General features: G+C 48.2%; 3 protein-coding genes across 4 annotated transcripts in view; 2 read left to right on the top strand and 1 right to left on the bottom strand.

The window, feature by feature from the left end:
- Window positions 1-9,790: 9,790 nt before the first annotated feature.
- Window positions 9,791-17,746, bottom strand: COX15 (cytochrome c oxidase assembly homolog COX15). Its single transcript, XM_072131342.1, has 10 exons — window positions 17,559-17,746; window positions 16,844-16,987; window positions 15,428-15,618; window positions 15,015-15,137; window positions 14,143-14,329; window positions 13,627-13,794; window positions 12,615-12,696; window positions 11,671-11,825; window positions 10,527-10,640; window positions 9,791-10,449 (listed from the first exon to the last, which is right to left on the bottom strand). Exons 2-10 carry the CDS (start codon window positions 16,922-16,924, stop codon window positions 10,318-10,320), a joined length of 1,233 nt encoding a protein of 410 aa, XP_071987443.1. The 5' UTR covers window positions 16,925-16,987; window positions 17,559-17,746; the 3' UTR covers window positions 9,791-10,317.
- Window positions 17,747-17,908: 162 nt separating this feature from the next.
- CUTC (cutC copper transporter) lies at window positions 17,909-34,650 on the top strand. Of its 2 annotated transcripts, none has more exons than XM_072131343.1 (9): window positions 17,909-17,952; window positions 18,471-18,547; window positions 18,633-18,692; window positions 30,865-31,074; window positions 31,222-31,257; window positions 31,352-31,485; window positions 32,160-32,187; window positions 33,378-33,483; window positions 33,568-34,650. In XM_072131343.1, exons 1-9 carry the CDS (start codon window positions 17,924-17,926, stop codon window positions 33,677-33,679), a joined length of 792 nt encoding a protein of 263 aa, XP_071987444.1. In that variant the 5' UTR covers window positions 17,909-17,923; the 3' UTR covers window positions 33,680-34,650. The 2 variants fall into 2 exon arrangements, with proteins under 2 accessions (XP_071987444.1, XP_071987445.1); XM_072131344.1 differs by lacking the exon at window positions 17,909-17,952 and adding an exon at window positions 18,018-18,077 and having other exon boundaries at window positions 33,568-34,649.
- Window positions 34,651-47,244: 12,594 nt separating this feature from the next.
- LOC140105354 (ATP-binding cassette sub-family C member 2-like) overlaps window positions 47,245-60,948 on the top strand; it is a 48,493-nt gene continuing 34,789 nt past the window's right edge. Inside the window, exons 1-2 of the mRNA XM_072129257.1 lie at window positions 47,245-48,022; window positions 49,124-49,297. Coding sequence (XP_071985358.1) covers window positions 47,981-48,022; window positions 49,124-49,297 — 216 coding nt within the window. The 5' untranslated portion in view covers window positions 47,245-47,980. The remainder of the gene's footprint in view (window positions 48,023-49,123; window positions 49,298-60,948) is intronic.

Raw genomic sequence — 60,948 nt, 5'->3', positions numbered from 1 at the left:
AGTATGAGAGGCTGGGCACAGGGAGGACCTCTCTCCTTAGTGTCCCTTAGTCTGTCCTCTCCCCTTCTGGTGAAGGTGCGCTCTCTGGAGTATGAGAGGCTGGGCACGGGGAGGACCTCTCTCCTTAGTGTCCCTTAGTCTGTCCTCTCCCTCCTGGTGAAGGTGCGCTCTCTGGAGTATGAGAGGCTGGGCACGGGGAGGGCCTCTCTCCTTATTGTCCCTTAGTCTGTCCTCTCCCCTCCTGGTGAAGGTGCGCTCTCTGGAGTATGAGAGGCTGGGCACGGGGAGGGCCTCTCTCCTTAGTGTCCCTTAGTCTGTCCTCTCCCCTCCTGGTGAAGGTGCGCTCTCTGGAGTATGAGAGGCTGGGCACGGGGAGGACCTCTCTCCTTAGTGTCCCTTAGTCTGTCCTCTCCCCCCTGGTGAAGGTGCGCTCTCTGGAGTATGAGAGGCTGGGCACGGGGAGGGCCTCTCTCCTTAGTGTCCCTTAGTCTGTCCTCTCCCTCCTGGTGAAGGTGCGCTCTCTGGAGTATGAGAGGCTGGGCACGGGGAGGACCTCTCTCCTTAGTGTCCCTTAGTCTGTCCTCTCCCCCCTGGTGAAGGTGCGCTCTCTGGAGTATGAGAGGCTGGGCACGGGGAGGACCTCTCTCCTTAGTGTCCCTTAGTCTGTCCTCTCCCTCCTGGTGAAGGTGCGCTCTCTGGAGTATGAGAGGCTGGGCACGGGAAGGACCTCTCTCCTTAGTGTCCCTTAGTCTGTTCTCTCCCCTCCTGGTGAAGGTGCGCTCTCTGGAGTATGAGAGGCTGGGCACAAGGAGGACCTCTCTCCTTAGTGTCCCTTAGTCTGTCCTCTCCCCTCCTGGTGAAGGTGCGCTCTCTGGAGTATGAGAGGCTGGGCACGGGGAGGACCTCTCTCCTTAGTGCCCCTTAGTCTGTCCTCTCCCCTCCTGGTGAAGGTGCGCTCTCTGGAGTATGAGAGGCTGGGCACAGGGAGGACCTCTCTCCTTTGGAGGGGGTTCTCTTTTAGTGTCCCTTAGTCTGACCTCTCCCTCCTGGTGAAGGTGCGCTCTCTGGAGTATGAGAGGCTGGGCACGGGGAGGACCTCTCTCCTTAGTGCCCCTTAGTCTGTCCTCTCCCCTCCTGGTGAAGGTGCGCTCTCTGGAGTATGAGAGGCTGGGCACGGGGAGGGCCTCTCTCCTTTGGAGGGGCTTCTCCTTTAGTGTCCCTTAGTCTGTCCTCTCCCCCCTGGTGAAGGTGCGCTCTCTGGAGTATGAGAGGCTGGGCACGGGGAGGGCCTCTCTCCTTAGTCTCCCTTAGTCTGCCCTCTCCCTCCTGGTGAAGGTGCGCTCTCTGGAGTATGAGAGGCTGGGCACGGGGAGGACCTCTCTCCTTAGTGCCCCTTAGTCTGTCCTCTCCCCTCCTGGTGAAGGTGCGCTCTCTGGAGTATGAGAGGGTGGGCACGGGGAGGACCTCTCTCCTTAGTCTCCCTTAGTCTGTCCTCTCCCTCCTGGTGAAGGTGCGCTCTCTGGAGTATGAGAGACTGGGCACGGGGAGGACCTCTCTCCTTAGTCTCCCTTAGTCTGCCCTCTCCCTCCTGGTGAAGGTGCGCTCTCTGGAGTATGAGAGGCTGGGCACGGGGAGGGCCTCTATCCTTAGTGCCCCTTAGTCTGTCCTCTCCCTCCTGGTGAAGGTGTGCTCTCTGGAGTATGAGAGGCTGGGCACGGGGAGGGCCTCTATCCTTAGTGCCCCTTAGTCTGTCCTCTCCTCCTGGTGAAGCTGCGCTCTCTGGAGTATGAGAGGCTGGGCACGTGGAGGACCTCTCTCCTTAGTGTCCCTTAGTCTGTCCTCTCCCTCCTGGTGAAGGTGCGCTCTCTGGAGTATGAGAGGCTGGGCACGGGGAGGACCTCTCTCCTTACTGTCCTCTCCCCCCTGGTGAAGGTGCGCTCTGTGGAGTATGAGAGGCTGGGCACGGGGAGGGCCTCTCTCCTTAGTGTCCCTTAGTCTGTCCTCTCCCCCCTGGTGAAGGTGCGCTCTCTGGAGTATGAGAGGCTGGGCACGGGGAGGACCTCTCTCCTTAGTGTCCCTTAGTCTGTCCTCTCCCCCCTGGTGAAGGTGCGCTCTCTGGAGTATGAGAGGCTGGGCACGGGGAGGGCCTCTCTCCTTAGTGTCCCTTAGTCTGTCCTCTCCCTCCTGGTGAAGGTGCGCTCTCTGGAGTATGAGAGGCTGGGCACGGGGAGGACCTCTCTCCTTAGTGTCCCTTAGTCTGTCCTCTCCCCCCTGGTGAAGGTGCGCTCTCTGGAGTATGAGAGGCTGGGCACGGGGAGGACCTCTCTCCTTAGTGTCCCTTAGTCTGTCCTCTCCCTCCTGGTGAAGGTGCGCTCTCTGGAGTATGAGAGGCTGGGCACGGGAAGGACCTCTCTCCTTAGTGTCCCTTAGTCTGTTCTCTCCCCTCCTGGTGAAGGTGCGCTCTCTGGAGTATGAGAGGCTGGGCACAAGGAGGACCTCTCTCCTTAGTGTCCCTTAGTCTGTCCTCTCCCCTCCTGGTGAAGGTGCGCTCTCTGGAGTATGAGAGGCTGGGCACGAGGAGGACCTCTCTCCTTAGTGCCCCTTAGTCTGTCCTCTCCCCTCCTGGTGAAGGTGCGCTCTCTGGAGTATGAGAGGCTGGGCACAGGGAGGGCTTCTCCTTTAGTTTCCCTTAGTCTGTCCTCTCCCTCCTGGTGAAGGTGCGCTCTCTGGAGTATGAGAGGCTGGGCACAGGGAGGACCTCTCTCCTTTGGAGGGGGTTCTCCTTTAGTGTCCCTTAGTCTGACCTCTCCCTCCTGGTGAAGGTGCGCTCTCTGGAGTATGAGAGGCTGGGCACGGGGAGGACCTCTCTCCTTAGTGCCCCTTAGTCTGTCCTCTCCCCTCCTGGTGAAGGTGCGCTCTCTGGAGTATGAGAGGCTGGGCACGGGGAGGGCCTCTCTCCTTTGGAGGGGCTTCTCCTTTAGTGTCCCTTAGTCTGTCCTCTCCCCCCTGGTGAAGGTGCGCTCTCTGGAGTATGAGAGGCTGGGCACGGGGAGGGCCTCTCTCCTTAGTCTCCCTTAGTCTGCCCTCTCCCTCCTGGTGAAGGTGCGCTCTCTGGAGTATGAGAGGCTGGGCACGGGGAGGGCCTCTCTCCTTTGGAGGGGCTTCTCCTTTAGTGTCCCTTAGTCTGTCCTCTCCCCCCTGGTGAAGGTGCGCTCTCTGGAGTATGAGAGGCTGGGCACAGGGAGGGCCTCTCTCCTTAGTCTGCCCTCTCCCTCCTGGTGAAGGTGCGCTCTCTGGAGTATGAGAGGCTGGGCACGGGGAGGACCTCTCTCCTTAGTGCCCCTTAGTCTGTCCTCTCCCCTCCTGGTGAAGGTGCGCTCTCTGGAGTATGAGAGGGTGGGCACGGGGAGGACCTCTCTCCTTAGTCTCCCTTAGTCTGTCCTCTCCCTCCTGGTGAAGGTGCGCTCTCTGGAGTATGAGAGGCTGGGCACGGGGAGGACCTCTCTCCTTAGTCTCCCTTAGTCTGCCCTCTCCCTCCTGGTGAAGGTGCGCTCTCTGGAGTATGAGAGGCTGGGCACGGGGAGGGCCTCTATCCTTAGTGCCCCTTAGTCTGTCCTCTCCCTCCTGGTGAAGGTGCGCTCTCTGGAGTATGAGAAGCTGGGCACGGGGAGGGCCTCTCTCCTTAGTGTTCCTTAGTCTGTCCTCTCCCCCCCCTGGTGAAGGTGTGCTCTCTGGAGTATGAGAGGCTGGGCACGGGGAGGGCCTCTATCCTTAGTGCCCCTTAGTCTGTCCTCTCCCTCCTGGTGAAGGTTCGCTCTCTGGAGTATGAGAGGCTGGGCACGGGGAGGGCCTCTCTCCTTAGTGTCCCTTTGTCTGTCCTCTCCCTCCTGGTGAAGGTGCGCTCTCTGGAGTATGAGAGGCTAGGCACGGGGTGACCTCTCTCCTTAGTGTCCCTTAGTCTTTCCTCTCCCCTCCTGGTGAAGGTGCGCTCTCTGGAGTATGAGAGGCTGGGCACGGGGAGGACCTCTCTCCTTAGTGCCCCTTAGTCTGTCCTCTCCCCTCCTGGTGAAGGTGCGCTCTCTGGAGTATGAGAGGGTGGGCACGGGGAGGACCTCTCTCCTTAGTGTCCCTTAGTCTGTCCTCTCCCCTCCTGGTGAAGGTGCGCTCTCTGGAGTATGAGAGGGTGGGCACGGGGAGGACCTCTCTCCTTTAGTCTCCCTTAGTCTGTCCTCTCCCCCCTGGTGAAGGTGCGCTCTCTGGAGTATGAGAGGCTGGGCACGGGGAGGACCTCTCTCCTTAGTGTCCCTTAGTCTGTCCTCTCCCCTCCTGGTGAAGGTGCGCTCTCTGGAGTATGAGAGGCTAGGCACGGGGTGACCTCTCTCCTTAGTGTCCCTTAGTCTCTCCTCTCCTCTCCTGGTGAAGGTGCGCTCTCTGGAGTATGAGAGGCTGGGCACGGGGAGGGCTTCTCTCCTTAGTCTCCCTTAGTCTGCCCTCTCCCTCCTGGTGAAGGTGCGCTCTCTGGAGTATGAGAGGCTGGGCACGGGGAGGGCCTCTCTCCTTTGGAGGGGGTTCTCCTTTAGTCTCCCTTAGTCTGTCCTCTCCCTCCTGGTGAAGGTGCGCTCTCTGGAGTATGAGAGGCTGGGCACAGGGAGGGCTTCTCTCCTTAGTGTCCCTTAGTCTGTCCTCTCCCCTCCTGGTGAAGGTGCGCTCTCTGGAGTATGAGAGGCTGGGCACGGGAAGGCCTCTCTCCTTAGTCTCCCTTAGTCTGTCCTCTCCTCTCCTGGTGAAGGTGCGCTCTCTGGAGTATGAGAGGCTGGGCACGGGAAGGCCTCTCTCCTTAGTCTCCCTTAGTCTGTCCTCTCCCCCCCTGGTGAAGGTGCGCTCTCTGGAGTATGAGAGGCTGGGCACGGGGAGGGCCTCTCTCCTTAGTGTCCCTTAGTCTGTCCTCTCCCTCCTGGTGAAGGTGCACTCTCTGGAGTATGAGAGGCTGGGCACGGGGAGGGCCTCTCTCCTTTAGTGTCCCTTAGTCTGTCCTCTCCCCTCCTGGTGAAGGTGCGCTCTCTGGAGTATGAGAGGCTGGGCACGGGGAGGACCTCTCTCCTTAGTGTCCCTTAGTCTGTCCTCTCCCTCCTGGTGAAGGTGCGCTCTCTGGAGTATGAGAGGCTGGGCACGGGGAGGACCTCTCTCCTTAGTGTCCCTTAGTCTGTCCTCTCCCTCCTGGTGAAGGTGCGCTCTCTGGAGTATGAGAGGCTGGGCACGGGAAGGCCTCTCTCCTTAGTCTCCCTTAGTCTGTCCTCTCCTCTCCTGGTGAAGGTGCGCTCTCTGGAGTATGAGAGGCTGGGCACGGGGAGGGCCTCTCTCCTTTAGTGTCCCTTAGTCTGTCCTCTCCCTCCTGGTGAAGGTGCGCTCTCTGGAGTATGAGAGGCTGGGCACGGGGAGGGCCTCTCTCCTTAGTGTCCCTTAGTCTGTCCTCTCCCTCCTGGTGAAGGTGCGCTCTCTGGAGTATGAGAGGCTGGGCACGGGAAGGCCTCTCTCCTTAGTCTCCCTTAGTCTGTCCTCTCCCCTCCTGGTGAAGGTGCGCTCTCTGGAGTATGAGAGGCTGGGCACGGGAAGGCCTCTCTCCTTAGTGTCCCTTAGTCTGTCCTCTCCCTCCTGGTGAAGGTGCGCTCTCTGGAGTATGAGAGGCTGGGCACGGGAAGGACCTCTCTCCTTAGTGTCCCTTAGTCTGTTCTCTCCCCTCCTGGTGAAGGTGCGCTCTCTGGAGTATGAGAGGCTGGGCACAAGGAGGACCTCTCTCCTTAGTGTCCCTTAGTCTGTCCTCTCCCCTCCTGGTGAAGGTGCGCTCTCTGGAGTATGAGAGGCTGGGCACGAGGAGGACCTCTCTCCTTAGTGCCCCTTAGTCTGTCCTCTCCCCTCCTGGTGAAGGTGCGCTCTCTGGAGTATGAGAGGCTGGGCACAGGGAGGGCTTCTCCTTTAGTTTCCCTTAGTCTGTCCTCTCCCTCCTGGTGAAGGTGCGCTCTCTGGAGTATGAGAGGCTGGGCACAGGGAGGACCTCTCTCCTTTGGAGGGGGTTCTCCTTTAGTGTCCCTTAGTCTGACCTCTCCCTCCTGGTGAAGGTGCGCTCTCTGGAGTATGAGAGGCTGGGCACGGGGAGGACCTCTCTCCTTAGTGCCCCTTAGTCTGTCCTCTCCCCTCCTGGTGAAGGTGCGCTCTCTGGAGTATGAGAGGCTGGGCACGGGGAGGGCCTCTCTCCTTTGGAGGGGCTTCTCCTTTAGTGTCCCTTAGTCTGTCCTCTCCCCCCTGGTGAAGGTGCGCTCTCTGGAGTATGAGAGGCTGGGCACGGGGAGGGCCTCTCTCCTTAGTCTCCCTTAGTCTGCCCTCTCCCTCCTGGTGAAGGTGCGCTCTCTGGAGTATGAGAGGCTGGGCACGGGGAGGACCTCTCTCCTTAGTGCCCCTTAGTCTGTCCTCTCCCCTCCTGGTGAAGGTGCGCTCTCTGGAGTATGAGAGGGTGGGCACGGGGAGGACCTCTCTCCTTAGTCTCCCTTAGTCTGTCCTCTCCCTCCTGGTGAAGGTGCGCTCTCTGGAGTATGAGAGGCTGGGCACGGGGAGGACCTCTCTCCTTAGTCTGCCCTCTCCCTCCTGGTGAAGGTGCGCTCTCTGGAGTATGAGAGGCTGGGCACGGGGAGGGCCTCTATCCTTAGTGCCCCTTAGTCTGTCCTCTCCCTCCTGGTGAAGGTGCGCTCTCTGGAGTATGAGAAGCTGGGCACGGGGAGGGCCTCTCTCCTTAGTGTTCCTTAGTCTGTCCTCTCCCCCCCCTGGTGAAGGTGTGCTCTCTGGAGTATGAGAGGCTGGGCACGGGGAGGGCCTCTATCCTTAGTGCCCCTTAGTCTGTCCTCTCCCTCCTGGTGAAGGTTCGCTCTCTGGAGTATGAGAGGCTGGGCACGGGGAGGGCCTCTCTCCTTAGTGTCCCTTTGTCTGTCCTCTCCCTCCTGGTGAAGGTGCGCTCTCTGGAGTATGAGAGGCTAGGCACGGGGTGACCTCTCTCCTTAGTGTCCCTTAGTCTTTCCTCTCCCCTCCTGGTGAAGGTGCGCTCTCTGGAGTATGAGAGGCTGGGCACGGGGAGGACCTCTCTCCTTAGTGCCCCTTAGTCTGTCCTCTCCCCTCCTGGTGAAGGTGCGCTCTCTGGAGTATGAGAGGGTGGGCACGGGGAGGACCTCTCTCCTTTAGTCTCCCTTAGTCTGTCCTCTCCCCCCTGGTGAAGGTGCGCTCTCTGGAGTATGAGAAGCTGGGCACGGGGAGGACCTCTCTCCTTAGTGTCCCTTAGTCTGTCCTCTCTCCTCCTGGTGAAGGTGCGCTCTCTGGAGTATGAGAGGCTAGGCACGGGGTGACCTCTCTCCTTAGTGTCCCTTAGTCTGTCCTCTCCTCTCCTGGTGAAGGTGCGCTCTCTGGAGTATGAGAGGCTGGGCACGGGGAGGGCTTCTCTCCTTAGTCTCCCTTAGTCTGCCCTCTCCCTCCTGGTGAAGGTGCGCTCTCTGGAGTATGAGAGGCTGGGCACGGGGAGGGCCTCTCTCCTTTGGAGGGGGTTCTCCTTTAGTCTCCCTTAGTCTGTCCTCTCCCTCCTGGTGAAGGTGCGCTCTCTGGAGTATGAGAGGCTGGGCACGGGAAGGCCTCTCTCCTTAGTCTCCCTTAGTCTGTCCTCTCCTCTCCTGGTGAAGGTGCGCTCTCTGGAGTATGAGAGGCTGGGCACGGGGAGGGCCTCTCTCCTTTAGTGTCCCTTAGTCTGTCCTCTCCCTCCTGGTGAAGGTGCGCTCTCTGGAGTATGAGAGGCTGGGCACGGGAAGGCCTCTCTCCTTAGTCTCCCTTAGTCTGTCCTCTCCTCTCCTGGTGAAGGTGCGCTCTCTGGAGTATGAGAGGCTGGGCACGGGGAGGGCCTCTCTCCTTTAGTGTCCCTTAGTCTGTCCTCTCCCTCCTGGTGAAGGTGCGCTCTCTGGAGTATGAGAGGCTGGGCACGGGAAGGCCTCTCTCCTTAGTCTCCCTTAGTCTGTCCTCTCCTCTCCTGGTGAAGGTGCGCTCTCTGGAGTATGAGAGGCTGGGCACGGGGAGGGCCTCTCTCCTTTAGTGTCCCTTAGTCTGTCCTCTCCCTCCTGGTGAAGGTGCGCTCTCTGGAGTATGAGAGGCTGGGCACGGGGAGGGCCTCTCTCCTTAGTGTCCCTTAGTCTGTCCTCTCCCTCCTGGTGAAGGTGCGCTCTCTGGAGTATGAGAGGCTGGGCACGGGAAGGCCTCTCTCCTTAGTCTCCCTTAGTCTGTCCTCTCCTCTCCTGGTGAAGGTGCGCTCTCTGGAGTATGAGAGGCTGGGCACGGGGAGGGCCTCTCTCCTTTAGTGTCCCTTAGTCTGTCCTCTCCCTCCTGGTGAAGGTGCGCTCTCTGGAGTATGAGAGGCTGGGCACGGGAAGGCCTCTCTCCTTAGTCTCCCTTAGTCTGTCCTCTCCTCTCCTGGTGAAGGTGCGCTCTCTGGAGTATGAGAGGCTGGGCACGGGGAGGGCCTCTCTTCTTTAGTGTCCCTTAGTCTGTCCTCTCCCTCCTGGTGAAGGTGCGCTCTCTGGAGTATGAGAGGCTGGGCACGGGGAGGGCCTCTCTCCTTAGTGTCCCTTAGTCTGTCCTCTCCCTCCTGGTGAAGGTGCGCTCTCTGGAGTATGAGAGGCTGGGCACGGGGAGGACCTCTCTCCTTAGTGTCCCTTAGTCTGTCCTCTCCCCTCCTGGTGAAGGTGCGCTCTCTGGAGTATGAGAGGCTGGGCACGGGAAGGCCTCTCTCCTTAGTCTCCCTTAGTCTGTCCTCTCCCCTCCTGGTGAAGGTGCGCTCTCTGGAGTATGAGAGGCTGGGCACGGGAAGGCCTCTCTCCTTAGTCTGTCCTCTCCTCTCCTGGTGAAGGTGCGCTCTCTGGAGTATGAGAGGCTGGGCACGGGGAGGACCTCTCTCCTTAGTCTCCCTTAGTCTGTCCTCTCCCCTCCTGGTGAAGGTGCGCTCTCTGGAGTATGAGAGGCTGGGCACGGGGAGGGCCTCTCTCCTTAGTGTCCCTTAGTCTGTCCTCTCCCTCCTGGTGAAGGTGCGCTCTCTGGAGTATGAGAGGCTGGGCACAGGGAGGGCCTCTCTCCTTTGGAGGGGGTTCTCCTTTAGTGTCCCTTAGTCTGTCATCTCCTCTCCTGGTGTTGGGCTGATGCTGCACAGTAGATTTTTGTTTTGTGTTCTGGGCATGTAGTCATGTAGGGGCTGCAGGCGCCGAACCTGGGCTTTATGTGGTTGGTTTATGTGATTGTATTCATCATGTTGTAATCAGTGTATATATTGTATATAGTGGGGTTTGGGATTAGTGTTAGGTTGGGAGGGGGGTGATGGTGGAGGGATTTTGGAACTGATATTGGACACTGAATTGGACAATGGTCTGGACTTCTTAATGCAAACTTTGGACATTAGACCAGTGTCTGAGGGAGGGAGTGGGCATGGGATTCAGTTTAGTGTAGGGTGCATTTTATTTCTAAAAAAAAAAAACAAAACAAAATGTTTTTGTGTGTAGGATGTGTTATTTGTGTGGGGTGGTCTGTTATTAGGGGGGGGGGGTGTTATTTGTGTGGGGTGGTCTGTTATTAGGGGGGGGGGGGGGTGTTATTTGTGTGGGTGGTCTGTTATTAGAGGGGGGGGGGGTGTTATGTTTTATATTTATATATTTTAATAAAAGATCTACAGGATGTAACTCCTTAAATAAAATTTTAAAAAAAACATTAGGAGTCCTTAGAGAAATGTTATAAATTCTTTATTTTCTTATAAATTCTCTCTTACTCTGAATCTCAGGAGTTCAGATTTTTGTAAACATGAAAATATTTGGAGAAATAAATGAAATACAGAAGAAATCATCACATATCAGAAAGTAAAATCTATGTACAGGGAAATAATTACAGGCAGTCCCCGGGTTATGTACAAGATAGGGTCCGGAGGTTTGTTCTTAAGTTGAATTTGTATGTAAGTCGAAACTAAATATTTTATAATTGCCCCAGTGACAATTGGAGCTTAAACATTTTTTGCTGTAATGGGACCAAGGATTATCAATAAAGCTTCATTACAGACACCTTACAGCTGATCATTACAGTCTGGGACTATAGTAAGGCATTCAGAAAGCTTCACCAGAGGTCAGAGGGGTCTGTCTGTAACTATGGGTTGTCTGTAAGTAGGGTGTCCTTAAGTAGGGGACCGCCTGTATCACATTAGAAAATAAAAAAAACACATGAAGTCAGTGACGGAGACCATTCTGCAGATACTTCTCATTATTTGGGGAGACGTCGGAGCTCGCTCATCAGCCAGAGGGCCATACTGAGGAGGGCCAGGGAGCCGGACTGGTGGGTGGCAGCCAGAGATGTGGGGACGTACAGGAGCAGAGTGCTGATCCCCAGCGTCACCTGCGGAGGAGGAAGCTCACATTTATAATACGGTTTATATGTCCAAATCCCAGCATCAGTGCAGTGTAATAGTCTACCTGTAAATAGGCCACGGCAATGAGAGAGTTAACAGCGAGCCGCGCTCTGCGGGGAAGGGGAATCTTCCGGGCATAGAAGTATAAGCCAGTGATGGCGGCTACAGAGCTGATCCCCTGGGAAGATAGAAACGATAAGACACAACATATAATCACAGGAAATCCACCATCACTACCCATCCGGATAAATCAGGGACATTACTCCTAGATCCAGGCACCAGGACTGTGGTATCTTCTTATATCTGTTATCCATGGCCTCCTGCCTTCTAAAATCAACTGTTACAATTATGCTAATGAGTCTGAAGGGCTCTAGGGGGTGTGACCAGAGCCCCTCCATGCTGTAGCTTTACAGGATGTTACACCGTCTCCCTCTCAGCACTTCCCCCTCCCTCTGCCTGATGTAATCTGCATTTGGTAGGAATAACACACCTCTTATTAAGTTCATCCATTCCTGGGCTGTGTCTTCTTTGCTCTACTTGATGTAATATCACAGCAGCAGAGACAGTGGGAGGGGGAAGTGCTCCTGCATAGTGTAACAGCCCGACCCCTTTTAAAATTAAGCTGATGAGCTTGAAGGGCTTCTGGGGGCGTTACTAGAGCCCCTCCATGCTGCAGCTTCACAGGCTGTTACACTGGCCACCCTTGCCCCTCAGCAATTTCTCCCTCTGCCTGATGTAGTCACATACAGTGGGAGGGGTAGGATTCTCTTGCACAGTGCAATAGCCTGTGAAGCTACAGCCTGGAGGGGCTCTGGTAACACCCCAGGAGTCTTTCTGGCTGATTAGCATAATTTTGAAAGTTAATTTTAGCTGGGAGGAGGCCATGAATAACAAACATCCCAGTGCCTGGAGCTATAAGTAATGTCCCTGGTTTATCAGGAAGGATTTGATGGTAAATTTCTGATCTGAAGGTGGATCGGCTTGTTTCTGACCCCTAGAACTTCTGTCTATACAACTTATGTCCCCCTACCCCGATTCCCTCATACATAGCTAAACCTGGAGTAATCAGGGTCTTCTGGCTGCGGCTCCTCCTGATATCCAGGAGTCCGGAGACCCCAGACACATTGGGGGCCTTAAAGACAAATCAGGGCAGTCTAAGCCTCCACAATAACCCCCCCCCCCCGCGTTATAACATAGGACGCGCTTACGAGGATGCGGTGATCAAACTGCACGGTTGTTGGGTTTTCAAAGACGTTTTTCAAGGTTGGAGAGAAAGCGAGAAGATCATCGGGGATCCAGCGCTCCCCCATCTTAGGGAAGGAATTGTACACCAGGCCGGCATCTAGTCCTGCCACAAAGGCTCCTGCAGACAGGGAAAGTACAATACAGGTCATGTGACATCATCTATACTGCCCCCGTATAACATCCACCACTCAGGGGTCCAGCAGACAAGGGCAAGTTTATATACTGGAAAAAACCTTAGTAAGTGATTTACTTCTCCATATATCAGGCTCTTTTCCTCCTTTGATCCTTAATAAACATTCAATGTAAAAGCAAAGCCCTGCTCACAAAGGGATCATAGTACATGGAAGTCTATGGAGGGGGCGAGCAGAAGCACAGGGATAGGACGACGCAGCTGGAGCTTAATAATAAGTTTCTATCTCACCCCAAGTGATTTATTAAAATCAATATAGCTAGAAACCTCTATAATTCCCTGTATGATCCTTCTATAGTGAGTTATGGAGCAGATTCTCCTCTACTATCTATGTGCAGTGTATAGGAGACCTCATAGCTGCTCATCCCCAGCCACCGGCTCAGAGACACCAGAGAGTTAGGGGCTGCAGAGGGAGAAGTGATAAATGGGCGGACATTGTTATTTCTCATGCACACACCGGACTACTGGGTTATGCCGGGTACCAGGTACCATTATACCTACTAATGTTATGAGAGGTTTTCCAGCTCCTCAGACCCATTTTTATAGACGGAGCAGCTGGAACATGAAGAAGGTACAAGCCTCCTGGTAAACCTGATGTGGTGACGGCTTCATGTGTCGTAGCGAATCATTTCACCCATCGAGTTACATTACAGATGCCCAGGTAACAGATAACGGAGGATCTAGCAGTGCTGGGACATATCCACAAACACCAAGTACCTGAAAGGGCTGTAAGGAAGACGAGACCCGTCGTCCAGTGTGCAAACTTCCGTAGCTTCAGCAAGTGACTCGTTTCTATAAACTAATCAAAAATAAAAAATAAGTTATAAAATATAAACAGAATAAACACCCGGAGTCTCTAGAATTTAAAATTTAATAGAATCACGACTCAAAATTTAATATCCTTCCATTACCTAATAGCAAGAAGCGGATATCACCAACCTGTGCAGAGGCGATGTGCAAAAGAGGGTCACAGGGGTTAAATCAGATCAGATGAATGGGGGTTTTGCATCCTATTCCATCCGTGTACAGTGCTCACCCATCACCAGCAGTCCTAGAGGCTAATAATTCATTTTAGGGGGGACAGGACCCCCGTTCTTGTGCCTGGGGATTACTTTTCAACTACAATGATGACCGGGATTATGGATCAAGCAATTCAGATTTGGGTGGTGGGAAAAACTGATGCAGTACCAGACGCAGCTATTGGCAATCAATCATGTAACACAATTGTAACTTCCACTATATTCAACCATTTCCATCAGACCCATAGACTGTAAATTGTGTAAGAGAGGAGGTCTTAAAGGGGTTGGCCACTGTACCTCATGTTTTTGTAATGTGTGTGTAAGTGCAGGGGGCAGGATATCAGGTAATTTCCCAATATCTATTAATAGTCCTGCTCCGCTTTCCTGATATGTAAAGTGAAGTCTCCTGTCTTTTACCTCATCAGCCAAAGATTCCTGACCATAAAATGGCGGCAGATGGAGGGTCATGTGATCTGTAACTGTTCATGAGCAATCACCCTGCCAGGACCTTATGATATATATTCATGAATATAAGATCAAGGCAGGGCAATTGTTCATGGACAGATAGCGGACACTCTATTCACATTCCTCCTCACTTTGTTATTAGGAACAGAGGTCTAACCCCCCCCCTGTTATAGTGATCGAGAGGTTCTAGTGATAAGTCACTTACCCGCCTTGAATATGGACGGACGATTTAGTAACACATTTACCTTTTGTCTTGGGAGAAGAAGAGATAATCCTGTCCACAGACTCGCACAATAGAGAACCAGCGCAGAACCTAAATGCGCGGCCAGACGGTACTGACTGACACGGGGGACATCATACGATTCTGGCTTCTCTTCTAATCCACTCTTCACCATGTACCAGCCCAGCAGCCCCTGGAAAGAGACAAAAGGGGAGATTTATCGGGCACCAGCGTATGATCCTATACCCCTCCGGAGCCGCCGCATACATCAAGAGGCTTAGGCAAAACTTAAGCAGAAACCATGTGATTGTTCAAGCAGAACATTGCCATGGTCTAGGTAGTGCCCTGCGCCGGATCCACTCTGCCGCTGGCCACACCCACTTGGTGTGGAGGTGCCGTGTAGTAGAAAATAAGCCAAATTACTGGCATTTTTTGGCTTCAACACCAGATTTTTGGCATAGAATGAATGTCCCCCATATACCGGGAGAATATAATACTTGGTCCTGACCATCCCCCTCTCCCTCCGCTCTTCAGTTATTACCTGGAAGCAAACAAATCCGCAGAGTCCCAGCACACGACCCTTCATTCCCCGGGTGAACCAGCCCTTTCTCCAGAAGTAGACAGCAGGTAAAATGTAAGCCAGGCCGACGGCTCGCCCCCACATCCGATGGGAGTACTCCATGTACCAGATGAACTTGAACTCGTTCAGGGTCATGTCATGATTCAAACTAAAGAACGAGGGAAAAAAAAAAAACACTAATTATAGTAAAATATCCAACCACAGGGTAAATGCAATAGAGAAATGCGAAAAGTCCATCAAATCTTAGTGGGAATTACAGAACAACACACAAAAAACAAGCTCTTATATGTCCCAGTCAACGGGAAATGAAAAAAGTTATAGATTGGGCGATTAAGTTATAGGAGAGGAGATGGATATCAGCTTGAAGACCTTACAAAGATGTAGAATGGACCCGTATCCTGTCCATTAGTCACGTGGCCTGTTTGCAGCAGAATTTGCTTGATGGCTAAGCTGCGATATTGAGCATGCCCACTATATATATATGGCGCTGTGCTTGGTAAACAAGCAGAAAGAATCCAAAAGCCGTGGTTTCATCAAACTGGTCCAAAATAGGCTCAACCTAAACTGTATGGGTACATTCAGACGGGTGAGCACATGTCAGCGCTGCTCACCCCTCCCCTCTCCATAGGAAATAGAGGAGCCCGACCGTTCTTACGGCCAGAGATGGAGCAGGCTCAAGCTTTTTTTGTGGGGAAGGCACAGGTCAATGGGGACATATCCACACAACGTGCGTCTGAATGAGGCCTAAAGCTATAGTTTTATCCTGACGCCTTTACGCTACGTGTATCTTGCAGCTTCTATGTCCGGTGTCCTATGTACTCGTCATCCCTCACATTTTGAATTCTGGGAATTGCTGGTATTTGTGAAATTCGGCCTCCCATTCTTCCCTCGAACTCGGAGGTTTCATCTCTTTCACCAGGTGCCAGTCGACCATCGAGAGGCCGGATTCTGTTAACCTTTAAAATGATAAAAAAAATTTTTGTTGGATTTTAATAATACTTAATAAATATAATGTAGCTTTACAGATGTCTGCAGGTGTTGAAAAATAATTTGGGCGCTTGGGAGAGCTGGATGACGACAAATTCATTACTCCATATGTATCTACATGGACACAATGGGCACCTATGGTATCGCCCTCCAACAACCAGACATTGACAAGATATGGGGATAATTAGCTATTATTGTACAATCCCTTTAAGTCATACAGATTCCTGACGATCCTACAATAGTAGGAAGTATCACTTACCTAGTCACTCCACCCAGGATTACAGCTCCGGCTACCATACCGCTACATGCAAGAAGCCAGCGGCCCATAATACGATCAGCAGCGGAGTTCGGTACAGACCCCACAGCAGCTTTTGATGGAGCGGCTGCCTCGGACACCACACTGCTGTTCCATCTTTTCTGGACTATGTTCTTCCACTGAGTGCTGGGGAGCTGACACAATACAAAAGTGAAGCAGAAAAATTAATTCAAGTAAAAGAATGGTTCCTTCTGCAGGCAGCATGTTATAGAGCAGGAGGAGCTGAGCAGATTGTACATAGTGTCCTATCTGCAGGCAGCATGTTATAGAGCAGGAGGAGCTGAGCAGATTGTACATAGTGTCTTATCTGCAGGCAGCATGTTATAGAGCAGGAGGAGCTGAGCAGATTGTACATAGTGTCCTATCTGCAGGCAGCATGTTATAGAGCAGGAGGAGCTGAGCAGATTGTACATAGTGTCCTATCTGCAGGCAGCATGTTATAGAGCAGGAGGAGCTGAGCAGATTGTACATAGTGTCCTATCTGCAGGCAGCATGTTATAGAGCAGGAGGAGCTGAGCAGATTGTACATAGTTCCCTATCTGCAGGCAGCATGTTATAGAGCAGGAAGAGCTGAGTAGATTGTACATAGTGTCCTATCTGCAGGCAGGATGTTATTGAGCAGGAGGAGCTGAGCAGATTGTACATAATGTCCTATCTGCAGGCAGCATGTTATAGAGCAGGAAGAGCTGAGTAGATTGTACATAGTGTCCTATCTGCAGGCAGGATGTTATTGAGCAGGAGGAGCTGAGCAGATTGTACATAGTGTCCTATCTGCAGGCAGGATGTTATTGAGCAGGAGGAGCTGAGCAGATTGTACATAATGTCCTATCTGCAGGCAGCATGTTATAGAGCAGGAGGGGCTCAGCAGATTGTACATAATGTCCTATCTGCAGGCAGCATGTTATAGAGCAGATGGAGCTCAGCAGATTGTACATAGTGTCCTATCTGCAGGCAGCATGTTATAGACCAGGAGGAGATAAGCACATTGTACATAGTGTCCTATCTGCAGGCAGCATGTTATAGAGCAGGAGGAGATGAGCAGGTATATAGTTTTGTAGGGGGGAGAAATGAAAAAAAAAATAGAGGATTAGCTGATTTAACTCTTTATTCTGGGCTTAGGAGTCCAGAAGGCGGCCCTACTTATTGACTGACACCTATGAGTATGCGCATGATAAATATATAAAGGTGAAGTTAAAATATATATAAATCGGTCCCTTATACAAAGTTGACTAAATAATTTACTAAAAGTTGCAGGTCTGGTTTTTCAGCAGTGCAGCACTTTGTGACCACACGTTCTGAAGACAAGATGACCTAACCAGGAGGCCGTGGTACATAGACAGGAGACTCCCCAACAGTTACCTTGCCTCCTGCAGAATGGATGAAGCGCACAGCTTGCACTCTACAGTGCGTCAGACTGGTGCGGAGACCCAACAGAAGCATGATGGCTCCTCTTACTACGTCAGATCCGACAATATTATTTTACAATCTGTCCTCAAATTTCACCTATAAGGAAAAACATGAAAAAAATGTACATTTTCTTTTGAAATCCAGCAGAATAGCTTTATGTTACTCTCTTAAAGCGGTTGTTTCAAATATTATGGTGAATACGTATCTATAGGAGAGGTGAAAACAGAAAATCATTGCAAGCCCGACTGCTGGGACCCCCTCCCCCCATGATCACCAATGGGGGTCTCAGCAATTGTTGGAGCACATGTCCTGCCGCTCCAATCATTAGTAACAACGAGACCCTCGTTCTTGTGATCATGCGGGTCCCGGCAGCCGGACCTCCACCGATCAGATCATTATCCCATATCCTCTGGACAAAAACTAATGTACCCCAGACCCCAGCATTGGAGATTTGTTTCGACCCCTATCAGTAGGTTGTGGTCACTACAGGGGGGCTGCTATGACCACTGGGAAAATAAGATACAAGATTTACATCTATTCTGCCTAAATAGCCAAATCCTGAATTGTTTCTATGGGTAACCGTACTCTCCCTGCTCTGGGCTCAGTAGACGGATGTATTGTACAGGATCTAGGAGCCCAAACCCACAATTATCACAGATCTACTCACCAGACACAGCGATGACTCCATTCACTTACATTACCCCTGCCCGGTGAGCACCAAAATGTCACTCATGGGCGCAGCCATGTTGGATGTGACGTCACTACGCCGCTACGTGCACGTCGGGAGAAAACGTGAATGAAGGAAAGATTGGTTTCCTGCTTAGAAACACTTCAGGAACCATCGGAAGGAAACGAATCCGTGCGCCCCAGGAGCAGGACGACTTTTATACACTATAATAAAACACTGTAGTAAAAAGATGCCCTACACCAAGATGGCGCCGCCGGTCACCCGTCATGAAAACACTCTGAAGAATTCCGACCAATCACCGAGCGCGCTGTCAGACGTTTAACCAATGACAGACGGCCTGGGTGATGGATTGCCAGAAAAGAGCCAATCAGAGGTGAGGATAACGTCTAAGTAGCCAATTAAAAATAAGGCGGAAAGTATCCAGAAGGGAAGGGTAACCAATCATGAAGCGGTGGGCGTGACTGGCTGGGAGGGAGTGGGGGATGGTGATACAGGGAGGTAAACATGACATTTGTGTGTGAGCTTCATGTGTGACCCGTGCAGAGGATGTGGGTGACCGTCATGTCCTTGTCTCCCTATATAGGGTGACCCTGTGCCAGGATGTGTCACCCCCAGCCTTCCTGCAGCTTGTGGAGAGCGCTCTGGCAGCGCAGGGGTTAATACCCCATGATGTGCATGCGGCAGGTGCCTGGGTACACGTCCGCGCATGTGGTGCCCGATCCTGGCGTTACCCATGATGCACCGGGGGATTTGGCGTTCCATTGGGGGTTTTCCATATGTTTTCTTCCACCTGTAATTGTGTCAATAAAGTTCCAGACTTGTAATTAGACTCGTTACCTCATTCCGGTTATTATGATGTCACGACACGTTCATGTCATTGTTGTTACACAGAGAGATGGCCGATCAGGGGTTCCTCATGGAAGTTTGTGTCGATTCGGTGGAGTCTGCGGTGAATGCGGAGAGGGGAGGTAAGAGTTAAAGCCCGTTCTGGATGATTTGTTTTTTTTTTTTACTTCCAGATTATGTGTTACACTGTTTGTTTTTATCCCATAGGTGCCGGACGTATAGAACTATGTGCCAATCTACTGGAGGGAGGAATCACCCCTTCTATAGGTGCGTGTCACTTATAATAATCAATCTATACGTAGTGGGGGACATTTATCATGCGCCATCGCTCTGTGTGACGGAACCCCGAACCTGCTGCTTCCTGACATAAACATAGAAGTGCTGCACGGACGTAACATTGTTCTACTACCAGCAACCATTGAGACTTTACCCACCACCCTCCCCGACCCTCCCTGCACGTCCCCTCACACTCACTTTGCCTGGTGGTAACATAAAAGGGAGAATAATTGTGCAGCTCTGGAGTATAATACAGGATGTAACTCAGGATCAGTACAGGATAAGTAATGTCATGTATGTACACAGTGACTGCACCAGCAGCAGAATAGTGAGTGCAGCTCTGGGGTATAATACAGGATGTAACTCAGGATCAGTACAGGATAAGTAATGTCATGTATGTACACAGTGACTGCACCAGCAGCAGAATAGTGAGTGCAGCTCTGGAGTATAATACAGGATGTAACTCAGGATCAGTACAGGATAAGTAATGTCATGTATGTACACAGTGACTGCACCAGCAGCAGAATAGTGAGTGCAGCTCTGGGGTATAATACAGGATGTAACTCAGGATCAGTACAGGATAAGTAATGTCATGTATGTACACAGTGACTGCACCAGCAGCAGAATAGTGAGTGCAGCTCTGGGATATAATACAGGATGTAACTCAGGATCAGTACAGGATAAGTAATGTCATGTATGTACACAGTGACTGCACCAGCAGCAGAATAGTGAGTGCAGCTCTGGGTATAATACAGGATGTAACTCAGGATCAGTACAGGATAAGTAATGTCATGTATGTACACAGTGACTGCACCAGCAGCAGAATAGTGAGTGCAGCTCTGGGGTATAATACAGGATGTAACTCAGGATCAGTACAGGATAAGTAATGTCATGTATGTACACAGTGACTGCACCAGCAGCAGAATAGTGAGTGCAGCTCTGGGGTATAATACAGGATGTAACTCAGGATCAGTACAGGATGAGTAATGTCATGTATGTACACAGTGACTGCACCAGCAGCAGAATAGTGAGTGCAGCTCTGGAGTATAATACAGGATGTAACTCAGGATCAGTACAGGATAAGTAATGTCATGTATGTACACAGTGACTGCACCAGCAGCAGAATAGTGAGTGCAGCTCTGGAGTATAATACAGGATGTAACTCAGGACCAGTACAGGATAAGTAATGTCATGTATGTACACAGTGACTGCACCAGCAGAATAGTGAGTGCAGCTCTGGGGTATAATACAGGATGTAACTCAGGATCAGTACAGGATAAGTAATGTCATGTATGTACAGAGTGACTGCACCAGCAGCAGAATAGTGAGTGCAGCTCTGGCGTATAATACAGGATGTAACTCAGGATCAGTACAGGATGAGTAATGTCATGTATGTACACAGTGACTGCACCAGCAGCAGAATAGTGAGTGCAGCTCTGGAGTATAATACAGGATGTAACTCAGGATCAGTACAGGATAAGTAATGTCACGTATGTACACAGTGACTGCACCAGCAGCAGAATAGTGACTGCAGCTCTGGGGTATAATACAGGATGTAACTCAGGATCAGTACAGGATAAGTAATGTCATGTATGTACACAGTGACTGCACCAGCAGCAGAATAGTGAGTACAGCTCTGGGGTATAATACAGGATGTAACTCAGGATCAGTACAGGATAAGTAATGTCATGTATGTACACAGTGACTGCACCAGCAGCAGATAGTGAGTGCAGCTCTGGAGTATAATACAGGATGTAACTCAGGATCAGTACAGGATAAGTAATGTCATGTATGTACACAGTGACTGCACCAGCAGCAGAATAGTGAGTGCAGCTCTGGAGTATAATACAGGATGTATGTAACTCAGGATCAGTACAGGATAAGTAATGTCATGTATGTACACAGTGACTGCACCAGCAGCAGAATAGTGAGTGCAGCTCTGGGTATAATACAGGATGTAACTCAGGATCAGTACAGGATAAGTAATGTCATGTATGTACACAGTGACTGCACCAGCAGCAGAATAGTGAGTGCAGCTCTGGGGTATAATACAGGATGTAACTCAGGATCAGTACAGGATAAGTAATGTCATGTATGTACACAGTGACTGCACCAGCAGCAGAATAGTGAGTGCAGCTCTGGGGTATAATACAGGATGTAACTCAGGATCAGTACAGGATGAGTAATGTCATGTATGTACACAGTGACTGCACCAGCAGCAGAATAGTGAGTGCAGCTCTGGGGTATAATACAGGATGTAACTCAGGATCAGTACAGGATAAGTAATGTCATGTATGTACACAGTGACTGCACCAGCAGCAGAATAGTGAGTGCAGCTCTGGAGTATAATACAGGATGTAACTCAGGATCAGTACAGGATAAGTAATGTCATGTATGTACACAGTGACTGCACCAGCAGCAGAATAGTGAGTGCAGCTCTGGAGTATAATACAGGATGTAACTCAGGACCAGTACAGGATAAGTAATGTCATGTATGTACACAGTGACTGCACCAGCAGCAGAATAGTGAGTGCAGCTCTGGGGTATAATACAGGATGTAACTCAGGATCAGTACAGGATAAGTAATGTCATGTATGTACACAGTGACTGCACCAGCAGCAGAATAGTGAGTGCAGCTCTGGCGTATAATACAGGATGTAACTCAGGATCAGTACAGGATGAGTAATGTCATGTATGTACACAGTGACTGCACCAGCAGCAGAATAGTGAGTGCAGCTCTGGAGTATAATACAGGATGTAACTCAGGATCAGTACAGGATAAGTAATGTCACGTATGTACACAGTGACTGCACCAGCAGCAGAATAGTGACTGCAGCTCTGGGGTATAATACAGGATGTAACTCAGGATCAGTACAGGATAAGTAATGTCATGTATGTACACAGTGACTGCACCAGCAGCAGAATAGTGAGTACAGCTCTGGGGTATAATACAGGATGTAACTCAGGATCAGTACAGGATAAGTAATGTCATGTATGTACACAGTGACTGCACCAGCAGCAGATAGTGAGTGCAGCTCTGGAGTATAATACAGGATGTAACTCAGGATCAGTACAGGATAAGTAATGTCATGTATGTACACAGTGACTGCACCAGCAGCAGAATAGTGAGTGCAGCTCTGGAGTATAATACAGGATGTATGTAACTCAGGATCAGTACAGGATAAGTAATGTCATGTATGTACACAGTGACTGCACCAGCAGCAGAATAGTGAGTGCAGCTCTGGAGTATAATACAGGATGTAACTCAGGATCAGTACAGGATAAGTAATGTCATGTATGTACACAGTGACTGCACCAGCAGCAGATAGTGAGTGCAGCTCTGGGGTATAATACAGGATGTAACTCAGGATCAGTACAGGATAAGTAATGTCATGTATGTACACAGTGACTGCACCAGCAGCAGAATAGTGAGTGCAGCTCTGGGGTATAATACAGGATGTAACTCAGGATCAGTACAGGATAAGTAATGTCATGTATGTACAGTGACTGCACCAGCAGCAGAATAGTGAGTGCAGCTCTGGAGTATAATACAGGATGTATGTAACTCAGGATCAGTACAGGATAAGTAATGTCATGTATGTACACAGTGACTGCACCAGCAGCAGAATAGTGAGTGCAGCTCTGGAGTATAATACAGGATGTAACTCAGGATCAGTACAGGATAAGTAATGTCATGTATGTACACAGTGACTGCACCAGCAGCACAATAGTGAGTGCAGCTCTGGGGTATAATACAGGATGTAACTCAGGATCAGTACAGGATAAGTAATGTCATGTATGTACACAGTGACTGCACCAGCAGCAGAATAGTGAGTGCAGCTCTGGAGTATAATACAGGATGTATGTAACTCAGGATCAGTACAGGATAAGTAATGCCATGTTTTTACACAGTGACTGCACCAGCAGCAGAATAGTGAGTGCAGCTCTGGGGTATAATACAGGATGTAACTCAGGATCAGTACAGGATAAGTAATGTCATGTATGTACACAGTGAGTGCACCAGCAGCAGAATAGTGAGTGCAGCTCTGGGGTATAATACAGGATGTAACTCAGGATCAGTACAGGATAAGTAATGTCATGTATGTACACAGTGACCGCACCAGCAGCAGAATAGTGAGTGCAGCTCTGGGGTATAATACAGGATGTAACTCAGGATCAGTACAGGATAAGTAATGTCATGTATGTACACAGTGACTGCACCAGCAGCAGAATAGTGAGTGCAGCTCTGGAGTATAATACAGGATGTAACTCAGGATCAGTACAGGATAAGTAATGTCATGTATGTACACAGTGACTGCACCAGCAGCAGAATAGTGAGTGCAGCTCTGAGGTATAATACAGGATGTAATTCAGGATCAGTACAGGATAAGTAATGTCATGTATGTACACAGTGACTGCACCAGCAGCAGAATAGTGAGTGCAGCTCTGGGGTATAATACAGGATGTAACTCAGGATCAGTACAGGATAAGTAATGTCATGTATGTACACAGTGACTGCACCAGCAGCAGAATAGTGAGTACAGCTCTGGGGTATAATACAGGATGTAACTCAGGATCAGTACAGGATAAGTAATGTCATGTATGTACACAGTGACTGCACCAGCAGCAGATAGTGAGTGCAGCTCTGGGGTATAATACAGGATGTAACTCAGGATCAGTACAGGATAAGTAATGTCATGTATGTACACAGTGACTGCACCAGCAGCAGAATAGTGAGTACAGCTCTGGGGTATAATACAGGATGTAACTCAGGATCAGTACAGGATAAGTAATGTCATGTATGTACAGTGACTGCACCAGCAGCAGAATAGTGAGTGCAGCTCTGGAGTATAATACAGGATGTATGTAACTCAGGATCAGTACAGGATAAGTAATGTCATGTATGTACACAGTGACTGCACCAGCAGCAGAATAGTGAGTGCAGCTCTGGAGTATAATACAGGATGTAACTCAGGATCAGTACAGGATAAGTAATGTCATGTATGTACACAGTGACTGCACCAGCAGCAGAATAGTGAGTGCAGCTCTGGAGTATAATACAGGATGTATGTAACTCAGGATCAGTACAGGATAAGTAATGTCATGTATGTACACAGTGACTGCACCAGCAGCAGAATAGTGAGTGCAGCTCTGGAGTATAATACAGGATGTAACTCAGGATCAGTACAGGATAAGTAATGTCATGTATGTACACAGTGACTGCACCAGTAGCAGATAGTGAGTGCAGCTCTGGGGTATAATACAGGATGTAACTCAGGATCAGTACAGGATAAGTAATGTCATGTATGTACACAGTGACTGCACCAGCAGCAGAATAGTGAGTGCAGCTCTGGAGTATAATACAGGATGTATGTAACTCAGGATCAGTACAGGATAAGTAATGTCATGTATGTACACAGTGACTGCACCAGCAGCAGAATAGTGAGTGCAGCTCTGGAGTATAATACAGGATGTAACTCAGGATCAGTACAGGATAAGTAATGTCATGTATGTACACAGTGACTGCACCAGCAGCAGATAGTGAGTGCAGCTCTGGGGTATAATACAGGATGTAACTCAGGATCAGTACAGGATAAGTAATGTCATGTATGTACACAGTGACTGCACCAGCAGCAGAATAGTGAGTGCAGCTCTGGAGTATAATACAGGATGTATGTAACTCAGGATCAGTACAGGATATGTAATGCCATGTATGTACACAGTGACTGCACCAGCAGCAGAATAGTGAGTGCAGCTCTGGGGTATAATACAGGATGTAACTCAGGATCAGTACAGGATAAGTAATGTCATGTATGTACACAGTGAGTGCACCAGCAGCAGAATAGTGAGTGCAGCTCTGGGGTATAATACAGGATGTAACTCAGGATCAGTACAGGATAAGTAATGTCATGTATGTACACAGTGACCGCACCAGCAGCAGAATAGTGAGTGCAGCTCTGGAGTATAATACAGGATGTAACTCAGGATCAGTACAGGATAAGTAATGTCATGTATGTACACAGTGACTGCACCAGCAGCAGAATAGTGAGTGCAGCTCTGAGGTATAATACAGGATGTAATTCAGGATCAGTACAGGATAAGTAATGTCATGTATGTACACAGTGACTGCACCAGCAGCAGAATAGTGAGTGCAGCTCTGGGGTATAATACAGGATGTAACTCAGGATCAGTACAGGATAAGTAATGTCATGTATGTACACAGTGACTGCACCAGCAGCAGAATAGTGAGTGCAGCTCTGGGGTATAATACAGGATGTAACTCAGGATCAGTACAGGATAAGTAATGTCATGTATGTACACAGTGACTGCACCAGCAGCAGAATAGTGAGTACAGCTCTGGGGTATAATACAGGATGTAACTCAGGATCAGTACAGGATAAGTAATGTTATGTATGTACACAGTGACTGCACCAGCAGCAGAATAGTGAGTGCAGCTCTGGAGTATAATACAGGATGTAACTCAGGATCAGTACAGGATAAGTAATGTCATGTATGTACACAGTGACTGCACCAGCAGCAGAATAGTGAGTGCAGCTCTGGGTATAATACAGGATGTAACTCAGGATCAGTACAGGATAAGTAATGTCATGTATGTACACAGTGACTGCACCAGCAGCAGAATAGTGAGTGCAGCTCTGGGGTATAATACAGGATGTAACTCAGGATCAGTACAGGATGAGTAATGTCATGTATGTACACAGTGACTGCACCAGCAGCAGAATAGTGAGTGCAGCTCTGGAGTATAATACAGGATGTAACTCAGGATCAGTACAGGATAAGTAATGTCATGTATGTACACAGTGACTGCACCAGCAGCAGAATAGTGAGTGCAGCTCTGGAGTATAATACAGGATGTAACTCAGGACCAGTACAGGATAAGTAATGTCATGTATGTACACAGTGACTGCACCAGCAGAATAGTGAGTGCAGCTCTGGGGTATAATACAGGATGTAACTCAGGATCAGTACAGGATAAGTAATGTCATGTATGTACAGAGTGACTGCACCAGCAGCAGAATAGTGAGTGCAGCTCTGGCGTATAATACAGGATGTAACTCAGGATCAGTACAGGATGAGTAATGTCATGTATGTACACAGTGACTGCACCAGCAGCAGAATAGTGAGTGCAGCTCTGGAGTATAATACAGGATGTAACTCAGGATCAGTACAGGATAAGTAATGTCACGCATGTACACAGTGACTGCACCAGCAGCAGAATAGTGACTGCAGCTCTGGGGTATAATACAGGATGTAACTCAGGATCAGTACAGGATAAGTAATGTCATGTATGTACACAGTGACTGCACCAGCAGCAGAATAGTGAGTACAGCTCTGGGGTATAATACAGGATGTAACTCAGGATCAGTACAGGATAAGTAATGTCATGTATGTACACAGTGACTGCACCAGCAGCAGATAGTGAGTGCAGCTCTGGAGTATAATACAGGATGTTACTCAGGATCAGTACAGGATAAGTAATGTCATGTATGTACACAGTGACTGCACCAGCAGCAGAATAGTGAGTGCAGCTCTGGAGTATAATACAGGATGTATGTAACTCAGGATCAGTACAGGATAAGTAATGTCATGTATGTACACAGTGACTGCACCAGCAGCAGAATAGTGAGTGCAGCTCTGGAGTATAATACAGGATGTAACTCAGGATCAGTACAGGATAAGTAATGTCATGTATGTACACAGTGACTGCACCAGCAGCAGATAGTGAGTGCAGCTCTGGGGTATAATACAGGATGTAACTCAGGATCAGTACAGGATAAGTAATGTCATGTATGTACACAGTGACTGCACCAGCAGCAGAATAGTGAGTGCAGCTCTGGGGTATAATACAGGATGTAACTCAGGATCAGTACAGGATAAGTAATGTCATGTATGTACAGTGACTGCACCAGCAGCAGAATAGTGAGTGCAGCTCTGGAGTATAATACAGGATGTATGTAACTCAGGATCAGTACAGGATAAGTAATGTCATGTATGTACACAGTGACTGCACCAGCAGCAGAATAGTGAGTGCAGCTCTGGAGTATAATACAGGATGTAACTCAGGATCAGTACAGGATAAGTAATGTCATGTATGTATACAGTGACTGCACCAGCAGCACAATAGTGAGTGCAGCTCTGGGGTATAATACAGGATGTAACTCAGGATCAGTACAGGATAAGTAATGTCATGTATGTACACAGTGACTGCACCAGCAGCAGAATAGTGAGTGCAGCTCTGGAGTATAATACAGGATGTAACTCAGGATCAGTACAGGATAAGTAATGTCATTTATGTACACAGTGACTGCACCAGCAGCAGAATAGTGAGTGCAGCTCTGGAGTATAATACAGGATGTAACTCAGGATCAGTACAGGATAAGTAATGCCATGTTTTTACACAGTGACTGCACCAGCAGCAGAATAGTGAGTGCAGCTCTGGGGTATAATACAGGATGTAACTCAGGATCAGTACAGGATAAGTAATGTCATGTATGTACACAGTGAGTGCACCAGCAGCAGAATAGTGAGTGCAGCTCTGGGGTATAATACAGGATGTAACTCAGGATCAGTACAGGATAAGTAATGTCATGTATGTACACAGTGACCGCACCAGCAGCAGAATAGTGAGTGCAGCTCTGGGGTATAATACAGGATGTAACTCAGGATCAGTACAGGATAAGTAATGTCATGTATGTACACAGTGACTGCACCAGCAGCAGAATAGTGAGTGCAGCTCTGGAGTATAATACAGGATGTAACTCAGGATCAGTACAGGATAAGTAATGTCATGTATGTACACAGTGACTGCACCAGCAGCAGAATAGTGAGTGCAGCTCTGAGGTATAATACAGGATGTAATTCAGGATCAGTACAGGATAAGTAATGTCATGTATGTACACAGTGACTGCACCAGCAGCAGAATAGTGAGTGCAGCTCTGGGGTATAATACAGGATGTAACTCAGGATCAGTACAGGATAAGTAATGTCATGTATGTACACAGTGACTGCACCAGCAGCAGAATAGTGAGTACAGCTCTGGGGTATAATACAGGATGTAACTCAGGATCAGTACAGGATAAGTAATGTCATGTATGTACACAGTGACTGCACCAGCAGCAGATAGTGAGTGCAGCTCTGGGGTATAATACAGGATGTAACTCAGGATCAGTACAGGATAAGTAATGTCATGTATGTACACAGTGACTGCACCAGCAGCAGAATAGTGAGTACAGCTCTGGGGTATAATACAGGATGTAACTCAGGATCAGTACAGGATAAGTAATGTCATGTATGTACAGTGACTGCACCAGCAGCAGAATAGTGAGTGCAGCTCTGGAGTATAATACAGGATGTATGTAACTCAGGATCAGTACAGGATAAGTAATGTCATGTATGTACACAGTGACTGCACCAGCAGCAGAATAGTGAGTGCAGCTCTGGAGTATAATACAGGATGTAACTCAGGATCAGTACAGGATAAGTAATGTCATGTATGTACACAGTGACTGCACCAGCAGCAGAATAGTGAGTGCAGCTCTGGAGTATAATACAGGATGTATGTAACTCAGGATCAGTACAGGATAAGTAATGTCATGTATGTACACAGTGACTGCACCAGCAGCAGAATAGTGAGTGCAGCTCTGGAGTATAATACAGGATGTAACTCAGGATCAGTACAGGATAAGTAATGTCATGTATGTACACAGTGACTGCACCAGCAGCAGATAGTGAGTGCAGCTCTGGGGTATAATACAGGATGTAACTCAGGATCAGTACAGGATAAGTAATGTCATGTATGTACACAGTGACTGCACCAGCAGCAGAATAGTGAGTGCAGCTCTGGAGTATAATACAGGATGTATGTAACTCAGGATCAGTACAGGATAAGTAATGTCATGTATGTACACAGTGACTGCACCAGCAGCAGAATAGTGAGTGCAGCTCTGGAGTATAATACAGGATGTAACTCAGGATCAGTACAGGATAAGTAATGTCATGTATGTACACAGTGACTGCACCAGCAGCAGATAGTGAGTGCAGCTCTGGGGTATAATACAGGATGTAACTCAGGATCAGTACAGGATAAGTAATGTCATGTATGTACACAGTGACTGCACCAGCAGCAGAATAGTGAGTGCAGCTCTGGAGTATAATACAGGATGTATGTAACTCAGGATCAGTACAGGATATGTAATGCCATGTATGTACACAGTGACTGCACCAGCAGCAGAATAGTGAGTGCAGCTCTGGGGTATAATACAGGATGTAACTCAGGATCAGTACAGGATAAGTAATGTCATGTATGTACACAGTGAGTGCACCAGCAGCAGAATAGTGAGTGCAGCTCTGGGGTATAATACAGGATGTAACTCAGGATCAGTACAGGATAAGTAATGTCATGTATGTACACAGTGACCGCACCAGCAGCAGAATAGTGAGTGCAGCTCTGGAGTATAATACAGGATGTAACTCAGGATCAGTACAGGATAAGTAATGTCATGTATGTACACAGTGACTGCACCAGCAGCAGAATAGTGAGTGCAGCTCTGAGGTATAATACAGGATGTAATTCAGGATCAGTACAGGATAAGTAATGTCATGTATGTACACAGTGACTGCACCAGCAGCAGAATAGTGAGTGCAGCTCTGGGGTATAATACAGGATGTAACTCAGGATCAGTACAGGATAAGTAATGTCATGTATGTACACAGTGACTGCACCAGCAGCAGAATAGTGAGTGCAGCTCTGGGGTATAATACAGGATGTAACTCAGGATCAGTACAGGATAAGTAATGTCATGTATGTACACAGTGACTGCACCAGCAGCAGAATAGTGAGTACAGCTCTGGGGTATAATACAGGATGTAACTCAGGATCAGTACAGGATAAGTAATGTCATGTATGTACAGTGACTGCACCAGCAGCAGAATAGTGAGTGCAGCTCTGGAGTATAATACAGGATGTATGTAACTCAGGATCAGTACAGGATAAGTAATGTCATGTATGTACACAGTGACTGCACCAGCAGCAGAATAGTGAGTGCAGCTCTGGAGTATAATACAGGATGTATCTCAGGATCAGTACAGGATAAGTAATGTCATGTATGTACACAGTGACTGCACCAGCAGCAGAATAGTGAGTGCAGCTCTGGAGTATAATACAGGATGTAACTCAGGATCAGTACAGGATAAGTAATGTCATGTATGTACACAGTGACTGCACCAGCAGCAGAATAGTGAGTGCAGCTCTGGAGTATAATACAGGATGTAACTCAGGATCAGTACAGGATAAGTAATGTCATGTATGTACACAGTGACTGCACCAGCAGCAGAATAGTGAGTGCAGCTCTGGGGTATAATACAGGATGTAACTCAGGATCAGTACAGGATAAGTAATGTCATGTATGTACACAGTGACTGCACCAGCAGCAGAATAGTGAGTGCAGCTCTGGGGTATAATACAGGAGGTAACTCAGGATCAGTACAGGATAAGTAATGTCATGTATGTACACAGTGACTGCACCAGCAGCAGAATAGTGAGTGCAGCTCTGGAGTATAATACAGGATGTAACTCAGGATCAGTGCAGGATAAGTAATGTCATGTATGTACACAGTGACTGCACCAGCAGCAGAATAGTGAGTGCAGCTCTGGTGTATAATACAGGATGTAACTCAGGATCAGTACAGGATAAGTAATGTCATGTATATACACAGTGACTGCACCAGCAGCAGAATAGTGAGTGCAGCTCTGGGGTATAATACAGGATGTAACTCAGGATCAGTACAGGATAAGTAATGTCATGTATGTACACAGTGACTGCACCAGCAGCAGAATAGTGAGTGCAGCTCTGGGGTATAATACAGGATGTAACTCAGGATCAGTACAGGATAAGTAATGTCATGTATGTACACAGTGACTGCACCAGCAGCAGAATAGTGAGTGCAGCTCTGGAGTATAATACAGGATGTAACTCAGGATCAGTACAGGATAAGTAATGTCATGTATGTACACAGTGACTGCACCAGCAGCAGAATAGTGAGTGCAGCTCTGGAGTATAATACAGGATGTAACTGGTCCTCCCATGATGGAGACGTCAGGATAGCAGTGGATGTTACACTGAGTTCCTGGCCTGTGTTGCAGGTCTCCTGCAGGTGGTGAAGCAGTATGTACAGATCCCGGTCTATGTGATGATTCGGCCGCGTGGAGGAGATTTCCTTTATTCTGATCGGGAAGTAGAAGTCATGAAATCTGATATCCGTCTGGCGAAAATCCATGGGGCTGATGGATTGGTGTTCGGTGCCCTGACGGAGGACGGCCGGATCGATGCGGAGCTGTGCATGGATTTACTCGGTGAGGGAAATCCGGCTGCGATTTTTTTGGTTCATGGTGGAGAGAGGATTCTTCATATTAAATGTATCAGTAATTAACCCTTTATGATAGTAAGTATAAAAATCTACAATAATGTATTGTCTAATGTTACTTTGTTTCATTTTCCAGCTGTGTCTCGCCCCCTTGGTGTCACCTTTCATAGAGGTAAGTGACAGTGGATACAGGGGCAGGATGGATGATGATGATGGTAGTTATTAACCTCCTATAGTCTGGTGTCTTCTCTGCTGTTGTATTGCAGCCTTTGACATGGTCTATGATCCTCTCCTGGCTATGGAGACGCTGATCTCCCTGGGGTTTGAGCGGGTGCTGACCAGCGGGTGTGACAGCTCTGCACTGGAAGGTCTGCCTTTAATAAAGAGGCTTGTGGAACAGGTAATGGTGCATGATGGGACAGTGTAATCACATTCAGGAGATCGCCCTGAGCTATACCCACATGTCCCATAGAAGAGAATGGAGCAGCCATGAATGTGCAACCTGCTGCTCCATTCATCCAGAGGGGAAGGTACAAAAAACCCCTATTATCATGATCAGTGGTGGTCCCCACTGATGCTCTGTGATCCTCTGTGTAGTCCCAGGGGTTGGGCTTTGGTTTGGATGCCTTTTAAAAAACAACATGTGACTTGTCTGTGCTGCAGACTCCTCAGCTCTCAACCCCCACCTTTGTGTTCCTGTACAACTCCTCCCTCTCCCACTGATGTCATCTCACCAGGCTGTGACCTCTGTGAAGGAGCAGGAGGGAGGAGCTGTACAGGAACACAAAGGTGGGGGCTGAGAGCTGAGGAGACTGCAGCACAGACAAGTCACATGTTGTTTTTTGAAATGCATCCAAACCAAAGCCCATCCCCTGGGACTACACAGAGGATTCTGTCAGGATGCAAGGTTAGTTACAACACACAATTATGCTTAGAGATAGCAGAGAGGCAGATGTGCACTGCAGGTGTAATGGGCTCCTGTAACCTGTCTTTAGTGAAAATGAGGTCCCTGATGACAGGTTCCCTTTAATGTTATGCATATTATGACCTTAATGCAATCTTTTTAACTTTTAGGCTAAAGGCAGGATCATAGTGATGCCAGGTAGGTAACATACAAGTAATGAATCCATTATAATTTGTATTAGGGTTATGCTCACATATCACATACATACCTTTGTTTTTACACACAGTTAAGGCCTCGTACATACAACCGTGCGCAGAAACAGGTCGTAAACAGAGGAAAGTTTTATAACCTTTCCAGACAAGGGGTGATGGGAGGGGTGAGTGCTCCTCATCCCTACCATCTCCATAGGAGCCGAGCAGCTGCTCAGTTTTGGTGAAACCCCAGTGCTCTCTGCACCATTGCCATACAAAATAGACCTGTATGGGGGCTGGACAGCTCATGGCCCCTTATACAGTCACATGAATGAGGCCTAAGTTTGGGAACCTAAACCCCAGTTGCATTATGACATGCCAGCAGTTTAGAGGCTCCAAAACTTCTGCCACACCGCTCATCTGACAAGGGGGACAGATGTGTTTGCTGACATTACAGATAGGATTTGCACCAATTCATTTGAGTCTTCCAGTTTGGACAGGTTTCCTGCTACAATCACTTACCTTAAAGGGAACCTGTGAGTTAAACTTCTGGCACTTATTAAACTTTGACAACTGCTATTATACTAGCAGTACAACTATCCCTATATTGTTCCTCCCCATGCCTGAAAAGTTCCACAGTCCATTAGTAAAGTTGACTCATCATCTATGCATATTCATGTTCTAGCTCAGCTGCGCCTCCAGCTTCCTGATTGACTTTCTCTTCAGCTGTGCCAACTTGGCTCTGCTCCGTCATTCACATCCCGGCTGTGTGACTTAATGAAGAGAATTCCTGAGGGAGGGGTGAATGAGACACTGGCTGAAGAGAGATCAGCACATCCCTCCCTCAGGAATTCTCTTCGTTGAGGGGAACTGGAGGCGCGGCTGAGCAGGAAGGACATGAATATGCCAGACGCAGCTCAGAGATTGAACTCTAATGGGGTAATTTGCATAGATCTTTTAGGGCATGGAGAATAAGAATATAGGGATAGTTATGCTGTATAATAGCACTTTTCAAAGATATGTTGAGTTTGTGTGTGTTAGTTGTGACAGGTTCCCTTTAAATGTATAAATGCTTCTATCTAAGACCCAAATCTAATAAATCGAATTTAGTCCAGCGTGACCCAACCCCTGACACGGGAGACCCGCCTCCCGTAGCTAAAAAATATTGTAACTATCAGCGTTTTCCTTGCCCTGTAGGGGGCGGTATCACAGAGAGGAACCTCCATAGAATCCTGGAAGGCGCCGGAGTCCAGGAATTTCACTGTTCTGCGCGCTCGACCAAGGAATCGCTAATGAAGTACAGGTACGCTGCGCATGCGCCAATCACGAAATATTTCGGAAATGTCATGCACCATCGCCGCACTGACCTCTGTCCTCTCTATACCAGAAATAACTCGGTCACCATGGGAGCCGCTCTCACCACCTCCGAGTATTCCATCAAGGTCGCCGACGTTACCAAAGTCAGGACATTAAACGCAATGGCGAAGAATTTCCTCTGAAAGAATCGTCTGCGGAGCCGCAGGGAAGGTGGTGACGCGTCAGCGCGGGGAATACTCCCCAGGCTGGTGCTGGGGTGGTCACGGGGCGAGTCTTGCTGTGGATTTGACTGCATGTTGGATTCTGGGGGTTTATTTTGTTCTGGCTGTGAAGAAATGACAGATAGGGGGGTCTCCGGTAACACCACCTCTGCGCCGCCAAGGGGGGGGCGACGGGTCGTGTTAACAAACCATTGAGAAAGATGAGAATTGATAGAAATCGTGTGAATGTGTGACCGCGGGGGTTAACCCTTCGCCGGCTGTGGGTTCCTGCTGTATATTCAGGGTCTGATTATGGGAACTTCTGAGTGCGTGAACCAAAATCCTGGGGGGGGGGGGGCTGATGTACTTAGAGGGACAATCTGTGCCCATTATGTTAGATGTCTCCACCGTCACGTGACCGTCAACCCAGGAGACGCGGGATATATAGGGTTAAACTCCCCTGATCCATCATAAAAATTTAAGAAATGGTCCAATTAAAATAAATCTTCTGGGTCAGTTTATACTGGAAATTATCAGTAAATTTAAAGGCATATGTTGGGATTAATTAAAGGCATATTCTTTAGGATCAAATCACTGGGCAAACATAGACTTAGTTCTGTGAAGAGGTCAGAGCTGTAGCCCCTGGACTCTGCACCAAGCACAGCACCATGTATGGTATAGTGGCCACGCTTGGTATTACAGTTAAAGGGGTTGTCCACCTTAAGGACATTCCAGCAAATAATTGATAATGTTTGTGTAATAAAAAGTTATAATATTTTGCAATACACGTTCTGTATCAATTCGTCAAGGTTTTCTAGATCTCTGCTTGCTCTCATTCTATTAAAAGCTTCATTATGTACTCCCTGTAGATAAACACCAGTCCATGTCACCTAGGTGCGCGGCTCGTCATATCCCTGGTTGTGTGATGTCACACAGGTGCGCGGCTCGTCATATCCCTGGTTGTGTGATGTCACACAGGTGCGCGGCTCGTCATATCCCTGGTTGTGTGATGTCACACAGGTGCGCGGCTCGTCATATCCCTGGTTGTGTGATGTCACACAGGTGCGCGGCTCGTTATATCCCTGGTCATGTGATGTCACACAGGTGCAAAGCTCGTCATATCCCTGGTTGTGTGATGTCACACAGGTGCACGGCTCGTTATATCCCTGGTCATGTGCACCTGTGTGACATCACATGACCAGGGATATAATGAATCGTGCACCTGTGTGACATCACATGACCAGGGATATAATGAGCCGTGCACCTGTGTGACATCACATGACCAGGGATATAATGAGCTGTGCACCTGTGTGACATCACATGACCAGGGATATAATGAGCTGTGCACCTGTGTGACATCACATGATCAGGGATATAATGAGCCGTGCACCTGTGTGACATCACATGACCAGGGATATAACGAGCCGTGCACCTGTGTGACATCACATAACCAGGGATATAATGAGCCGTGCACCTGTGTGACATCACATGACCAGGGATATAATGAGCTGTGCACCTGTGTGACATCACATGATCAGGGATATAATGAGCCGTGCACCTGTGTGACATCACATGACCAGGGATATAATGAGCCGTGCTCCTGTGTGACATCACATGACCATGGCCGGATGTTTCTCTACAGGGAGTAAACGATGAATCTTCCTGTTGCATGACAGCAAGCAAAGATTAAAAAGTCCCTTGAAGAATTGATACAGAAAGTATATTGGAAAATTGTATATCTTTTCATTACAAAAACAATATCAATTAATTGCTAGAATGTTCTTTAAGTGGACAGCCCCTTTAAGTTACTTTCAATGCGTCTGTGATACAGAAGTAACCACTTGATAAACTTCAGACAATCTAACGATGGACCATCAGTGTCACGAGAAGTCCTGATTATCAGAGAGGGTCCTTCCTGCTGCACCTTCGCCCCAGATGTCTGTCCATCAAGGACCTTAGGACCCCTAATTCTTCCAGTATTTCTATTACTGGATGCCGGGAGGATGGATTGATTGGTAAAGCGCTACGGAATGTGATGGCGCTATATAAATATTATTATTACTATACGGACGGAAGCCTCAGGGTGGTTCCAGAGTTCACCCCGTGTTTCCCATTCATCTCCATCACTGTGATCAAATGTTCTGAATTTACAAGAATCTGGATCTTTGAGTCCGCTAAAGGTTCTGGATTAACAGTTTACAAAGAATTCTGTGACTGAGAATAAATGATTTGTCAAACAGACATTTTGCCCATTTTGTGATTTTTGCAACAATCTCCACCCCCTAAAAGAATCTATATATGTGCCTCCCGCCAAGACCCCTGTATCATCCAGGCAACAGATATGTAGGGAAACCAAAGAAAGGGGCGTCTGAATTGATAAGCCCCTCCCCCCATTGCAGCCTTCAAACTTGACTCATCTGAGGCAAAATCTGACTCTTCTCTGCCCATTTTCACATGACTTTGGAGGAGATTGTTTCTAGGTAAATGAATGAGATTTCACATAAAAGAAGGAATTCTAGAAAGGACATTTCCATCCCTGACCTGAGGGGGGTGCTAGTTTAATGGGGTAAAATCTAGTGATAGGTTCCCTTTAAGGATGGTAGGGGGCTAATCCCACTAGGAGACTTTAGAATGGTCAGATTCTGTCCCCAAACATTCATGACCTGTAAAAAATCAGAAGAGCTGATATTATAGAGTGAAAAGCGGATATGGGGGAGGATCATAACAGGAAAGGAAGAGTAATAGGAGGAATATGCACTCTTCTAAGATTCTTAAAGGGCATCTACCACCTGGATGAAGGACTGTATGCAAATGAGCCTGCGGGGCTCCAGGCCTCATTAACATCTATGGAGCCTGGAGCCCCTCAGGCTCATTTGCATACAGCCCTTCATCCTGGTGGTAGATGCCCTTTAAACTTGTGGCTAAAAGTAGGATAAAATGTTTTGAAGTTGTTAGAAAATAAATTATTAGGAGTAAGTGACATATGAGAGGATGCACATGCACATGTTACCCCCCTGCCTGCCTCATTGTTCTCATTTGTGTGGACAACCAAACTTTGGTGATGGGAACTACTCCTCCCCCTTTGGAGAAAGCTGGCCAATGAGAGAGGAGGGAAAAAGAAGCTGAGCTGAAGTGATTTTATTAGCAGAGTAGAGAAGTTTTGTGAGATGTTCCCGGGACAAGTGAAGTCTAAGGACAAGAGAGAAGAGAGATCTATCTAATATAAGGGGATAAGAAACGAGGGGGACAGTAATAACGGGGAGACTAATCCATACTACTGAGGTAATAGAGACACCCGAAAATTAGTTTATGGATAATTCAGAAATAAAAATCTGAATCCATCCGGATAAACCAGGGACATTACTCATAGATCCAGAGTATCCAGAGTTTCTTATCCATGGTCTCCTTCCATTCTAAAATCAACTTTTATTATGTTAATGAGCCAGAAGGGCTCTGGGGACGTTACCAGAGTCCATGCATGTTATAGATTCACTGGATGTTACACTGTTCATGAGAACTGCCCCACCCCCACCCACAATATAAGATTACTTCATGCTGAGGAAACGGAGGGAAGGGAGAAGTGCTCTTGCCTGTGAAAATACAGCACGGAGGGGCTTTGGTAACGCACTCTTGTGGCTCAGAATAATTTTAATAGTTGATGTTAGAAGGCAGGAGGCCATGGATAACACATATAAGAAGATACCACAGTCCCGGTGCCTGGACCTATCAGTAATGTCCCTGGTTTATCCGGATGGATTCTGATGGGAGATTTCCTTTAAGAACATAAATAACTATTACGGTATTAAAGGCCTTTATTAACTGTAATTAGAAAAAATCTAATATAATCGCAGAGCAACCATTTAAATACAAAGATTTATAATAGTTCCATTTTCTTTCTGCATTCAAAAATACTTTTTGTTATAAATCCTAAAAATATTTTTCTCATAAAGTGAATGGGGGGAAAAAAAATCGACATTCTCATATTTCTTATTTTTTTTCTGTTCAATAAACTTTATTGAATCCAATAAGTAACAATATTCAAGGCAATGTCAGGGAGTCAATATAAAATAAAGCAGTATACAAACTTTAGAACATTCGAATGCAGATGTAACGTATCAAGATCACTTCTGGAATACACATAGCTATCCACATTATGTTTGAGACAATATCAATGTCAATGTGCAATCTACCTCCTTGTGGATATGATTTGAGAAGTATCTATATCACTATTAGATAAGACTAATAATATTAATCCCATTAGACATATACAACACGGAATGACGAAGGGAAACACAAACGGGGATAGTGCTCCTTCCCGCCTCCTTTTCTTCCTATTTTTCTTTCTTATTTTTTTTAACCAATTTGCCTCCTATAGAAAATAGTAAAACATTGTAAATTACTCCAAATGGTATAAAGAGATAAAAAAAAGCTGCATCGCACCCTGCACCCCGCTCTTACGTTGCATCGGTACTTCCCATCTTTTATAGTATTAATAAAAACAACAAAAACGTAATAAATTTGTTATCGCATTAATCACACTGACCCACAGAATGTACTTAAAGGAAACCTACCATGTGATGTGATGCAGTATGAAGCAAACATACCTTGAGACTGCTGTAGCTACACTGATGCAGGAACAGATCTTGGTTAATCCCTGAGTGGTTTTGCTGCAAAAACTATTATAAACGTTCAGGACCTTGGGAAAGCTGGATTGCATAAGTTACACAGAGCTTGTATATTACACACAGGGCTTAGTCCAGACAGGACTAATCAACCTGAGCTGGATAACTCCTACATAGCAGCTGGGGGATGGTGCAGCAATTGATTATTCTGCCTTCAAGCACAACCCAGGGATTACAGCATCCTGTGAAGCAGTGAATAACTCACATGCTAGGAGAAGCGCCGAGCCCCAGCACAGAAACGACAGAGCTTCATTATCATAAATTTATAATACTTTTATAATAGCAGGATCATATCTTAGTTAATCCCTGTGCTGAGTGGTTTTGCAGATAAAACTATTATAAAATTATGATAATTAAGCTCTGTGGCTTCTATGGCTCCTTCAGCACTTCTCCTAGCATGTGAGTTATTCACTGCAGGAGAGGAAGATGTAATCCCTGTATGAGTCATCCAGCTCAGGTTGATTAGTCCTGTCTGGACTAAGCCCTGTGTGTAATACAAGCTCTTTGTAACTTGTGCAATCTAGCTTTCCCGAGCTCCTGAATGTTATAATTGATTTTTCAGCAAAACCACTGAGCACAGGGATTAACCAAGAAATGTTTCTGCATCAGTGTAGCTACAGCATTCTCAAGGTATGTTTGCTTCATACTGCAATCAAATCAGATGATAGGTTTCCTTTAATGTTTCCTTTTTATGCCATAATGCCCCTTAAGAAGGGTTTGTTTCTGTGATTCCACCCCTCCATTCCGTCCTTGCTACATTGTACGGAATAATAGCTGGTGCCTTCAGGGAATACAATTTCTCATGTATTAAGTGATGGAAATCCGGAGCATAAAAACTAAAAGGGTCAAAGTAAAAATTTAAAAGGATGACCTGTGTTTTCCATAACCTTGTCTAATATCGACGCGGTGCTGGGCGGTAACCCTGTCCTCAGGTCACACCGGCAGCATTACTCTTTGAAGAGTCAGGATGAGTCGCATTGGTGGATTAATTATTAGCCGGCGTGGATGGTTCTCTTTTCCAGTGTTTGGTAAATGTAGAGTTCACAATAACTTTGAAGCTTCAAATCAACATCAAAATATAGAAAGTTTGTCACATCCTGCAGCACACACAGGATGTTGTCATCGGTAACCAATGTCTTATTGCAACTTTTTGGAATGGAAAAACTGAAACAAACACCAACCTTGGTGAGGTTCCCAAAGTATGGACCTAAAATGTATTAATGGTAATCTGAAACCATTTATTCTAGTGTTCAGACATAGTAAAAGAAAGGTCATCTACAGTGAGACTGCATTTGGGGGAAGATCATCTACAACTGCACACAGCTTCATGTAGGGTGAAGATGAGGGCACAGTATAAGGGAGAGATCATCTATAGCAGCATACAGCACAGTGTGGGGGGGAATAATCTACAACTGCACACAGCTTCGTGTAGGGTGAAGATGAGGGCACAGTATAAGGGAGAGATCATCTATAGCAGCACACAGCACAGTGGGGGAATAATCTACAACGGCTCACAGCTTAGTGTAGGGTGAAGACTATCTACAACAGCACAGTGTAAGGGAAAGATAATCTACAGCAGTGCACAGTGTAGGGGGAAATCATCTACTGTTGCACACAGCACAGTGTAAGGGAAATCCATTTACACCAACACACAGCTCACTGTAGGGTGCAGATCATCTACAGTGGCACATTGTTAAGGAAAGATCATCTATAGCAGTGCACACTGTAGCGGGAAGATCATCTACAGCAGCACACAGCACAATGCCAAGGAATGATCATCTACTGTAGCTCACAGCACAGTGTAGGGGGGAATCATCTACAACAGCAAACAGCTGACTGTAGGGTGAAGATCATCTACAGTGGCACAGTGTTAAGGAAAGATCATCTATAGCAGTGCATAGTGTAGGGGGAAGATCATCTACAGCAGCGCAGAGCACAGTGTTAAGGAAAGATCATCTATAGCAGTGCACAGTGTAGGGGGAAGATCATCTACAGCAGCAAACAGCTCACTGTTGGGTGAAGATTATCTACAGTGGCACAGTGTTGTAGGAAAATTATCTATTACAGTTCACAATGTAGAGGAAGATCATCTACAGCATCAAACAGCACAATGTAGGGGGAAGATCATCTATAGCACACCACACATTGCTGGGGATGATCATCTACAGTAGGACTCAGCACAGTTTGGGGGGAGATCATGTACAGGACATTGTCGGGTAACAATAGACTAGTGCCAGGCAGTGCCCATGGAGTCAGAAGTGTGAATGTTGCTTGTTGCAGACAAGCTATAAGGGTAACCGTACATGTAGGAATTTATTTGTGATTATTGATTTTTTTTTATGGTGTCCATAGATTTTATCTGGAAAACATAAACTGTTTTATCATATATAGTCGGTCCAACTTACAGACGACCCCTAGTTACATAGACTCCTCTCTGCCCACTGTGACCTCTGGATGCTGTAATGTGTCTGTAATGAAGTTTTATTGATAATCCTTGTTTCCATGACAGCACAAAATCATGAAAATCCAATTGTTACTGGGACAAAAAAAAATTTGTCTGTAGTTAAAATTCTACAACCTACAGTTCCGACTTACATACAAATTCAGCGTATGAACAAACCTAAAGAACTGTTCTTGTACGTAACCCTGGGACTGCCTGTAGAGTGGGGGGTCTACAAGAATAGTGGTAAAATATTAAAGGGGTTGTACAGATAGATGCCCCCTTCCATAGGGCCACATCTGTTGTGGGTTATTTCAGATTTTGGATCTTTCCTGTGACACGACTGTGACATGTGCGGAACCTTTTATGATAAAAAGTAACCATGTATCTACAAGTATCTACAACCCTTTCACACATTGCAGAGATATATAGAATTAGTGATTTGGAGAGATTTGATGATTTCTTAAAAGAAACTTCCTCCCAGAAGTGAAAAAAACAAAGTTGTGTATGATATGAAGCAGGTGAAAGTTCTGAACCTGTAAACTAGCAATTTATGACAAGTGATAAGAGATTACCTTCCCTAATTATTAACCAATGAATGAGTCTGCACATTGGACCCCCAGCTCCGCCCTCTATCCGGCCAAGGATGACAGTGCACATCTTACAGCTTACTCATCCTATGTATTCTGAGAATTGTAGATTGGGCATAACAAGCGCATGACGTGAAATATGGACAATGAAAATGGGGTCCAGAATCCGAAAAACGTCCTTCTTAAATTTTCTTCTCATGATGTTTTGAATGACATTTCTAAAAAAATGTCCATGCTGGTCGCCACGCTGGCCAATTCAGTTTGAAAAAAATTACAATTTGGGGTTAAAAACATGTACGGTAGTTTAAGATCAATCTCAAAAATTGAAAGTGTACAGTGTCCCAAACGGGTTGAGAACAATCTTACTAAAAAATTTACGAAAAACTATCAAAAGGTTGTATTTATTTCCGAATGGTAATAATAAAAACTACTGCTCCTCCTGAAAAAAATGAGCCCTAAACTATCTCCGATTTAATTTTTTTTCAAATGATTGTAAAAATGCTTAAAAGGTATAAAATTCACCAAATATATAAATATACTATTACCGTAACTAACAATGTGTCCATAATGAGAAAGATAAACATAAGAATAAAAAATATAAGAAATATAAAATATATAAAATATAAAATATTTATATACAGGCGGTCCCCTACTTAAGAACACTCGACTTACATACGACCCCTAGTTACAAACGGACCTCTGGATATTGGTAATTTATTGTACTTTAGTCCTGGGCTACAATAATCAGCTGTAACAGTTATCACAGGCGTCTGTAATGAAGATTTATTATGATTCCTGGTTCTTATCACAACCCAACATTTTTAAAATCCAATTGTCACAGAGACCAAAAAAGTTCTGGCTGGGGTTACAATGATAAAATATACAGTTCCGACTTCCATACAAATTCAACTTAAGAACAAACCTACAGAACCTATCTTGTATGTAACCCGGGGACTGACTGTATATATACAGCCAGTCCCCGGGATACATACAAGATAGGGTCCATATGTTTGTTCTTAAGTTGAATTTGTATGGAAGTCGAAACTGTATATTTTATAATTGTAGATCCAGACTTTAAAAAAAAATTTCCCCAGTGACAATTGGAGTTTCAAAATTTTTTGCTGTAACGGGACCAAGGATTATCAGTAAAGCTTCATTACAGACAACTTACAGCTGATCATTACAGTCTGAGACCATAGGAACATTGAGAGGTCACCAGAGGTCACAGGGGGCAGAGGGGTCCGTCTGTAACTAGGGGCCGTTTGTAAGTCGGGTGTCCTTAAGTAGGGGACCACCTGTATATACACTCACCGGCCACTTTATTAGGTACACCATGCTAGTAACGGGTTGGACCCCCTTTTGCCTTCAGAACTGCCTCAATTCTTCGTGGCATAGATACAACAAGGTGCTGGAAGCTCCTCAGAGATTTTGCTCCATATTGACATGATGGCATCACACAGTTGCCGCAGATTTGTCGGCTGCACATCCATGATGCGAATCTCCTGTTCCACCACATCCCAAAGATGCTCTATTGGATTGAGATCTGGTGACTGTGGAGACATTTGTGTCCAGTGACCTCATTGTCATGTTCAAGAAACCAGTCTGAGATTCCAGCTTTATGACATGGCGCATTATCCTGCTGAAAGTAGCCATCAGATGTTACAGGGTACATTGTGCTCATAAAGGGATGGACATGGGCAGCAACAATACTCAGGTAGGCTGTGGCGTTGTACCAAGGGGCCCAAAGACACCATGACACCAGCACCACCAGCCTGACCCGCTGATACAAGGCAGGATGGATCCATGACACCACCACCACCAGCCTGACCCGCTGATACAAGGCAGGATGGATCCATGACACCACCACCACCAGCCTGAGCCGCTGATACAAGGCAGGATGGATCCATGACACCACCACCACCAGCCTGACCCGCTGATACAAGGCAGGATGGACCCATGACACCACCACCACCAGCCTGACCCGCTGATACAAGGCAGGATGGATCCATGACACCACCACCACCAGCCTGACCCGCTGATACAAGGCAGGATGGATCCATGACACCACCACCACCAGCCTGAGCCGCTAATACAAGGCAGGATGGATCCATGACACCACCACCAGCCTGACCCGCTGATACAAGGCAGGATGGATCCATGACACCACCACCACCAGCCTGACCCGCTGATACAAGGCAGGATGGATCCATGACACCACCACCACCAGCCTGACCCGCTGATACAAGGCAGGATGGATCCATGACACCACCACCACCAGCCTGAGCCGCTGATACAAGGCAGGATGGATCCATGACACCACCACCACCACCAGCCTGAGCCGCTGATACAAGGCAGGATGGATCCATGACACCACCACCACCAGCCTGAGCCGCTGATACAAGGCAGGATGGATCCATGACACCACCAGCACCAGCCTGACCCGCTGATACAAGGCAGGATGGATCCATGACACCACCACCACCAGCCTGAGCCGCTGATACAAGGCAGGATGGATCCATGACACCACCAGCCTGACCCGCTGATACAAGGCAGGATGGATCCATGACACCACCACCACCAGCCTGACCCGCTGATACAAGGCAGGATGGATCCATGACACCACCACCAGCCTGAGCCGCTGATACAAGGCAGGATGGATCCATGACACCAGCACCACCAGCCTGAGCCGCTGATACAAGGCAGGATGGATCCATGACACCACCACCACCAGCCTGACCCACTGATACAAGGCAGGATGGATCCATGACACCACCACCACCAGCCTGAGCCGCTGATACAAGGCAGGATGGATCCATGACACCAGCACCACCAGCCTGAGCCGCTGATACAAGGCAGGATGGATCCATGACACCACCAGCACCAGCCTGACCCGCTGATACAAGGCAGGATGGATCCATGACACCACCACCACCAGCCTGAGCCGCTGATACAAGGCAGGATGGATCCATGACACCACCACCACCAGCCTGACCCGGTGATACAAGGCAGGATGGATCCATGACACCACCACCACCAGCCTGACCCGCTGATACAAGGCAGGATGGATCCATGACACCAGCACCACCAGCCTGACCCGCTGATACAAGGCAGGATGGATCCATGACACCACCACCACCAGCCTGAGCCGCTGATACAAGGCAGGATGGATCCATGACACCACCACCACCAGCCTGAGCCGCTGATACAAGGCAGGATGGATCCATGACACCACCACCACCAGCCTGAGCCGCTGATACAAGGCAGGATGGATCCATGACACCACCACCACCAGCCTGACCCGCTGATACAAGGCAGGATGGATCCATGACACCACCACCACCAGCCTGACCCGCTGATACAAGGCAGGATGGATCCATGACACCACCACCACCAGCCTGAGCCGCTGATACAAGGCAGGATGGATCCATGACACCACCACCACCAGCCTGAGCCGCTGATACAAGGCAGGATGGATCCATGACAGCAGCACCACCAGCCTGAGCCGCTGATACAAGGCAGGATGGATCCATGACACCACCACCACCAGCCTGACCCGCTGATACAAGGCAGGATGGATCCATGACACCACCACCAGCCTGAGCCGCTGATACAAGGCAGGATGGATCCATGACACCAGCACCACCAGCCTGAGCCGCTGATACAAGGCAGGATGGATCCATGACACCACCACCACCAGCCTGACCCGGTGATACAAGGCAGGATGGATCCATGACACCACCACCACCAGCCTGACCCGCTGATACAAGGCAGGATGGATCCATGACACCAGCACCACCAGCCTGACCCGCTGATACAAGGCAGGATGGATCCATGACACCACCACCACCAGCCTGAGCCGCTGATACAAGGCAGGATGGATCCATGACACCACCACCACCAGCCTGAGCCGCTGATACAAGGCAGGATGGATCCATGACACCACCACCACCAGCCTGAGCCGCTGATACAAGGCAGGATGGATCCATGACACCACCACCACCAGCCTGACCCGCTGATACAAGGCAGGATGGATCCATGACACCACCACCACCAGCCTGACCCGCTGATACAAGGCAGGATGGATCCATGACACCACCACCACCAGCCTGAGCCGCTGATACAAGGCAGGATGGATCCATGACACCACCACCACCAGCCTGAGCCGCTGATACAAGGCAGGATGGATCCATGACAGCAGCACCACCAGCCTGAGCCGCTGATACAAGGCAGGATGGATCCATGACACCACCACCACCAGCCTGACCCGCTGATACAAGGCAGGATGGATCCATGACACCAGCACCACCAGCCTGAGCCGCTGATACAAGGCAGGATGGATCCATGACACCAGCACCACCAGCCTGACCCGCTGATACAAGGCAGGATGGATCCATGACACCAGCACCACCAGCCTGAGCCGCTGATACAAGGCAGGATGGATCCATGTCACCAGCACCACCAGCCTGAGCCGCTGATACAAGGCAGGATGGATCCATGACACCACCAGCACCAGCCTGACCCGCTGATACAAGGCAGGATGGATCCATGACACCACCACCACCAGCCTGACCCGCTGATACAAGGCAGGATGGATCCATGACACCACCACCACCAGCCTGAGCCGCTGATACAAGGCAGGATGGATCCATGACACCACCACCACCAGCCTGACCCGCTGATACAAGGCAGGATGGATCCATGACACCACCACCACCAGCCTGACCCGCTGATACAAGGCAGGATGGATCCATGACACCACCACCACCAGCCTGAGCCGCTGATACAAGGCAGGATGGATCCATGACACCACCACCACCAGCCTGAGCTGCTGATACAAGGCAGGATGGATCCATGACACCACCACCACCAGCCTGAGCCGCGGATACAAGGCAGGATGGATCCATGACACCACCACCACCAGCCTGACCCGCTGATACAAGGCAGGATGGATCCATGCTTTCATGTTGTTGACGCCAAATTCTGACCCTACCATCCGAATGTCGCAGCAGAAATCGAGACTCATCAGACCAGGCGACGTTTTTCCAATCTTCTACTGTCCAATTTCGCTGAGCTTGTGCAAATTGTAGCCTCAGTTTCCTGTTCTTAGCTGAAAGGAGTGGCACCCGGTGTGGTCTTCTGCTGCTGTAGCCCATCTGCCTCAAAGTTGGACGTACTGTGCGTTCAGAGATGCTCTTCTGCCTACCTTGGTTGTAACGGGTGGCGATTTGAGTCACTGTTGCCTTTCTATCAGCTCGAACCAGTCTGCCCATTCTCCTCTGACCTCTGGCATCAACAAGGCATTTCCGCCCACAGAACTGCCGCTCACTGGATGTTTTTTCTTTTTCGGACCATTCTCTGTAAACCCTAGAGATGGTTGTGCGTGAAAATCCCAGTAGATGAGCAGTTTCTGAAATACTCAGACCAGCCCTTCTGGCACCAACAACTATGCCACGTTCAAAGGCCACAAATCACCTTTCTTCCCCATACTGATGCTCGGGAGAACTGCAGGAGATTGTCTTGACCATGTCTACATGCCTAAATGCACTGCCGCCATGTGATTGGCTGATTAGAAATTAAGTGTTAACGAGCAGTTGGACAGGTGTACCTAATAAAGTGGCCGCTGAGTGTATATATGATACAAAATAATAAATTCTATTTTCTGGTCACTAAATAAAGAATAGAACAAAAGAAACAAAATATAGAAACAAAATACAACCCCTTAAATAGTTCAATTGATGGAAATTCCGACAGATATAGACAGATTGTGATGCAAAAAATTTTAATAACATGCAGTAGAATTTCTTCTCTACTTTATAAATGTAACCAAACACAAAAAAACAAGGATACAGTTACTTGACTAATTGTAATGACCCATACTATAAATGTGACATATTATTTACCCCAGACTCAAAACACCCAGAAAAAGTAAGAAAAATGACTTGACCAAAATGTTTTTTTGGCCACCATATCTAAAAATGAGAGATTAAATAAGTGTAATCTACCCCAGAATGGCACCAATAAAAAAGCACAGCTTGTCTGGCTAAAAACAAGCCCCCTGCTGGCTCCATCAATACAAAATAAAGTTATGTCAAGGGATAAAGTGTTGTATCTGGCCACAAGTCCCAATCATCTGAAGGGACAACCTAATATAAGATCCTTATTTTTGTAGGCTCCACATCTTGAAGTTTACACTGGGACGTGAGGACTGTCTTAAGGTGGAGGTGAAGAGTAGCCTCTATGATATTAATGAAAAAAAAATTGGTCAAATTCCAGAAAATGACCCTCCACAGAAAACAACGATCACATAACTCCAGGATCCGCCTTATGAGACTCTACAGGACAAACTGTGCAGTTACGAATATGGTTAACATTTAACCCAACTCTAGTCCAATAGGTCTCCCATGAACTGAGATGTCCCTTCAGTGATATAGAGGGAGCAGTGGGGACTTTTAACCTGCTGAATCACTGGGTGACAACTGGCGTACACCATGTGGAGTATATAGAGTGTTACTATTCCCGAGGCTCAGTATTCTCCCAGGGCATCAGGGGCAGCTCTCCCCAACCTCCAGACATGTCCAAGGCTTTGGATGACTTCTGCGGCTCTGCCTTCTGGGTAAGTTTTCTTCTTATTCTTACATTTGTTACAACTGTCGGGTATAGATAGACGTGCGGGGCAAATACCTCTACACTTATATATGAAAAATTACCCTATTTTACCATAAATGCCCAAATTATGCCACTATTTGCTGTGCAGCAATGTATTTCCTAGCACTCTACACAATTGTTCTACCATATCAGTCCCCAACGAGGATCACAATCTTATCCAAACTTATGTACACACTGAAGGGCAAGTTTATTGGAAGACATAAGTCTAAACGAATCTTGGAGAGACCTTAAAGACACTTAGAACGGAACTGAGATTATGTTCCTGACAACATTGTAGTCTGTAAGATGCCTAAATTACCATAATTGTCCTTCATTCGAGCCCCAAATACCAGAAAGAAGACAATAGTCTTAAAAATAGAAACTTGGTTTGTACAATTTGCCTAAAAAGATCAGAACATCAAGAGACCCCATTTGACAACTTTTCAAATTGCCGTGCCGTGAGAATCTTTATCGGTTGTTCAGGGAAGTGACTTAATAGTGAACCAGGGATTTGCCGGACAATGAAATATGGGACAATTTTGAAATTTCCAAAAGTAGCATCTACGACGTTGAGAATTGCTGAGATACAACAAAATTCACCATATACTCCATGTGGCCATGGATGTTGCCCAAAAACCTCATCAGCTGATAACTATCTCTTCTAACTTTCCTGATCGTATAGCTCACCATGCAGGAAAACCAGTAGAACGATGCCTCCATTTTCCACCAGTAGTCATTGGTTTTCCTGTTCTTTTATGGGTTTTTACATACTTGTGGTCTCTCCCAAAATGTCTTCCAAAAAAAGATGAAACCTAACTAGTCTCTTGGAAGAGCAGATAAGCCTCCCAACACGTGTCCTGAAGAGGAGTCTACAAAAATGTAGAACAAAATGTCCTGGCGCTACGGCTGGCACTACGACATTGACCATGGTGGAGCTATGTACAAAAACAGTGATAGTCTATTTAGTATTAGTTTTGGTCTGGGGGCTGCATTTTTTTAGGTAAATTCATTTGTAACATGTTCTTGGTCCACAAAACCTGAAGTCCTGATTGTCTTCTTCTCTTCACAGAACTCTTCTCTGCTGGAGAGACCTGATCCGGATTTACCTATATGTTTTGAACAGACTGTTCTGGTTTGGATCCCTCTTTTGTTTTTTTGGATTTGTATTCCTTGGCAGATCCTCAACTTTTGTGAATCCGGGAAAGTCAAGTCCCCTGTTACAAAGCTTTATTTAACCAAGCAAGTGAGTGTCCCAGACATTTGTGCCACTTTGTGATCACTTAGCCAATAGCTATTTGTTCGGGTTTGGGTTACCTGATTTTAGAGTTTGTAACCTGAGTGATACTAGTTTGTCACCACTGAGAGCCCATAGAAGAGGGAGGGGACAGTTGAACAAAGTTAAGGAGACAATGTGGTGGTTACATGAGTGCTATGATGAGGCTCCTGGTGGTTACATGGGTGCTGTGATGAGGCTCTACACTAAATGGTTGTAAGGAGACAATGTGGTGGTTACATGGGTGCTGTGATGAGGCTCTACACTGAATGGTTGTAAGGAGACAATGTGGTGGTTACATGGGTGCTGTGATGAGGCTCTATGCTGAATGGTTGTAAGGAGACAATGTGGTGGTTACATGGGTGCTGTGATGAGGCTCTATGCTGAATGGTTGTAAGGAGACAATGAGGTGGTTACATGGGTGCTGTGATAAGGCTCTACGCTGAATGGTTGTAAGGAGACAATGTGGTGGTTACATGGGTGCTGTGATGAGGCTCTAGGCTGAATGGTTGTAAGGAGACAATGTGGTGGTTACATGGGTGCTGTGATGAGGCTCTACACTGAATGGTTGTAAGGAGACAATGTGGTGGTTACATGGGTGCTGTGATGAGGCTCTATGCTGAATGGTTGTAAGGAGGCAATGTGGTGGTTACATGGGTGCTGTGATGAGGCTCCTCGCTGAATGGTTGTAAGGAGCCAATGAGGTGGTTACATGGGTGCTGTGATGAGGCTCTAGGCTGAATGGTTGTAAGGAGGCAATGTGGTGGTTACATGGGTGCTGTGATGAGGCTCTAGGCTGAATGGTTGTAAGGAGGCAATGTGGTGGTTACATGGGTGCTGTGATGAGGCTCTACACTGAATGGTTGTAAGGAGACAATGTGGTGGTTACATGGGTGCTGTGATGAGGCTCTACGCTGAATGGTTGTAAGGAGGCAATGTGGTGGTTACATGGGTGCTGTGATGAGGCTCCTCGCTGAATGGTTGTAAGGAGCCAATGAGGTGGTTACATGGGTGCTGTGATGAGGCTCTAGGCTGAATGGTTGTAAGGAGGCAATGTGGTGGTTACATGGGTGCTGTGATGAGGCTCTACACTGAATGGTTGTAAGGAGACAATGTGGTGGTTACATGGGTGCTGTGATGAGGCTCTATGCTGAATGGTTGTAAGGAGGCAATGTGGTGGTTACATGGGTGCTGTGACGGGGCTCTACACTGAATGGTTGTAAGGAGCCAATGAGGTGGTTACATGGGTGCTGTGATGAGGCTCTACACTGAATGGTTCTAAGGAGGCAATGTGGTGGTTACATGGGTGCTGTGATGGGGCTCTACACTGAATGGTTGTAAAGAGGCAATGTGGTGGTTACATGGGTGCTGTGATGTGGCTCTATGCTGAATGGTTGTAAGGAGGCCATGTGGTGGTTACATGGGTGCTGTGATGAGGCTCTACACTGAATGGTTGTAAGGAGGCAATGTGGTGGTTACATGGGTGCTGTGATGGGGCTCTACACTGAATGGTTGTAAGGAGGCAATGTGGTGGTTACATGGGTGCTGTGATGGGGCTCTACACTGAATGGTTGTAAGGAGGCAATGTGGTGGTTACATGGGTGCTGTGATGGGGCTCTACACTGAATGGTTGTAAGGAGCCAATGTGGTGGTTACATGGGTGCTGTGATGAGGCTCTAGGCTGAATGGTTGTAAGGAGGCAATGTGGTGGTTACATGGGTGCTGTGATGAGGCTCTACGCTGAATGGTTGTAAGGAGACAATGTGGTGGTTACATGGGTGCTGTGATGAGACTCTACGCTGAATGGTTGTAAGGAGACAATGTGGTGGTTACATGGGTGCTGTGATGAGGCTCTACGCTGAATGGTTGTAAGGAGGCAATGAGGTGGTTACATGGGTGCTGTGATAAGGCTCTATACTGAATGGTTGTAAGGAGCCAATGAGGTGGTTACATGGGTGCTGTGATGGGGCTCTACCCTGAATGGTTGTAAGGAGACAATGTGGTGGTTACATGGGTGCTGTGATGAGGCTCTAGGCTGAATGGTTGTAAGGAGGCAATGTGGTGGTTACATGGGTGCTGTGATGGGGCTCTACACTGAATGGTTGTAAGGAGCCAATGAGGTGGTTACATGGGTGCTGTGATAAGGCTCTAGGCTGAATGGTTGTAAGGAGGCAATGTGGTGGTTACATGGGTGCTGTGATGGGGCTCTACACTGAATGGTTGTAAGGAGCCAATGAGGTTGTTACATGGGTGCTGTGATGAGGCTCTAGGCTGAATGGTTGTAAGGAGCCAATGAGGTGGTTACATGGGTGCTGTGATGGGGCTCTACACTGAATGGTTGTAAGGAGGCAATGTGGTGGTTACATGGGTGCTGTGATGGGGCTCTACACTGAATGGTTGTAAGGAGCCAATGAGGTGGTTACATGGGTGCTGTGATGGGGCTCTACACTGAATGGTTGTAAGGAGACAATGAGGTGGTTACATGGGTACTGTGATGGGGCTCTACACTGAATGGTTGTAAGGAGCCGATGAGGTGGTTACATGGGTGCTGTGATGAGGCTCTAGGCTGAATGGTTGTAAGGAGGCAATGTGGTGGTTACATGGGTGCTGTGATAAGGCTCTACGCTGAATGGTTGTAAGGAGGCAATGTGGTGGTTACATGGGTGCTGTGATGAGGCTCTAGGCTGAATGGTTGTAAGGAGGCAATGTGGTGGTTACATGGGTGCTGTGATGGGGCTCTACACTGAATGGTTGTAAGGAGCCAATGAGGTGGTTACATGGGTGCTGTGATAAGGCTCTACGCTGAATGGTTGTAAGGAGGCAATGTGGTGGTTACATGGGTGCTGTGATGGGGCTCTACACTGAATGGTTGTAAGGAGCCAATGAGGTTGTTACATGGGTGCTGTGATGAGGCTCTAGGCTGAATGGTTGTAAGGAGCCAATGAGGTGGTTACATGGGTGCTGTGATGAGGCTCTACACTGAATGGTTGTAAGGAGGCAATGTGGTGGTTACATGGGTGCTGTGATGGGGCTCTACACTGAATGGTTGTAAGGAGGCAATGTGGTGGTTACATGGGTGCTGTGATGGGGCTCTACACTGAATGGTTGTAAGGAGCCAATGAGGTGGTTACATGGGTGCTGTGATGGGGCTCTACACTGAATGGTTGTAAGGAGACAATGAGGTGGTTACATGGGTACTGTGATGGGGCTCTACACTGAATGGTTGTAAGGAGCCAATGAGGTGGTTACATGGGTGCTGTGATGAGGCTCTAGGCTGAATGGTTGTAAGGAGGCAATGTGGTGGTTACATGGGTGCTGTGATAAGGCTCTACGCTGAATGGTTGTAAGGAGGCAATGTGGTGGTTACATGGGTGCTGTGATGAGGCTCTAGGCTGAATGGTTGTAAGGAGGCAATGTGGTGGTTACATGGGTGCTGTGATGGGGCTCTACACTGAATGGTTGTAAGGAGCCAATGAGGTGGTTACATGGGTGCTGTGATAAGGCTCTACGCTGAATGGTTGTAAGGAGGCAATGTGGTGGTTACATGGGTGCTGTGATGAGGCTCTAGGCTGAATGGTTGTAAGGAGACAATGTGGTGGTTACATGGGTGCTGTGATGAGGCTCTACGCTGAATGGTTGTAAGGAGACAATGTGTTGGTTACATGGGTGCTGTGATGAGACTCTACGCTGAATGGTTGTAAGGAGACAATGTGGTGGTTACATGGGTGCTGTGATGAGGCTCTACGCTGAATGGTTGTAAGGAGGCAATGAGGTGGTTACATGGGTGCTGTGATAAGGCTCTACACTGAATGGTTGTAAGGAGCCAATGAGGTGGTTACATGGGTGCTGTGATGGGGCTCTACCCTGAATGGTTGTAAGGAGACAATGTGGTGGTTACATGGGTGCTGTGATGAGGCTCTAGGCTGAATGGTTGTAAGGAGGCAATGTGGTGGTTACATGGGTGCTGTGATGGGGCTCTACACTGAATGGTTGTAAGGAGCCAATGAGGTGGTTACATGGGTGCTGTGATAAGGCTCTAGGCTGAATGGTTGTAAGGAGGCAATGTGGTGGTTACATGGGTGCTGTGATGGGGCTCTACACTGAATGGTTGTAAGGAGCCAATGAGGTTGTTACATGGGTGCTGTGATGAGGCTCTAGGCTGAATGGTTGTAAGGAGCCAATGAGGTGGTTACATGGGTGCTGTGATGAGGCTCTACACTGAATGGTTGTAAGGAGGCAATGTGGTGGTTACATGGGTGCTGTGATGGGGCTCTACACTGAATGGTTGTAAGGAGGCAATGTGGTGGTTACATGGGTGCTGTGATGGGGCTCTACACTGAATGGTTGTAAGGAGCCAATGAGGTGGTTACATGGGTGCTGTGATGGGGCTCTACACTGAATGGTTGTAAGGAGACAATGAGGTGGTTACATGGGTGCTGTGATGGGGCTCTACACTGAATGGTTGTAAGGAGCCAATGAGGTGGTTACATGGGTGCTGTGATGAGGCTCTAGGCTGAATGGTTGTAAGGAGGCAATGTGGTGGTTACATGGGTGCTGTGATAAGGCTCTACGCTGAATGGTTGTAAGGAGGCAATGTGGTGGTTACATGGGTGCTGTGATGAGGCTCTAGGCTGAATGGTTGTAAGGAGGCAATGTGGTGGTTACATGGGTGCTGTGATGGGGCTCTACACTGAATGGTTGTAAGGAGCCAATGAGGTGGTTACATGGGTGCTGTGATAAGGCTCTACGCTGAATGGTTGTAAGGAGGCAATGTGGTGGTTACATGGGTGCTGTGATGAGGCTCTAGGCTGAATGGTTGTAAGGAGGCAATGTGGTGGTTACATGGGTGCTGTGATGAGGCTCTACGCTGAATGGTTGTAAGGAGACAATGTGGTGGTTACATGGGTGCTGTGATGAGACTCTACGCTGAATGGTTGTAAGGAGACAATGTGGTGGTTACATGGGTGCTGTGATAAGGCTCTACACTGAATGGTTGTAAGGAGACAATGAGGTGGTTACATGGGTGCTGTGATGGGGCTCTACGCTGAATGGTTGTAAGGAGGCAATGAGGTGGTTACATGGGTGCTGTGATAAGGCTCTACACTGAATGGTTGTAAGGAGGCAATGTGGTGGTTACATGGGTGCTGTGATGGGGCTCTACACTGAATGGTTGTAAGGAGCCAATGAGGTGGTTACATGGGTGCTGTGATGAGGCTTTAGGCTGAATGGTTGTAAGGAGGCAATGTGGTGGTTACATGGGTGCTGTGATGAGGCTCTACGCTGAATGGTTGTAAGGAGACCATGTAGTGGTTACATGGGTGCGGTGATGAGGCTCTACACTGAATGGTTGTAAGGAGGCAATGTGGTGGTTACATGGGTGCTGTGATGGGGCTCTACACTGAATGGTTGTAAGGAGCCAATGAGGTTGTTACATGGGTGCTGTGATGGGGCTCTACGCTGAATGGTTGTAAGGAGGCAATGTGGTGGTTACATGGGTGCTGTGATGAGGCTCTACGCTGAATGGTTGTAAGGAGACAATGTGGTGGTTACATGGGTGCTGTGATGAGGCTCTACGCTGAATGGTTGTAAGGAGACAATGTGGTGGTTACATGGGTGCTGTGATGAGGCTCCTCGCTGAATGGTTGTAAGGAGCCAATGAGGTGGTTACATGGGTGCTGTGATAAGGCTCTAGGCTGAATGGTTGTAAGGAGGCAATGTAGTGGTTACATGGGTGCTGTGATAAGGCTCTACGCTGAATGGTTGTAAGGAGGCAATGTGGTGGTTACATGGGTGCTGTGATGGGGCTCTACACTGAATGGTTGTAAGGAGCCAATGAGGTTGTTACATGGGTGCTGTGATGAGGCTCTAGGCTGAATGGGTGTAAGGAGGCAATGTGGTGGTTACATGGGTGCTGTGATAAGGCTCTACGCTGAATGGTTGTAAGGAGGCAATGAGGTGGTTACATGGGTGCTGTGATGAGGCTCTACGCTGAATGGTTGTAAGGAGCCAATGAGGTGGTTACATGGGTGCTGTGATGAGGCTCTACGCTGAATGGTTGTAAGGAGGCAATGTGGTGGTTACATGGGTGCTGTGATGAGGCTCTATGCTGAATGGTTGTAAGGAGACAATGAGGTGGTTACATGGGTGCTGTGATGAGGCTCTACGCTGAATGGTTGTAAGGAGGCAATGTGGTGGTTACATGGGTGCTGTGATGAGGCTCTACGCTGAATGGTTGTAAGGAGACAATGTGGTGGTTACATGGGTGCTGTGATGAGGCTCTACGCTGAATGGTTGTAAGGAGACAATGTGGTGGTTACATGGGTGCTGTGATGAGGCTCCTCGCTGAATGGTTGTAAGGAGCCAATGAGGTGGTTACATGGGTGCTGTGATAAGGCTCTAGGCTGAATGGTTGTAAGGAGGCAATGTAGTGGTTACATGGGTGCTGTGATAAGGCTCTACGCTGAATGGTTGTACGGAGGCAATGTGGTGGTTACATAGGTGCTGTGATGAGGCTCTATGCTGAATGGTTGTAAGGAGACAATGTGGTGGTTACATGGGTGCTGTGATGAGGCTCTAGGCTGAATGGTTGTAAGGAGACAATGTGGTGGTTACATGGGTGCTGTGATGAGGCTCTACGCTGAATGGTTGTAAGGAGACAATGTGGTGGTTACATGGGTGCTGTGATGAGGCTCCTCGCTGAATGGTTGTAAGGAGCCAATGAGGTGGTCACATGGGTGCTGTGATAAGGCTCTACACTGAATGGTTGTAAGGAGGCAATGTAGTGGTTACATGGGTGCTGTGATGAGGCTCAACGCTGAATGGTTGTAAGGAGCCAATGAGGTGGTTACATGGGTGCTGTGATGAGGCTCTACGCTGAATGGTTGTAAGGAGACAATGTAGTGGTTACATGGGTTCTGTGATAAGGCTCTACACTGAATGGTTGTTAGGAAGCAATGAGGTGGTTACATGGGTGCTGTGATGAGGCTCTAGGCTGAATGGTTGTAAGGAGGCAATGAGGTGGTTACATGGGTGCTGTGATGAGGCTCTACGCTAAATGGTTGTAAGGAGCCAATGAGGTGGTTACATGGGTGCTGTGATGAGGCTCTATGCTGAATGGTTGTAAGGAGACAATGAGGTGGTTACATGGGTGCTGTGATGAGGCTCTAGGCTGAATGGTTGTAAGAAGACAATGTGGTGGTTACATGGGTGCTGTGATGAGGCTCTAGGCTGAATGGTTGTAAGGAGACAATGTGGTGGTTACATGGGTGCTGTGATGAGGCTCTACGCTGAATGGTTGTAAGGAGACAATGTGTTGGTTACATGGGTGCTGTGATGAGGCTCTAGGCTGAATGGTTGTAAGAAGACAATGTGGTGGTTACATGGGTGCTGTGATGAGGCTCTACGCTGAATGGTTGTAAGGAGACAATGTGGTGGTTACATGGGTGCTGTGATGAGGCTCTAGGCTGAATGGTCGTAAGGAAACAATGTGGTGGTTACATGGGTGCTGGGATGAGGCTCTACGCTGAATGGTTGTAAGGAGCCAATGAGGTGGTTACATGCGTGCTGTGATGAGGCTCTTGGTGGCCCCATGGGTGCTGTGATGAGGCTCTTGGTGGTTCCATGGGTGCTGTGAGGAGTCTCTTGATGGTTCCATGGGTGCTGTGATGAGGCTCTTGGTGGCCCCATGGGTGCTGTGATGAGGCTCTTGGTGGTTCCATGGGTGATGTGATGAGGCTCTTGGTGGTTCCATGGGTGCTGTGATGAGGCTCTTGGTGGTTCCATGGGTGCTGTGATGAGGCTCTTGGTGGTTCCATGGGTGCTGTGCTGAGGCTCTTGGTGGTTCCATGGGTGCTGTGATGAGGCTCTTGGTGGTTACATGGGTGCTGTGATAAGGCTCTTGGTGGTTCCATGGGTGCTGTGATGAGGCTCTTGGTGGTTCCATTGATGCTGTGATGAGGCTCTTGGTGGTTCCATGGGTGCTGTGATGAGGCTCTTGGTGGTTCCATGGGTGCTGTGATGAGGCTCCTGGTGGTTTCATGGGTGCTGTGATGAGGCTCTTGGTGGTTCCATGAGTGCTGTGATGAGGCTCTTAGTGGTTCCATTAGTGCTGTGATGAGACTCTTCGCTGAATGGTTGTAAGGAGACAATGAGGTGGTTACATGCGTGCTGTGATGAGGCTCTTGGTGGCCCCATGGGTGCTGTGATGAGGCTCTTGGTGGTTCCATGGGTGCTGTGAGGAGTCTCTTGATGGTTCCATGGGTGCTGTGATGAGGCTCTTGGTGGCCCCATGGGTGCTGTGATGAGGCTCTTGGTGGTTCCATGGGTGATGTGATGAGGCTCTTGGTGGTTCCATGGGTGCTGTGATGAGGCTCTTGGTGGTTCCATGGGTGCTGTGATGAGGCTCTTGGTGGTTCCATGGGTGCTGTGCTGAGGCTCTTGGTGGTTCCATGGGTGCTGTGATGAGGCTCTTGGTGGTTACATGGGTGCTGTGATAAGGCTCTTGGTGGTTCCATGGGTGCTGTGATGAGGCTCTTGGTGGTTCCATTGATGCTGTGATGAGGCTCTTGGTGGTTCCATGGGTGCTGTGATGAGGCTCTTGGTGGTTCCATGGGTGCTGTGATGAGGCTCCTGGTGGTTTCATGGGTGCTGTGATGAGGCTCTTGGTGGTTCCATGAGTGCTGTGATGAGGCTCTTAGTGGTTCCATTAGTGCTGTGATGAGACTCTTCGCTGAATGGTTGTAAGGAGACAATGTGGTGGTTACATGGGTGCTGTGATGAGGCTCTAGGCTGAATGGTTGTAAGGAGACAATGTGGTGGTTACATGGGTGCTGGGATGAGGCTCTACGCTGAATGGGTGTAAGGAGCCAATGAGGTGGTTACATGGGTGCTGTGATGAGGCTCTTGGTGGCCCCATGGGTGCTGTGATGAGGCTCTTGGTGGCTACATGGGTGATGTGATGAGGCTCTTGATGCTTCCATGGGTGCTGTGATGAGGCTCTTGGTGGTTCCATGGGTGCTGTGATGAGGCTCTTGGTGGTTCCATGGGTGCTGTGATGAGGCTCTTGATGGTTCCATGGGTTCTGTGATGAGGCTCTTGGTGGTTCCATGGGTGCTGTGATGAGGCTCTTGGTGGTTCCATGGGTGCTGTGATGAGGCTCTTGATGGTTCCATGGGTGCTGTGATGAGGCTCTTGGTGGTTACATGGGTGCTGTGATGAGGCTCTAGGCTGAATGGTTGTAAGGAGACAATGTGGTGGTTACATGGGTGTTGTGATGAGGCTCTACGCTGAATGGTTGTAAGGAGACAATGTGGTGGTTACATGGGTGCTGGGATGAGGCTCTACGCTGAATGGTTGTAAGGAGCCAATGAGGTGGTTACATGGGTGCTGTGATGAGGCTCTTGGTGGCCCCATGGGTGCTGTGATGAGGCTCTTTGTGGTTCCATGGGTGCTGTGATGAGGCTCTTGATGGTTCCATGGGTGCTGTGATGAGGCTCTTGGTGGCCCCATGGGTGATGTGATGAGGCTCTTGGTGGCCCCATGGGTGCTGTGATGAGGCTCTTGGTGGTTCCATGGGTGATGTGATGAGGCTCTTGGTGGTTCCATGGGTGCTGTGATGAGGCTCTTGGTGGTTCCATGGGTGCTGTGATGAGGCTCTTGGTGGTTCCATGGGTGCTGTGCTGAGGCTCTTGGTGGTTCCATGGGTGCTGTGATGAGGCTCTTGGTGGTTACATGGGTGCTGTGATGAGGCTCTTGGTGGTTCCATTGATGCTGTGATGAGGCTCTTGGTGGTTCCATGGGTGCTGTGATGAGGCTCTTGGTGGTTCCATGGGTGCTGTGATGAGGCTCTTGGTGGTTTCATGGGTGCTGTGATGAGGCTCTTGGTGGTTCCATGGGTGCTGTGATGAGGCTCTTAGTGGTTCCATTAGTGCTGTGATGAGGCTCTACGCTGAATGGTTGTAAGGAGACAATGTGGTGGTTACATGGGTGCTGTGATGAGGCTCTAGGCTGAATGGTTGTAAGGAGACAATGTGGTGGTTACATGGGTGCTGGGATGAGGCTCTACGCTGAATGGGTGTAAGGAGCCAATGAGGTGGTTACATGGGTGCTGTGATGAGGCTCTTGGTGGCCCCATGGGTGCTGTGATGAGGCTCTTGGTGGTCCCATGGGTGCTGTGATGAGGCTCTTGGTGGCTACATGGGTGATGTGATGAGGCTCTTGATGGTTCCATGGGTGCTGTGATGAGGCTCTTGGTGGTTCCATGGGTGCTGTGATGAGGCTCTTGGTCGTTCCATGGGTGCTGTGATGAGGCTCTTGATGGTTCCATGGGTTCTGTGATGAGGCTCTTGGTGGTTCCATGGGTGCTGTGATGAGGCTCTTGGTGGTTCCATGGGTGCTGTGATGAGGCTCTTGATGGTTCCATGGGTGCTGTGATGAGGCTCTTGGTGGTTACATGGGTGCTGTGATGAGGCTCTTGGTGGTTACATGGGTGCTGTGATGAGGCTCTTGGTGGTTCCATGGGTGCTGTGATGAGGCTCTTGGTGGTTCCATGGGTGCTGTGATGAGGCTCTTGGTGGTTCCATGGGTGCTGTGATGAGGCTCTTGGTGGTTCCATGGGTGCTGTGATGAGGCTCTTGGTGGTTACATGGGTGCTGTGATGAGGCTCTTGGTGGTTACATGGGTGCTGTGATGAGGCTCTTGGTGGTTCCATGGGTGCTGTGATGAGGCTCTTGATGGTTCCATGGGTGCTGTGAGGAGGCTCTTGGTGGTTCCATGGGTGCTGTGATGAGGCTCTTGGTGGTTCCATGGGTGCTGTGATGAGGCTCTTGGTGGTTCCATGGGTGCTGTGATGAGGCTCTTCGTGGTTCCATGGGTGCTGTGATGAGGCTCTTCGTGGTTCCATGGGTGCTGTGATGAGGCTCTGCGCTAAATGGTTGTGAAATTGTTACTATGATGTAAGATTTGAACAAAAATACTCCAATTCAGTGGATTCAATTTTCAGCCCAAGCCCCTTATTAGGAGTCTTAGTTCTGTTTTGGTCCCATAGTTCCTTACTCTCTGTGTCTCTTCAATATCACAGGAACTTTTTTTTGTGATTTTCAGCCTCATTTCCTTATGGAGTTCATTGTTCCGCCAACACTTCCAAGTGGGGAGGAAGTATCGGTGGTCACATGACCCGTTGCAGACAGTCAGTGGTCTCGACATTCCCTAGTGTCGTCAGTAGACCCTGCTGTATTGATCCCAAAGGGTTTTTTGTACCCAAATTAAATTAAAATAAAAAAAACTAAAACTTTAGACAACTCTCTGCTTGAGAAGAATATTGTTGGTTATTAGTGGAAACAGTGCCCCACAGGTCTGCAGGCTGTATCTGGTATTGTACATCTCAATGACCTGCAGTACCAGATACAACCTGTGGACAGGTGTGGCAGTGCTTATGAAAAAAGACACAATTTTTCAAGTACTGTACATGGAAGCACATGCAATCGGGGACATATAAATTTTCTTGTTGAGGGAACTTCCAAAATCGGATGTTTACAAGCTCTCTCCTGTCTTGTACTATGCTAATCTGTACAGCAGGTACATTTCCTGGAAATACTATGTTATTGATAAAACCTGATAATATT

Source organism: Engystomops pustulosus, chromosome 11, assembly GCF_040894005.1.
Source record: "Engystomops pustulosus chromosome 11, aEngPut4.maternal, whole genome shotgun sequence".
In the NCBI taxonomy this organism is placed as follows: Eukaryota; Metazoa; Chordata; class Amphibia; order Anura; family Leptodactylidae; genus Engystomops; species Engystomops pustulosus.
The sequence above is the reverse complement of the archived record's forward strand: the minus strand, read 5'-3'. Positions and strand labels throughout refer to the sequence as shown.

Excerpts from the sequence above, each read along its gene's own strand:
- COX15 (XM_072131342.1), bottom strand. The coding sequence starts at position 16,924 with ATGCTTCTGTTGGGTCTCCGCACCAGTCTGACGCACTGTAGAGTGCAA. Across the intron at positions 15,619-16,843 it reads TCCATTCTGCAGGAGGCAAG|CTCCCCAGCACTCAGTGGAA; the intron begins GTAACTGTTGGG and ends GTATTGTGTCAG. Across the intron at positions 13,795-14,142 it reads GCGGATTTGTTTGCTTCCAG|GGGCTGCTGGGCTGGTACAT; the intron begins GTAATAACTGAA and ends GTCTCTTTCCAG.
- CUTC (XM_072131343.1), top strand. The coding sequence starts at position 17,924 with ATGGATTGCCAGAAAAGAGCCAATCAGAG. Across the intron at positions 31,075-31,221 it reads GCTGTGCATGGATTTACTCG|CTGTGTCTCGCCCCCTTGGT; the intron begins GTGAGGGAAATC and ends TTCATTTTCCAG. Across the intron at positions 33,484-33,567 it reads GAATCGCTAATGAAGTACAG|AAATAACTCGGTCACCATGG; the intron begins GTACGCTGCGCA and ends TCTCTATACCAG.